The following is a 72,089-nucleotide window of genomic DNA, read 5'->3' on the forward strand; positions in this document are numbered from 1 at the left end:
TTGGAAGCTTAAATTGGAAACAGATTTTTCTCAGTGAAAGGTAGGGAAGACATGTGCAAATTTTCAGGGGCATATTTGTGTGGAGTTCTGCATTGGTACGTTCCACTGAGACAGGGAGATTATGGAGGGGTACAGGAACCGTGAATATAGAAAAGCGGTAATAAATCCAGTCAAGGAGAAAAGAAAAGCTTAAAAACGGCTTCAGAGAGCTAGCTGATGTTAGAGATCTAGAATATTATAAGGCGTAGGAAGGACCTTAAGAAGGAAATTAGGAATGCCAGAAGGGGGCATGAGAAGGCTTTGACGGACAGAATTAAAGAAAACCCAAAGACTTTCTATAAGTATATGAAGAGCAAGAGGATAAGAAGTGAAAGAATAGGACCAATCAAGTGTGACAGTGGGAAAGTGTGTATGGAACGGGAGGAAATAGCAGAGGTACTTAATGAATACTTTAATTCAGTATTCACTATGGAAAAGTATTGAGGTGATTGTATTGATGACTTGCAGCAGATTGAATAGCGTTGAGCATGTAGATACTATGAACAAGAATGTGCTGGAGCTTTTTGAAAGCATTAATTTGGATATGTCGCCGGGATCGAATGAGATGTACCCCCAGACGACAGTGGGAGGCGAGGGAGGAGATTGCTGAGCCTCTGGCGATGATCTTTGCATTATCAATGGGGACAAGAGAGGGAAATTAAGGGAAAGGGAGTAGAGATAGCCCAAGAAATTATAGACCAGTGAGTCTTACCTCAGTTGTTGGAGAACATGCTGAGAGGCAGGATTTCTGGACATTTGGAGAGGTACAATCTGATTAGTAATAGTTAGCATGGCTTTGTCAAGGGCAGGTCGTGCCTTACCAGCCTGGTTGATTTTTTGAGGATGTGACTAAGCACATTGATGAAGCAAGAACTGTAGTTGTCGTGCATATGCATTTCAGCAAGGCATTTGATAAGGTACCCCATGCAAGGCTTACTGAGAAAGAAAGGAAGCATAGAATTCAATGGGACATTGCTTTGTGGATCCAGAACTGGCTTGCCCACAGAAGGCAATGTGTGGTTGTAGACAGGTGATATTCTGCATGGAGGTCGTTCGCCAGTGGAGTGCCTCGCGGATCTGTTCTGGGACTCTTAGTCTTTGTAATTTTAATAGATGACCTGGATAAGGAAGTGTAGGGATGGGTTAGTACGTTTTCTGATAACACAAAGGTTGGAGGTGTTGTTAATACTGTGGAGGGCTGTCAGAGTTTACAGCGGGACGTTGATAGGATGCAAAACTGGGCTGAGAAGTGGCAGATGGAGTTTCAACCCAGATAAGTGTGAAGTGGTTCATTTTGGTAGGTCAAATATAATGCCAGAATATAGTATTAAATGTAAGACTCTTGGCAGTATGGAGGATAGGAGGGATCTTGGGGACCGAGTCCGTAGGAAGCTCAAGCCATCTACTCATGTTTACTCTGTGGTGAAGAAAGATTTATGGCGCATTGGCTTTCATCAATCGTGGAATTGAATTTTGGAGCCGGAAAGTAATGTTGCAGCTATACAGGACCTTGTCAGACCCCGCTTGGAGTACTGTGTTATGTTCTAGTCGCCTCACTACAGGAAGGATGTGGAAGCCATAGAAAGGGTGCAGAGGCGATTTACAAGGATGTTGCCCGGATTGGGGAGCATGCCTTATGAGAATAGGTTGAGTGAAGTCGGCCATTTCTCCTTGGAGCGACGGAGAGTGAGATAAGACGATGTATAAGACGATGAGAGGCATTGATCGTGTGGATAGTCAAATGCTTTTTCCAAGGGTTGAAATGGTTGCCACAAGAGGACAAGGGTTTAAGGTGCTGGGGAGTAGGTACAGAGGAGATGTCAGGGGTATTTTTTTTTTTACTCAGGGAGTGGTGAGTGTGTTGAATGGGCTGCCAGAAACGGTGGTGGAGGCGGATACGATAGGATCTTTTAAGATACTTTTGGATAGTTACATGGAGCTTAGAAAAATAGAGGGCTATACGTAAGCCTAGTAATTTCTAAGGCAGGGACATATTCGGCACAACTTTACGGGCCGAAGTGCCTGTATTGTGCTGGAGGTTTTCTATTAATCTATTAATTGTTCATCGGGCTGAGGGTTATTTGTTTCGAATTTCGAAGGTCTCCCAGTTCGTCAGCAGGAAGAATTGAAGACAGTTGCCAGGGACCGGCCCCTCCTGAGGTTGCTCCTTCTCCAGGAGATAGGATGAAGGGAGAAACAATGCCGTTCCACTGAGACCGGCTTGGCGAAGACACTTTTTTTTGTGGTCACGATTTCGCCCAACGGAAATTCCCAACAAATGAGCTGGCCGCGCTTTCCATGATATCAGTTGAACATGGCACATTCAAGCCACACGTCTGCCTACGTGGATGTTCTGCTTCTACACCGCATCTTCCTTCACCGGTCTCTCTGAAGTACCACTTAAGCTATTACAAGTGTATCCTTCACCCACCTTGTCAGGCTGAGAAACAGGATGCTATATCAGCATCTCTCTTGCTGGAACAAACCGAGAGAGATCTGCTGGGCCTCCTTTCATACGCTTCCATTGGACGAAACACTTCAAAATTGATAATCTTATACGATCTACGCTCCCTGATCACGCTCCATCATATGCAAACGTCACTCTGTACAGTTCGGCCCACAAGCCGTCCGATCCCCAGCAGTCCCTGGGGATCTACCCTCCCCGAGTTATACACCGTTCTATCCCCAGTGACTCACCCTCCATGAGGTACACAACGTCGGAACCCAGTGACTTATTCTCTGCGAGTTACACACCGTCCGTTCCCCAGTGGTACCATCTTCCCGAGTTATGCCACAACGCACCCTCCTCCATTCACACACTTTCCCGTCCCCAAGGACCCACCATCCGCGAGTTACACACCGTCTGATCCCCAGAGACCCACGCTCCCAGGGCGCCTGCAGAAGGACTTGGAAAGATTGAGGGAATATGCAAAGAAGTGTCAGATGGAATAAAGATGGAGAGAAGTGTCTGGTCATGCAAGCTGACAGAAGTTGTAACGACATGGGCTAATTTATTAAAGGAGAGAATATTCCAAAATCATAGGTGCAAAAGGTTTTGGGAGTTCTCCTGCAGGATTCTCTCATGGTCAAATTGCCGGCTGAGTCGGCGGTAAGGAAACCAAATGCATTGTTTGTACACATTTCAAGTTCCAAATGCTCGTTGTCATTTCGCAGTACACAAGTGTGATAGGAAGCAAAATGATGGTTTGTCCCGATCCACTGCAGCATAAAAAAAGAATGAAGACAGGAAAACAATAAAGAAAGAAAATAAATGCAAATAGATTATAAGAGCTTATGAACCTAGACTGATTTATGTACATAAACTTACGCAAATGTTAGGCTAATTTCGAGAGGATTGAAATGTAAAAGCAAGGGCATGGTGCGGAGTCTTTATAAGGTGCTGGTCAGACCGTACATGGGGTATTGTGAGCAGTTTTGCGCCCCTTGTCCGAGAAGCCGATGTGCTGGTAATGGATAGGGTCCAGAGGACGTAGACTAGAATGAACCCAGGAATAAAAGGATCAATGCACAAGGAGTGTTTGAGGGCTCTGAACTGTAACACGCTGGAGATTAGCAGCATGAAGCTTCCTGGGGAGTGTGTGGTGGAGGGGGGGGTGGGGGTTTGCTGGAACCTATTCCATATTGAAAGGCCTAGATATTGTGGAAAGGATGTTTTCTATGGTAGGGGGAAGTCTCGGACCAGAGGGTACAGACTCGGGATGGAGGGACGTCCATTTTGAAAGGAGATGAGGGGAATAAGAATCTTCAGCCAGATGGTGGCGAATCTGTAGAATTCATTGCCACAGAATTCTGTTGGATGCTAATACGCTGGGAATACTTCAAGCGCACTTTGATATTGACTTGATTCATCCAGGTGTCCAACGTTCCGGGGAGAAGGCAGGAAAATGGGGAGAAAGAGAAATAATAAGTCAACCATTATGTAATGACGATGCAGACCGGATGGATCGAATGACGCCAGACGGCTGCTGTGTCTTAAGAGCAAACACTATCCGATCAGAAGGATGGGAACAAAACAGTGTTCTTGTTTGATGCCAAGAAACCGTTGTGCAGTCTGATTAGGTTACCATATTTCTTCTTCTTCTTCTTCTTCTTCTTCTTCTTCTTCTTCTTCTTCTTCTTCTTCTTCTTCTTCTTCTTCTTCTTCTTCTTCTTCTTCTTCTTCTTCTTCTTCTTCTTCTTCTTCCTCTTCTTCTTCTTCTTCTTCTTCTTCTTCTTCTTCTTCTTCTTCTTCTTCTTCTTCTTCTTCTTCTTCTTCTTCTTCTTCTTCTTCTTCTTCTTCTTCTTCTTCCTCCTCTTCTTCTTCTTCTTCTTCTTCTTCTTCTTCTTCTTCTTCTTCTTCTTCTTCTTCTTCTTCTTCTTCTTCTTCTTCTTCTTCTTCTTCTTCTTCTTCCCATCTCTCCTACTGAGGCGAAGGCCGCCGTCAGCAGCTTCAAAAATGTGCCTGTCCTGGGATGGTCTTTCGCATTCCCCCACAGAGTACATCGAACATAGAAATCTGCAGCAGCACATTACAAGGCCGACTGCTCACAATCTTGTGCAGGACCATGTAACCCACTCTAGATGTTGGCTAGAATTTCCTTACCGTATTGCTCTCTATATTTCTAAGCTCCATATACCTAGCTAAGAGGCTCTTAAAAGACCCTATTGTATCCGCCTCCACCACCGTCGCCGGCAGTGCATTCCACTTAAACACCACTGTCTTTGCGATTAACTTACCGCTGACATCCCCACTTGCATCTATTTCTAAGCACCTTAAAACTGTGCCCTCTCGCGTTAGGTATTTCAGCCCTGGGAAAAAAGCCTCTGACGATCGGAGGATCAATGCCTCTAATCATCCAATTCGCCTCTGTTCGGTCACCTTTCATCCTCCTTCGCTCCATGGAGAAAAGGCCGAGTTTACTCAACCTATTCCCATAAGGTATGTTATCCAATCCAAGCAACATCCTTGTAAATCTCCTTTGCAATCTCTCTAATATATCCACATCCTTCCCGTAGTGAGGTGACCAGAACTGAACACAGTACTCCAAGTGGGGCCGAACTAAGTTCTAATATAGATGTAACATTCATTCATGGGTCTTGAACTCAATCCCACATTTGAAGAATACAAACACAATATACGACATAACAACACTGCCATCCTGCATAGCAGCTTTGAGTGCTCTGTGGACGTGGATCCCAAGATCTCTCTGATCCTCCACAATGCAAGAGTAATACGTTCAATACTATATTCTGCCTTCAATGTTGACCCCCGGCCAACACTCCTCCTTTTGTAACTGGTCTTGGGAGTGGGGAGTTTATCCCATCTTGTGGAGGGAGAGTCCACCTAAGAAATTATATATATATTTAAAAATATATATGAACAAGAAATTCCGCTGGTTTACAATTTGCATGTGCTTCTGAAGGGCTGAGATTGAATTTGCAATGATTTCTCGATGACAGTGTTAAGAAATGAATGTTAATGAGCTCCCCAGAAACCAGAAGTACTGATAAAACATTTGAGCAAACTTGTTACAAATAAAACCTCTTTCTAAATGAAATGTTGTAAGGATATTGACATGTTAATTTTCACATGGAAAGCGAAGTCAATCGAAGGAAGCATGACAGTTTCTGATTTCCATGGAAATTTTGAAAAGAAACTTACTGTTCATAGCTCTCGACGAGGGAGTATGGTGGCTCCACGATCCATAACAAGGTAAAATTATAAAACATAAAGTTAAGTAACGTAATTCCAGCCCGGGACCTATCATGCCTTTCGGTATTTGCGTAAAAAAATGTTGGGGGCTGGATGGGAATATCCAAATGTCAGCATAGCTTGAGAGGCAGTGTCGGTCGTACAAAAACGCGTTATCCACTCAAGGTTACACTTGGGAGGAAGGAGCAATGATTTCAAATATCCCTGTTTCTTCTGAGAATTGCCTACAGTCAAAGATCTGGTACTTGTCTCAGATATTCCGCAGAAGTCACCGTCCGAATATCTTCACAATTGTTCATTCCTGTGTCGATTTCACTTTGTCACCCTTGGTATGTCAGATGTTCTTTTGTAAAATTTAAAAATAAATAAATACATAAATAAATAAATTTTACCCTTTAATTATCATTGACATGTGTCACAGATTATGATATACTAGCGGAGAGGTTGAATCTTTAGTTTTATTCTGAGGTAGCCACAGAGCTTGGATATATTTGTAAAACTGCTTCAGAGAATGTACTTCAGCTGAAATATTGCATCCATTTGTCTGTTTGTTGTCCTGACCAGCGTTGGCTGTTTCAGTTTCAGTTTTCTAAAACCTGCAGTTTAATGCTCACCATTCCCATGCCTTTCCTGCTTTTAACACCAACACGACTGTCACCGGATTTCCCCAACGTCATCATGAGATTAAATGTGTTGTATTTGAGCGCGGATCCTAAATTGTGCAGGAGATCTCCTTTCTCACTTTGGAAAGTCGTTGTTTTCAGATATAAACCAAAGTAATAATCCAGTATTCGTCCTCCAAGCGGTCATTTCAAGTGTATGTTCTACAATATCGATAACTCGTATCAGTACACTCACACTTCTTAAGCTACACCGCTCCCACTTAAACCTACAGTATGTTCTGCTCCACAGTATTACTGCTGGTTTCACGCCTTATTGAAACGTCGTACAACGCTTTCACAGTACAGGTAGATGACATTAACAACAGGATACGCAATGTACAAACTAGTAGATTTGATGGGACTGGTAGGCTATTTGTTATGAAGATTAAGGATAATTAACTTGGGCAATGGATCAATGAACACAACCTGAAGATTTATTCATTATGGAGACAGGTTAGAGAGAGGGAAAGAGCAAATTGCTTAATATTCCAAATTCGTGATGTTTCATTATATGTAAAGTGGGAGGTAATATAAAGGTGAACTTGCAATATTAATAATCGATTAATGTTAGTCTGCTGGGATATGCCTCAGGTTAGAGAGGTGCAGATGTTGGTTCTTAACCATTGTATCCATGCCCTGACTAGACACGGATATGGGGGCAGGGGGGGGGGGTGTGGCGGGGGGGTGGCAGGCTCAGAGCAGTAAGTTTCTCGTTAGAACTATGGAAGTTATGGCAATTTGCAAACATTGCAACAAAGCCATCACTTACATCATCGAAATCATTGACATAGAACGGAAAAATAATCGGTCCCAACACAGACCTATGTGGAACACTACTAGTCACCGCGGCCAGACAGAAAAGGCTGTCTTTAGTCCCACTCTTTGCCCTCTGCCAGTCAATCAATGCTTTATCCATGCTATAACCTTTTCCGTAAAACTATGTGCGCATAGCTGCCAAGCAACCACATGTGTGGCACTTGTCAAATACCTTCTGATAATGAAAGTATACAACAGTAAATGATTCTCCTTTGTCTATCCGGCTTGCAACCTCCTCAGAGAATTCCAATAGATTTTTCAGGCAGCATTTTCCCTCGACGAAATCATGCCGACTACCGACTTTTTTAAAAAAAATCGTGTTTCTCCAACCATCCGAGACTTTATCCTGAATAATTGACCCCAACATTTTCCCCACCACTGCGGTCAGACGAATGGAGCGAAATCTTCCTTTCTTCTGACTCTGTCCCTTCCTGAAGTGTGAAATGTTGTTGGCAATTTTCCAGACGTCCAAAATCATTCCAGAACAGAGTCATTATTGAAAGATCATCACTAAGTCCTCCAACACTTTCAGAACTCTGAGGTGTACAACATCTGGTCCTGATAACATCTGTCTTCAAGGTTTTGGCTTCACAAAGACCTTCTCTCTCGTCATGGTAACTTCACGCAGTTCATGCTCTTAATGCCTCCTGACATCGGCAACTTCCAACACACTTCTAGTGTTTTCCAGAGCGAAGTCTGTTGCACAATACTGGTTTAGTTTCTCCGGTATTTCATGGTCCCACTTTGCTACATTTCCAAAACCGTTTTCCAGCGGTTCGATATCCACACTCTCCTCTTTTCTTGCAGTTTACGTATCTGAAGAAGCTTTTGCTATCCTTGTTAATATTATTCGTCAGTTTACTTCTGTTTTCAATCTTTACCTTAGTAATGACTTTTTAATTGTCTCTAACTGTTTTTGTTTTAAAAGCTTCCCCATCCTTCAACCCCCCATTAATCTTGCTCAATAATATGCCCTTTCTATTTTTTTTTTCTTTCATGTTGGTCTTGACAGCTTTGGTTACCCATGGTTGCGTCATATTTTCTTTAGAATACCTCTTCTTCTTTGGCACGTATACATCCTGTGCCTTCCGAATTATCTCCAGATATTCCAGCCACTGCAGATCAGCTTTCATTCCTGACAGTTTTCTTTTCCAAACAATTCTGGCCAGCACCTCACTCATGCCTCTGTAATTACTTTAACACTGACATATCACTGTAACACTGATACATCTGGCTTTAGCTTCTCCTCAACGTTCAGGGGGAATTGGAACATCTTATCAGGCCTGGTTCATTGCGCAATGCGCAGTCCATAATAACCAATATTCTAGTGGGCTCAGCCAGGACATACTCTCAAAAGCCATCTTGTAAACACTCTAGAAATCCCGGCTCCTGTAATTAAGCGCCAGCCATGTTTCGCCAATATACCGGTTATTGAAGTCCTTCATGACAATTTTAACATTGCCCTTCTGGCATGCATTTTCTATCACCATGTAGTCCACATCCATTCCACTGTTTTCCGTCAGTTTGATTTTACCCTTGCAGTTCCTTAGCCTTATCCAGAATAGGTCAACACCTTCTAACCCTATGACACTCTGTTCTGGCACTCTGGCTCCCATTCCTCTGCAACTCTAGTAATCCATCGTGCAGCACTAACAAACCTTCCCTAGTTCGGGTGAAAACACTCCTCTCAACACTGACCCCACCTTCCCTGGAAGAGAGACTAGTTATCCAGAAATCTTATGCACCTGGACCTACACCAACTCCATAGCCACGTATTAAAATGTATAGTCTTCACTAGATACTCTAGCATGTGAGGCGGGTAGTAATCTTGGTATTACACTTCTGGATTTTCTGTCCTTTAATTTAGCAGCTACTCTCTGAACTCACTATGCTATACCTCGTCACTCACCATACCCATGTCATTGGCACCCACACAGACCACAACTTCAGGCTATTCACTCGCCCATTTCAGAATGCTGAGGACTCGATTGAAAACATCCCTGACCCTGGCAGCCTGTAGGCAACATACCATCCAGGAATGGCGTTCCTGTCCACAAACTCTCCGCTCTATTTCCCTAACTAACGAATCCCCTATCACTCTAGTATGACTCTTCTTCCCCCTTCTCCTCCGAGTCATAAAGGCAGACTCAGTTCCATGGACCAGACCACTGTGTCTTTCCTCTGTTAGGTCATACCATCCGACAGTATCCAAAGTGAAATTTCATGTTGTTGAGGGAAATGGCTGCCGGGGTGCTCTGCGCTGGCTCCTTAATCTCGCCTGTCATCTTTACCGAGCTGAGAAGATATAAAGAAGAGTAGGAAAATGAAAACGCGCTTTTCTTTCCATGGCTTTCTCTGAGTCTGGCATCTCTTCGCTTAATTTTCGAAGAGCTAAAGCCTTCAGGCCGCCACTCTGACCATCTCCACTCAGATGCCCGCTCAGCCTTCTTTTAATTTGTTCTTATTAATTAACCTTAATCGCCGATTGGTCGAAGAGGGACGGGGCAGTCAGCTGAGGTGCCTGTGTGCCTGCAACCACGGTACTTGACACGCAGCTCTGCAAACTCACAAACTGTGGTCATCTGGACAAGTATTCTGTATTGCAGGAAACTAGTGGCATATCCACCTGTATCTCCGTGAGATTACACCCCAAGAAAGCAGGCCGCATGGTGTTATAAACTTTGCAGAAATCAAAGAACACGATTCTCACAGTGCTGCCTGGATGGTCGTCCATATGGGCTTAAGTCTGTTGAAGCAGGAAGAAACTGGCGTACTCCACACTAAGATGCAGTAAAGCAAACTTCAGGGAGTCCAGTTACGATGGTCCGGATGGGTGACCGGAGCAGTCTTTCTAATGATTTCATAAAATGAGAGGTTACTGCCTCTGGTCTGCATTTACTGGACGTGGTGGGACATGTCTTCTTGGGTACTGGAACTTGACAGGGTATTTTCGACAGCATGGAACCCTCTCCAGACTGAGGCTCAGATCAAAGATGTATTGAAAGACTGCACCCAACTGAGCAGCACACACATTGCGTGCCCGTGGACATAATCCATGGCAGCAGCCTTGATTGGCTCAAGCCTGCTGTTCTCTCGCCTTACCTGCTTAGCTGTAACAGTCCATCTGTCTATGGTCGTTGGCTCTACGGTGTCCTTGGAGAGAGACGGAGGGCGAGGGATGAGCTGGGGATTTGGATAGATTTGAGAGGGGAACAGAAGTCTCCTCATTAAAGCTGTTGAAAAACCAATTCAATTCTTTGGGCTGTCCCGGTCCCCCTTCATTCGTTTTCGTGCCAATCCACACATCCGTTGTGTTTTTCTGTTGTGGTAATTGTCTGGGAAGCATCTAGCAATTGTCAGCTTTCTGAATGATTATTACTGTGTACCTTTCAAGAAAACATCCCTTGAAAATAGGAAAACAAGTTCGTGATTTAGGAGAAGGCGATGATCTCATTTAAGAAGGCACCAGTCAGGTATTGCTGGGATACCAGAGGAGTGACTGCTACAAAATCAATGCAGACACACATTGAAAATTACAAATGCAGGTGAATATATCAAAGAACAACAACAGGAGAAAGACATAGGTAAATCAAATTATATATTTGCATTACGAAACACCAGGGCGACTCTAAATGAGGCTATCTGATGATTTTGCTCAACGTGTTTTGGATAAAGAGGGTAACGTTGATGTTACTGCATTATGTTACGCCCTTAGCACAGTTAGAGAGTGAGAACACCGTCAGACGCCTGTAACGATTGCAAATGCTGAGCTGCAGACTGTGCCTTTGTCAGTCAGTGCCAGTGGAGAAGGGATAACGGAGACAGTGTCACAGATCGATAAATGCTCATTACGATCAGATGGAGATTGAGGCAACGTTGCAGCGTCGTAAAACCCTTAGTGTTATATTCTGCCTCATTTCATTTCTGAAAATATCTGTCTGTGCGCCATGCCTCGGTTGAAAGAGGTTCAACAGGAGCCCCTGCGCACCGGGAACAACCACGGCGTGTCCTCCGCACAGGGAACACTACAGCCTTCGGGAAAGAATAAAAAATCCCCAATTCCAGTTATCTTGGACTCCCGCCTCTTCAGCACCATCACGTTCTACTGCAGTCCGGTCACCTGTAATATTTGACCAGCTTTTATTTTCTTTCCCTGTCAGCAGAGACACAAAATCAGATGAGTTGGCAGCTCTGTGACCGGAAACACTCTGTTTTTTTAAATGGTGTTTTCACAGCATTTTAACGCTTTGAGAACAAAGGAACCTCTTCTAAGGACCAATTGCCAGTTCTATTGAATCAACCAGACAAAATTGTTTATTGCTCCTGCATGGTAGGCTTCACGTAGACTACAAAAATTCTAATTTTGCTGAAGTTTATATCGACTTGAAACATTAACCATTTGTTTCCACATCTTTCGGATGACCAATTGAACTTTTTGAGTCATTTTTTCTTTACTTCCGTTCGGACGTATGTAATAATTCGGGAGTCTGACCGGCCACTGCATATTATTCCCCGTGCATTACATCTCCACATTAAGTAGCATTAGTCAAGTCTGTTGTTTACATCCCGAGGACTTAAATGCAAGTACGCCGGTAAAGCAGGTGCTGATACTGGTACGAGCGGGTGCTCAGTTCAGTCAACATTTTCTCCATTTGTCAATCGGCGGGGAATGATTTGACTGAACTTCTCTACAGCTAACCTCTGGTTTCGCTGTATATTTCAGGGAATTTAACGGCGATTGTGATCTTGTCTCGTGGAAAATGTGGGCTCTCCAAATGTATCACTCGCTACCTTATGGGAATAGCTGCGGTAGATCTCATTGTGGTTGTCCTTACAGTTACTGTGCAGGACATCAATAATCTCTACTTGTATGCCAGTTTCTTGCACTTTACACCGGTTTGCGCTCTGACTTTTCTGTTTAAATGTGGACTCTCCATATGTATCACTCTCTACCTTATGGGAATGGCTGCGGCCAATCTCATTGTGGTTGTCCTTACAGTTACTGTGCAGGACATCAGTAATCTCTACTTGTACGCCAGCTTCTTGCACTTTACGCCGGTTTGCGCTCTGAACGTTCTGTTTAAATGTGGACTCTCCAAATGTATCACTCGCTACCTTATGGGAATGGCTGCGGCCAATCTCATTGTGGTTGTCCTTACAGTTACTGTGCAGGACATCAATAATCTCTACTTGTACGCCAGCTTCTTGCACTTTACGCCGGTTTGCGCTCTGAACTTCCTGTTTAAATTTCCAAGCCTGGACTGCTCGGTTCGGCTCACAGTTGTTTTCACATTTGATCGTTACATTGCGATTTTCTGGCGGAAACTTCGGAAGCGACACTGTACAGAAAGAGTAGCTACTGTAGTAATAGTAATAGTTGCGATTGTGGGAGTTGTGAGGTGTATCCTGTTTTAAATTATAGTGGAGCATGATGTAATAATTAACAATGTACCTTGGCGTTGCGTCCACATATCTGAAAACTTCACTTGATCAGTGTGGAAGATCTACGAGTTTGTTGACAGCATCACCACACCGCAATTAAAGAAAATGTTCAATCTTTCTTTGTAACGGTTTTACAGCGAGACACATTATAGCGGCAAATCGGGTCCGCAAGGGACCCTGCAGTAATACTGAAAATCAAAAAGACCGTGAAGTGGAGAACCAGAGAAAGTCTATTAATATGTTGTTCGCTCTGTCGGGTAATTTCAGTTTACTCTGGATGTCCTATTTAATACACTCTATGAAATGGCAAGCCGTGATTTTTTTTTTCCTTTGCAGACAAGCATTTGAGAACTTCGATATACATCTTGCATCAATGTGGTGTTATGTTAAGGTATCTCAGTACCTGCACCAACACTTGCATCAATGTGGTGTTATGTTAAGATATCTCAGTACCTCCACCAACACTTGCATCAATGTGGTGTTATGTTAAGGTATCTCAGTACCTGCACCAACACTTGCATCAATGTGGTGTTATGTTAAGGTATCTCAGTACCTGCACCAACACTTGCATCAATGTGGTGTTATGTTAAGGTATCTCAGTACCTCCACCAACACTTGCATCAATGTGGTGTTATGTTAAGGTATCTCAGTACCTGCACCAACACTTGCATCTACGGCCTGACGCAGAGGAAGTTCAGAGATGAGCTGAAAAATGGGATGAGATACGCGTTGACAATAAATTGGTTGTTATGCAAGTAACAGTAATAATATCCGAGTCGAACTTGGTTGAAGTTGCAAATGAAATTTCAAAGGCTTCTTTATTTTAGTATTTCAAATACCCAGGAATGCAGATTGAGAGAATTCGCAGTTTTGAGGAAAAGCACTCTAACAAAATTGAAAAGGTAAGTGCATATCTGTAGTGGGAGATTGATAGCTTAAACACTTAATGACATTACTAATGAAGAATGTGTTATGTATAAGGTGATTTTCCATCCTGGTAACATTAACGCCAGCAGTAGAAAACAAATTGCCTCTTGAATAATTAATTTTATAATAACGATAACAGAGAACTTGGTAGTCCAGACTCTGCCCTAATGCCACATTTATTTCAAAATAAACTCCGCCTTTTAAGCCGAATAGTTTAAATAGAAATACCTTGTAAAGAAAATCTCCCATTACTTACTTAGTAGTGAAGCAGTTTGTGGCGTTTCCATAATGACTTGATAACTTGTTTAGTTTTCGGGTTATTTCGTTTGACATCTGGTCAAGAGGAAGAAATAAGCTTTAGGAAGCTGACCTCAGGATTGGAAGGCAACGATCAGACATGACTGTAAATTTACAAAGTAGCCGGGGACAAACTGAAGAATGGAATTTGGATAAATAGAAACATCTACAGAAGGTCTGCAGTAGTTTTAAAGGAAACCCCAAGCCATTCTAGATGTATGTGAAGAACAAGATGACCAGAGTGAGTGTAGGACCGGTCGGGGATAGAAGATGAAACAAGCCTCTGAAGTCCGGGGAAGAAGGGCAGGTCCTGAATGAAGACTTCAGTTCAGTATTCACCAGTGAGAGGGACATTTGTGAGGACAGCCTTAAACGGCCCGATGTGCGACAACATACCGAGGTTAAAAGAGAGGATGTGCTGGAACATCTGAAAAAAAAACATTAAAACAGATAAGTCCTCTTGAGTGTTCGGGAGAAACCCTGGGTGACTGCGGGAAACTGTGATTCCTACTTCAGTGACGGGCAAATTATCGGAGAATATTCTTAGAAACAAGATTTTCGAGAATCCGGAGAACCATTACCTAGTTTTGGAGGATCAGTATGGCTTTGTGAGGGGCAGACCATGTCTCGCGAACCTGGTTCAAATCTGTGAGGGTGTGACGGTTATACTTTCGGTTAACCATGGTAGGGCCTTTCGGAAGGCTTGGTATCCTGGGAAAGTCGTCTTGTGGATTCAGGACTGACGCCCAAGAAGCCAGAGGGTAGTTGTGGATGGAGAGTTTTCTCCCGGATGTTGGTGCCGGTAATGTCCCGCAGAGATCTGTTCTGAGACCCCCGGATATCTGAGCTTTAAAAATAATGTGAGTAAGGAAAAGGAAGGGTGGGTGATTAAATTTGCAATGATGTGGAAGTTGGTGGAAACATGGACAGTGCGGAAGGTTATCATAGATTACAACAGTACAATGACTGGACGGAGAGCAGCTCTGAAAAGATACAGATGGAAATCGACCCGGAATGTTACGGAGTGATTCACTTTGAAAGGATGAATTTGAAGGCAGAGGTGATACTTTCTCGAGTCAAACGAGGGCCGCACATTAGTAAGAGTTTTACAATGGAAACAGAGTGGTGAGACTTTCTCCATTCAGCCGAGGCAAGGTCGTCGGTGCGAATATCACAATAGTCACGGAGTGGTTCACTGCAGGAGCAGGAAGAAGTGTGATTGAACACTTCCGCTGTTCTGCACAGACTCATAGTGACGCTCGAAAGGCAATATAACTAACAGTAAGTCAGGAGAAAAAAATGCAACTTTGTGGCAAATAATAGAACAGCCTGGGAACCTGCGGATAGTTCACAGATTTCACTTGCTACATCTGTTCAAACAGGGAATGGCTAGAGAAAGAGTCGTAGGATTGTGACAGGTTTGAGAATATCTTGAAAGTTAAACAGACAGCATCGCATGTCAAGGGTATGGGGTGGTCAAGTCTTTCTCTGGCAGGGGTCAGGTTCGTGTCAAACAGCCAATATTGTTCTTTAAATTGTCAACAGCCCTCGCTAATTTTCCGAATACACGATCCGTTTTTTTTTCTCGCAAGTCTCTGGAATATCGCTGTGGATCTTTTAATATATTTGGAGGAACATAAGTGCAGTGTATTTTATTGTAATGTATGTCAGCTGTCACTGTGACTTCTATCATTCAAAACGCCCGGAATGGCTGGAAGGAACGAAAGAAGAGATGAACGAATGTTCCCCTTTAATAAAGAAGTGTTGTCTATTCCCTAGCCAGGACAAACTCCTTCCTTCAATTTCAGAAGCGAATGTGCTCTGTCAAATCTTACAAAATAAATCGACTTCACGATAAATGCCTACTTTAAATGCAACACAGATATAAAAATGTCCCATTTAAATAGCTGAAGCCAGGTATCATTGAAAATAACATGAAAAAACGCACATTACAAATTGTCCTAAAGTAAATAGATTGCAATATGACTTGAGGAGCCAAATTCATGATACGGCGAGAGAGTGAGTATAAATAGTTTAACGCAAGTGTTTGTGTAGTAGGTTGTCACTAATGTCCCTGGCGTGATAGCCACGCTAATTGCCTCAGTGGAATTGCTGTCACCTCCATAAAAGTCTGCGAAACCGATCCCCGGTCCATCTGAACAGCTGAAACGTTCCGTACAACTGAACGCTGCTTCTGACGGAATATGGGTTATCCGGCGATTTACTACATCGCGGGCATTTTCTATCCCACACTTGTAGCGGTCGGTGTCCCCGGTAAGTTGCCGGAGCTGGTTACTTTATGTATGGCGTTGTCGTTACTGCGCTGCGGTATCCGCACTGTTACAAAACACAGATACAACCGTCGGCTGAAACGTGTTTCCGGAATCGAGGAATCAAGCATCTGATTGTTTTATTTTCATTTTCTTAGTTTGATCGAAGTGAATTTTTATTTGTCAATTACGTTCGTGCCGATATTGAAATTGTTTCATAATTTCACCTGGCTAGGCTTTCTGAACTGATGCTGGTCTCTGTTTTTCTAGGTCCGAGTTTCTATCAGTGTGGACTCTTCGACCTTATAACAGCAAGGGCAGTTTATTGAATGACGGTCCGGTCTATTTTCGACACGTAGGTCTGTTCTTACATAAGTCAGGATAAAATGTGTTTTTGATTCCACTTTTCACCGCTGCAAACAATCCCATCAGTATTTCACCTTTAATAATTGAAATGGTGTTTACTGGGACGATCTCCCGTTCACCGGTACGTGAGTCTGGAACAGATTCTTTGTTCTGAACGGTGGGAAGGTCGCCAATGCACTGACATTCACAAGCGTCATTGTCCTGCAGCCGGAGTGCAGTGACGGAGACCGCACACTCTGGACTGCCGCTATCCACTTCCAAACAGACCATATCCATGGGGGCATTCAGAGAGTTGCCGCTGACAATATTTCTATTTTGCTTTCCAATTTCTTGAGGTTAATTTACCGGCGATAGTGATCCTATCTCGGCGAAAATGCGGAGTCTGCAAATGCATCACCCGTTACCTGGTTGGAATGCCATCAGCGGATCTGATGGTGGTTGTCGTTGTTGCTTTAGTGAACAGACCAACAATATCTACATTTATTTTAATTATATTTCTTTATTTCCAATTCATTGCAGTAAATTTAACGGCGATTGTGATCCTATTTCGTGGAACATGCGGACTCTCCAAATGCATCACCCGTTACCTGGTTGGAATGGCAACAGCGGATCTGATGGTGGTTATGGTTGTTGTTTTAGTGGAACAGACCAACAATTTCTACATTTATTCCAGATCCCTACTCATCACTCCTGTATGCGCTCTGACACTTGTTTTTGGGAGGGCAGCGACGCACTGTTCTGTTTGGTTTACGGTCAGTTTTACCTTCGATCGTTTCATTGCAATATGTTGTCAAAAGCTGCGGAAACGATACTGCACTGAGAGAACAGCAACAGCAGTTATCATGACCGTGGCTATAGTGAGCTGCGGGAGATGTGTCCCGTTATACTTTGCCATTGAACCTTACGTCATCATTGACAACACGCCGTGGCGGTGCACCGGCTCATATGAATACGTTACTTCATCCACGTGGAAAGGATACGAATTACTGGACAGTATTTTAACACCATTGCTTCCAATCGGCTTAATCCTGGTGTTTAACGGTTTAACCGTAAGACATATCGTTGTGGCAAATAGAGTCCGCGGAAGGCTTCGGCACAGCAGCGACAATCAGAAAGATACCGAGGTGGAAAAACGCAGAAGATCGATGATTTTGCTGTTTTCTATATCAGCTAACTTCGTATTATTTTGGATGCCCTCTGTAGTCCATACCCTGAAATGGCAAGTGCAAAACTATTTTTACCAGGACAGATATTTGAGTTCCCCGGTATACATCCTACAACAGTTTGGGTTCATGTTACAATTTCTCAGCTTGTGCACCAATACTTGTATCTATACACTGACACAGAGGAAATTCAGAGAAGAGCTGAAGAATGGAATGACGTATGTGTTTACATTAAATGGCCATCTGTGTAGATAACGCCCGCGTCTAATGATAATACCGTGGAGTTTTCAAATAAAGCAGTTTTACAATGAACAGGATTGGCAAATACGTCTTGAATTCAAACAGTCATATGCCCGGTCGTCGGGAAAATGCAGAATTGGCGGAAGATTGCTGACTTCATGCAGTTCAGGTCGGTAACAATGGGAACGTTCAGTGCTGCTGGCGTGATTGTTACTTTGGTTGAAGTATGTTCCAAACTATCACAGACACTCGACTGTCACAAGGGCTGGGATGGCTTCAGAACTTTCTGTGTTTTAGGGTCTGGTGAAAGAGTGTAAAGGGAGTGCTCTGCAGTATGTGTAGACGGGCAAGGTGAGATTCTCCGCAGGTGAACAACAAGAAATTTGGAGCTTTTAACGATCTTTACCGAGGAGCCGTCGATCTTCAGCGGGGAGTGGTCGCTCCGTGTCCTCCTGAAGTCAACAGCCATCTCTTTTGTTTTGTTCACATTAAGAGACAGGTTGTTGGCTCTGCTCCAGTGCATTAGCCTTTGCACCTCCTGACTCGTCGGCTGGCTCGTCGTTCCTGTTGATGAGACCCACCGTGGTCTTGTCATCGGCGAACTTGATGATGTGGTTCGAGCTGTGTGTTGCAGCACAGTCGTGGGTCAACAGAGTGAACAGCAGTGGACTGAGCACGCAGCCCTGGGGGGCCCCTGGGCTCAGTGTGATGGTGTTGGAGATGCTGCTCCCGATCCGGACTGACTGAGGAATCCCAGTCAGGAAGTCTAGGATCCAGTTGCAGAGGGAGGTGTTCAGGCCCAGTAGGCTCAGCTTTCCAATCAGTTTCTGAGGGATGATTGTGTTGAATGCTGAACTGAAGTCTATGAGCAGCTTCCGAGCGTATGTGTCTTTTTTGTCCAGGTGGGTTAGGGCCAGGTGAAGGGTGGTGACAATGGCGTCATCTGCTGAGCGGTTGGGACGGTACGCAAACTGCAGGGGGTCCAGTGAGGGGGGCAGAAGGGTCTTGATATGCCTCATGACGAGCCTCTCGAAACACTTCATGATGATGGATGTGAGTGCAACGGGACGGTAGTCATTTAGGCAGGACGCTGAAGAATTCTTCACCACAGGGACGATGGGGGCGGTTTTGAAGCACATTGGAACGGTGGCGCTGCTCAGGCAGATGTTGAAGATGTCAGTGAAAACATCTGCTAGCTGGTCTGCACATCCTTTGAGAACTCTACCAGGGATGTTGTCTGGTCCAGCAGCCTTCCGTGGGTTGACCCTGCACAGGGTTCTTCTCACATCGGCCACAGTGAGACGCAGCACCTGGTCATTTGTAGGAGGGGTGGACCTCCTCGCCACCACGTCATTTTCCGCCTCAGAACGGGCGTAGAAGTTATCAGCGCATTTGGGAGGGAGGTATCACCTGCACAGTCAGTTGATGGTGTCCTGTAATTGCTGATGTTCTGGATGCCCTTCCACATGCGGCGCGTGTTGCCACTGTCCTGGAAGTGGCTGTAGATTAGCTGGGCGTGTGCACGCTTTGACCCTCTGATAGCTCGGAATAGTTTGGCCCTTGCTGTTGATAGAGCTGCCTTGTCGCCTGCTCTGAAGGTGGAGTCGCGGGTCCTGAGCAGCGCACGCACCTCCTCGGCCATCCATGGCTTCTGGTTTGCACATATAGTGATGGTCTTGGACAGAGTTACATCATCAATGCACTTGCTGATGTAGCTGGTCACTGATGCTGTGTACTCCTCTAAGCTGGTAGAGTCGCCATCAGTTGCAGCCTCCCTAAAGATGTTCCAGTCAGAGTGCTCAAATCAGTCTTGAAGAGCAGAGATGGCTCCTGCTGGCCAGGTTTACACCTGCTTCTGAACTGGTCTGGAGCGTCTGACGAGCGGTCTGTACGCTGGGATTAGCATAATATAAATGAGGTTTGAGTAACCGAGGTGGGGGCGGGGCTCTACCCGGTACGCGTCGGTGATGTTTGTATAAGCAAGGTCCAACGAGCCCCACTCCCCCCATTACATAGTCCACATACTGATGGGATTTGGGGAGCGCTGACTTTAGGTTCATGTGGTAAAAGCCACCGGCGACAATAAACAGTCCATCGGGGTGTGTGCTCTGCAGTTCACTAATAGCCCCGTACAGTTCAAAGAGCGCCTCCTTAGCATTAGGAATGTAGACCAAAGGTGAATTCTCATGGTAAATAAAATGGTCTGCATCTAACAGCCACAAACCCCACTTTCGATGAACGGTGTCTGGAATCCAGCACAGAGTTCTTACACCATTCCGTGTTGATGTAAATACACACACCTCCACCGCGAGTCTTACCGGAGAGAGCTGCATCCGTGTCCGCTCGAAATAAGGCGAGCCCGTGTAGCTGAATGGCAGGGTCCGAAATTCCATGAGTGAGCCATGTCTCTGTGAAAACATAAGCAGAGCAGACTCTGTACTCCCGCCGAGTATTTCGCTAAAGTCGGATGTAGTCCACTTTATTGTCCAGGGAGCGAACATTAGAAAACAGAATGGACGGGAGAGCCGGCCGGCTCGGGTTCGCTTTTTGCCTGGCTCGGACCCCTGCCTGCTTGCCTCGCTTCCGCTATCTCGCACATCGCTTACGATGTCTCCATCTCCAGTTATCAGCATCTGGGGAATCCGCGGAATTTAGGCCCATTCCCCTCAGCAAGCCGACGTCGCGTAATTCAGCCAACAGATCTTTGTGGAGGTTTGTTTTTGGGCGATCTCTGTATTGTAGTGGTAGCTGGCGATGGTAGATAGCCTCTCTGTTATCCTTTTGCCCTAATCGAAAATTGAGTATTAAACTTAAATTTGAAAATTAAATTAAAGTAACACCAGGTCTGAAAGGCCGCTGCTGACCTGTTACAAGCTTCAGTGGCGAGATGGGAGAGACTGCACACACAACAACTGTTCTCTGGGTGCTTCAGCTTTTCTTTTCTTTTCAATAACCTTTTCACCGAGTTGCTTGGAGTGTTCTTTTGTCTTCTTGGTGCAGCTTTTGCCAGGACATTGACGCAACAGGGAATGGTCCCGGTGTAATTGAAACATCCTGACTGCACACAGTGATCTCCATTTAACTAATTATAGGAATTCTAAAACCAATTGGCTGCACCAGTGATGATTTGATGTGTCATATTAAAGGGGGTGAATACACATAGAATGGATTTTTTTATCACTTTGTAGATTTCATTCTCATTTTGACACGAAATATTCTTTCTGTTATTCAGTGCAAAAAAAAATTAAACCAGTGTGGATTAATGTTGTAAAAAAAAGCATGAAAACTTTGAAGTTGGGTGTGAATACTTTCTGTGGGTGCCGTTACAATAGGACCGATGTTCTTCCTTGATCCTGCTGAATGTGTGTTCTCACTCTTTTATGTCTGCTGCCCAATGGAAGGTGTGAGAAGAAGGAATGATAGGAGCGGGAAATGTCTTTTGATTATGTTAACTGCTTTCCGAGGGCAGCAGGAAATGCAGCCGGAGTCAATGGAGGGAGGAAAGGTTCTGTGGCAGACTGTACTATGATCACTAAGTCCTTCTCTACTATGACTTCAGAAATTGCCACACCTCTCTCATCTGGACTCAACATCATTTACAATTACTGAGCCTACTCACCACGCTGATCAAGAATCCCTTTCACAAGAATCAGAATCGGTTTTAATATCACCGGCATGTGTTGTGAAATTCTACAACTGTTCCCATCAGGTAGTAGGTACAGAAGCCTGAAAGCAAACACTCGGCGATTCAGGAACAGCTTCTTACCCTCTACCATACGATTCCTAAATGGGCACTCAAACCTTACGTCACTTTTTCAATGTTGCGGAAAAGGTATTACTCGGACACGAAGGGAGATCGCTTTTGAAAGTCTTTATTATAACATGATACGTATTATGGAGAGCTCAACCTCTTACAGCAGAGTTCTTGAGACTCTCCCCAAGTACACAGACTTTTCTCATTGTGCAGACATAGTGTATGCTATCAAAAGCTTCCAAGCTTGTTTGTGAAATACAGAATGCAAGCAGATAATTCCTTTACTCAATAATCATGTCTCAGCACAGTACAAAATTATATAATCAGGTTACTATTTTCCTTATCTATTGGAAGCTACTTCTACCTGCAGCCTTGAAGCGAGAACAGTTACACAGTTCAAGTATAGAAGAAACAGAACATCACTCAGTCCAGGAGGAGTTGAAGGCTGCTGTGTAAAAAAAAACCTCTTTAACCCCTTAGTATCTGGCTAATAACAACATTTCTTCCACAGTTCTCAATGTTGATCTTTTCCAGATCAACAATCCTCACATGGTAATTCCTCCACTTCCTCATAAGCGGGTTCATATACATAGGGGAAGGGTCTTTACTCTGCAGGGTAGAACTTTTCGCCCCATCAGTGTACTTGGACTGGGACGCTGGGACACCACCGGTACCTTAGGGCTGGTCGAAGTCCCTTTTATCAACTGACTACAGCCCATCCTCAAGAACCCACATACACAACACCCCAAAATACATACCACAGTCACTATTATAATTCCATACATGATCTATTTTCCCGATCCGGGAAAGCATTCCCATAGCCCATCCCACCGGTATCCTCCGCCATTAAATGTTTTCAAATTGTTCTCCCATCTTCCTCATCTCCACAACCTTTTCCATTACGTGCTGGTTCAAGTCAGTTATATTTTCTGAAATATCAGGGATGTAGGTACAACATTCTTTCCCTATCATATTACCTTAATTGCTTCTTTCTCATACTCCCAAACAGTCCACGCTTTGGTCGCTCAGTAAAATTACAGTGATTGCATTATAAAAACAACACGTGAAAAAGAGTACTTGTCAGGAGTGGGGTTCGAACCCACGCCTCCAGGTGGAGACCAGAACACTCGCGTTTACTAGGAAGCGACTTGCTCGCATTAAGTCAGGCGCATTAGACCACTCGGCCACCCTGACAGCCCCTGCAGTACTCTCTCCACATGCCAGATAAACAGCTGTATTTCGGAATAGTCTGACTGACTGTTTTGTTGAGCGGGTATACATATAAACACACTCTATATCCTGGGATTTTAAATGAATATGGACGGGATGCATTTTCTCAGATTGCCGAGCATGTGCGGAATCAGAGCGTACAGCATCACAGCACTGGAATTGTGCTGCACTCCATTCAGGCCATCCTCCAGAGAAAGGATGACGCGGATTCGGGGAGTGTGCAGAAGAGCATCACCAAGATGCTACCTGAATTAAACGGTTTGTGCAATAGCAAAAGTTTAGTCAAACTTGTTCTTTTTCTCTGGAGCATCGGAGATGAAGGGGGATCTGACAGACGTTTCTTAGATTTTCAGACATAGATATTGGTAGAGCAGCAGAAATTATCTCAGTTCCAGGGTTTACATGTCTTAAAACGATCCCCTCTTAGGGCATACATTTCAACTAAGAGGGGATCGTTTTAAACAAGATGTGTCAACACCCTATCACTCTATGTCGGCAAGACCAAGGACTGATTGTTGTCTTCAGCAGAGGGAAAACCAAAGGTTTTTGAGCTAGTTCTCCTTGGAGGATCAGAGCCGGGGCGCGTATTTAACTTTAAATTGTTGGTATGACTATTTCCTCTGCTTTCTTAGGAGACTGCGGAGATTCAGCATGACATCAAAAACCTTGATGAGCTTCTATAGATGTGTCGTAGAGAGTATATTGTCTGTCTGCATCAAGACGTGGTACGGAAATACCGTACCTTTGAAGGAAAATCTTTAAAAAGTTAGTGAATTCGGCCCAGTCCATCACGGGAAAAGCACTGCCAAACATTAGGCACATCCACATAAAACGATGTCATCGGAAAACAGCATCCACCGTCAGAGGTCGTCACCATCCTGCCATGCTCTTTTTGCGCTGCTGCCATCGGGTAGATGGTACAAGAGCCTCAGGACTCGCACCACCACGTTCAAGAACAGTTATTACCCATCAGCAATCAGACCTTTGATCAACAGGTGATAATGTACGCTCACGTGCCCATCCATTAAATAATCTGACAACCAATGATTTGACTTCGGAAACTTTTATATATTGAATAGCTGAGTATGCCAGGAAGAGCTCAGCAGACCAGGCAGCATCTGTGGAAAAGCGTAAGCAGTCGACGTTTCCGGTCGAGATCCTTCACCGTGTATTTTTTTTTCCTGAATAAATCACTCGCCCAGAATTCGGTGTACGGTGACCTGTTGCAATACGATGAACAGTGTCAAAAACATAATCTTATCCTCCAACAGTTTTTCTAATCCACCTCGACAACCCAGGGTTTGTTTACAGAAACAACTTCGCCCCGATTGAACGCTTAAAGACAAATTTTGTCAGGAGTGGGATTCGAACCGACGACCCCAGACGTCGGAAGACTTTCATTCCTTGAGTCTGGCGCCTTAGATCACTCGGCCATCCTGAAAACTTTTGATGTGTGTTTGAGAACGGAATAAATGCCTGATTTGTAAGTAACGTCATATCCACTCAAACACATATATCATCTTGTCAATCGGAAATGAAAGCGAGAGTGTTACAGTTTGTTCAGGTTAGGCAACTTCTGTGTAAAGTAACGCTGTAAAATATTACAATTCGAAGACTCGTGAGACGCGTCTCGGCAAGAATTTGGGAAGGACGTTTGTTGAGATGGATGAGAACGCTTGGAAGACTCATCGCTTTCACATTCAGGGAAGCGGAGAAATAAACGTTTATAGACAGGACTGAATCTAAAAACTGTGTGGGAATTGATCGCAACAATGTCAACAGAAACTGAACGCAGGAGGTTCAATTATACCCGGCAACGCTGCTTTACAGATGGATGTTGGAAAGTAGACTATAGGGCCCAATGATCTGATGAATTTGGAATAAAGCGAAGGTTCAATGACAGTCAGAATGATTTTCAGGTTTGTAGGTCAATGGTTAATCTGAGAGAGGAGACAGAAACAGGGTCTTTTGGACGTTAGAGCAGCGGCCTTTCTGAGAGATGAGACGCTTAACAGAACGTAATTCGCTCAGGTTCTCAGATCCAGTGTTAAAGGCACAGAACACATTTAAGTAAGACAGGGACAAGCGGGCGGCCACCGTCTAAGTAAAAGGCTCCTCGCGGGATGTGGAAGGCGGGGAGACCTCCAGAGTTCCTGATGACGACACCTGAGAGAAGGCACACAGCTGCCGCTTGTAACAATCCGCTCTATGGCGTGATGGACTAGGACACATAGAGTGGTAGATACACCCACGGTGCAGGACATAGGGAACTGCGGGACAGTCAGGAAGAGGAAAGGATTTAAAGAGGCAGTGCAAACTATCCCTATGGCCATCACCATCAAAAACATCTGGATGCGGTTTGTGGTTGGATGACCTGGTAGGGAAAAGCCACAGTGGTCGGACCTCTGGCACTGAGTCTGGTTTTCTGACTCAAAAGGGAAGGGGAAGACAGATTCCTGGATGGTATGTTACCTCCCGGGTGCCAGGGTCAGGGACAACTTGGATCAAATCTTGAATATTTTTCAGCAGGAGCGTGAGCAGGCAGCGGTTGTGGTCCGTTTAGGTACCAATGACATCGGAGTGACGACTTTATGCAACGGAAATTCGGAGAGTTAGGTGCTGAGGAGGAGGGCAGGATCTTCGGGGTTGTGACAGCGAAGGCGCGTGGCGCGTCCTAATGAGGCGAGTAATGGAAATATGATAGAGATTAACAGGTGGCTAAGGGTTTGGTATAGGAGACAGGCCATACGATTTTTCGAGTACTGATCTCTTTTCCAGGGAAGCTGAGACCTGTGGATAAAGACGGTTTGTGTGTGAACTGGAAGTGTAATAATATCGTGTCGGAAAGTTAGCTAGAGCTGCATGATGAAGCTTAAACTACATTTACAGGGGAATTGGAACCAGGGTGCCAGAACAGCTAATGCAGAAATTGCGCAGACATGTTGATAAGATCTCACACAATGTCTGGAATGCAATCATTGAGCAAGGTCCGAGTGGTGGCCTGAGGTGCGTATAATTCAGTCGTAGAAGTATCTGAGAATAAGCCGGTGAACTCACTGCTTGGATCAAAACCTGGAATCATGGTATCTCAGCCGATAATGATACTGGGTTGCAGGAGAGTCTGGTCTGGCAGTTCAGTATTTCGGAGTTCCTTTGCTGCAGAAGTGATAGAGCGGGATGGACTAAAGGAGGAGAGTAGAGTTAATAGTCAGGGAAAATTCTCGGCTGTCTTCCGTCAGTGCAGATGTAGAATTCGACTAATCCAGGTCCCTCTCCTCCGCGGGGTCGTTTAACGCGCTCAAAGGCACGGACAGACGCTCAGTGGGTGAAACCGTGAACAAGGAAAGGTATGATCACGTTAATGGGGATAGATTCTAACCACCCAATGGTCAAGGGTATTTAGACGACGAACTTTGTGGAGATATCGCTGTGTATTGCAGGAGCAATACGGTTGTGAGAGTAGGTGTTTTTAACATTCCGCACGTTGAATGTTAATTCCACACTTGTAAAGGACAAGATGGGTAGGTGATCGTTCAGGATATTTTTTTTTTCTCTTTTGTGCGTTGACGAACCAACGAGTACGTGCGCGATACTTGATCTGCTATGATGAAATAAATGAAACAGGACAAGCGATAGAAGCTTGATTTAACGAACACTTTGTAACTCGTGATCACAATGCCTTTGGTCTCAATATAAATATAGAAAAAAGATCGTTCTAGTCCGTGCGTTGAGATTTTTCATTGGGGAAGGTCAATGTGGACGGTAATGAAACACATTTAGCGATTGTCGATTGGGGCAGGATGTTTTCTGGTAAGTTGGACGCGTTCAGAAATGAAAATCGGAGCGTAGAAAGCTCGAATGGACCTGTCAAAGATAAAGATAAAGACAACTAGAGTGAATAACCTTGGTTTTCAAGAGTAATGATTTTTGGCACCTCGCTCCCGATGCCGGTGGAGATGGACGAGGTCCCTCACTGTGATTTGGCTGCTGTTTTCACTAAAGACACGTAGACCTCTGGGGGGGGGGGGGGGGGGGGTTGTGGTGTAGAGGACACTAAATGAGCCTAATTCGGCCGGATTGTTATGTCTTCAAATAATTCCAACAGGTTTTTGAGGCCAATTTTTCCCTTGACGGAACCATGCTGTCTCTGGCCTACTTTATCATGTGTCTCCAAATCCCCTGAGACTTCATCCTTAATGATTGACTCCAACATCTTCACAACCGCTGTGGTCAGACTCACCGGCTTAGATTTTTCCCGTCTTCTGATTCTCCATGCTTGAAGTGTGAAGTGATATTTGCAATTTTCCAGTCTTCCGAAAAAATTCTAGAACCGAGTGGTTGTTGCAAGATCATCATTAATAACCCACCATGTCTTCAGCCAGCGCTTTCTAAACTCTGGGGTGTACAGCATCTGGTCCCTCCAGTCTATCTTCAGACACTTGAGTTAATCACCTACCTTCTCTCCAGTCATGGTAACTTTACACACATCATACCCCTGACACCTGGAACTTTCATCACGCGACTGGTGTTTTCCAGACTGAAGACTGATGCAAAATACTATTTAATTCGTCCGGTATTTCAAGGTCCCACAGCGCTACATCTCCAGCATCGCTGTCAGCGATCCGATGTTCAATCTGGATACTTTTCTTACTTTATGTATCAGAAGAAAATTTTGGTAACTTTGCTAATATTATTAGTCAGCTTACTTTCGTACTCTATCTTTACCTTCATAATGCCTTTCCAGTACTCCAAATTCCAACTAATATTGCTCAAGTGTACTTTTTATTACTCAATTGCTCTTTTGCTTTTTATATTTTAGTTTGAAAATCTCGTATTAAGACCTTAAGATATTAGAAAGAGGTAGGCCATACTGCCTATTCAGTCTGCTTCGCCAGTCAAACATGGACTGGTCCCAAACTTCCATCATTCTCACGATCCTGTCTCTTCACCCCATAACCTTTCAGGCCCTGGCTAATCAAGAACTCATCTATCCCTGACATAAATACATCGAGTGGCCTGACCTCCACAGCCGCTCGTGGCAACAAATTCCACAGATTTATCACCCTCTGACTAAACAAACTTCTCCTCGTCTCAGATCTAAATGGACGTCCTTCAATCCTGATGTCGTGCCCTCTTGTCCCAAAATGCCCTACAATGGGAAATAACTTCGCCATTTCTGATCTGTTTAGACATTTTAACATTCGGAATGTTTATATGATATCCGGCTCATTCTCCTGAACTCAATGGAATACAACCCAAGAGCTGCCAAAAGTTCCTCATACGGTAACCCTTTCATTTTTCGAATCATTAAGGTGAATGATTCACTGAACCATCTCCAATAGCAATATACCTTTTCTAAAATAAGAGCCTCAAATTGCACACAATACTCTAATGTGGTCTCACGAGTGCCTTATAGAGCCTCAACATCACATCCCTGTTCTTATATACTATACATCGAGAAATTAATGCCAACAGTGCATTCGACTTCCTCAGAAACGTTTCAACTTGGAGGCTAACCTTCAGGGTATCTTGCCCAATAAATCCCAAGTCCCTTTGATCTCTGTGTTTTGAATTCTCTCTCCATCCAAATAATTGTATGCACGTTTATTTTCTCCTTCAAAATGCATGCCCATACAATTTCCAACATTGTATTTCATTTTTCTTTGCCTTCTTTTTTCTTTGTCTTCTTTGCCTATTCCCCTAAACGATCTAAGTCGCTCTGCAAGCTCTCTGTTTCCTCGACACTACCCGCTCCTCACTTGTGCTGCACCGGTGAAACACCACTGGTAATTGGCACCCAGACCAGTCGCGCAGGAGTTTACTTTCAGAAATCTATACAGGCTTTGTCCTATCTTGTCATGTGCCTGCAGGTACTCCGTAATCTCAGCCCTAACAGCGATTCCGACAACTTCCCAACCACTGATAACTGGCTAACAGGCCTTCTTAACAAGTGAAATAACGTTTGCAAGTTTTCTGTCATCCGGTACGCCAGAATCTATGGATTCTTGAAAGGTTATTGTTAATGCCTCCACAATCTGTAGCATTAAAAATGTGGGAGTGTAGCTCAGTGGTGGAGCATTTGACAGCAGATCAAGAGGTCCCTGGTTGAAATCCAGGTGCCCCCTTCAAAAATAAAAAAAAAGTGACCACAGCGATGATATAGAATGTAATTTCATTTATTGAAGTTTAATGGCGCTAAGTGTGAGGTGCTACGTTTTGCTAGGACTGATCAAAATAGGCCACACATGGTAAATGGTAGGGCACTGAGGAATGCAGTAGAACAAAGTGATCTAGGAATAATGATGCATAGTTCTCTGAAGGTGGAATCTCATGTGGATAGGTTGGTGAAGAAAGCTTTTGGTATGCTGGCCTTTATGAATGAGAGAATTGAGCATATTGAGAATTGGGATGTAATGTTAAAATTGTACAAGACATTGGTGAGGCCAAATTTGGAGTATTGTGTACAGTTCTGGTCACCGAATTATAGGAAAGATGTCAACAAAATAGAGAGAGTACAGAGGAGATTTACTAGAATGTTACCTGGGCTTCAGCGCCTAAGTTACCGAGAAAGGTTGAACAAATTAGGTCTTTATTTGTTGGAGCGTTGAAGGTTGAGGGAGGCCTTGATAGAGGTATTTAAAATTATGAGGGGGATAGATAGAGTTGACATGGATGGGCTTTTTCCATTGAGAGTAGTGGAGATTCAACCAAGAGGACATGAGTTGAGAGGTAAGGGGCAAAAGTTTAGGGCTAACACGAAGGGGACCTTCTTTACTCAAAGAGTAGCAACTGCGTAGATCGTGCTTCTAGTAGTAGTGGTAGAGGCAGGTTCGATATTGTCCTTTTAAAAAAATGGGTAGGTATATGGACAGGAAAGTAGTGGAGGGTTATTGGCTGAGTGCAGGCCGGTGGGACGAGGTGAGAGTAACCGTTCGGCACGGATTAGAAGGGCCCAGATGGCCTTTTTTCGTGCTGTAATTGTTATATGGTTATTCTCTCCCGCTACTTTCGTCAGAACCCGAGGGTGCATTCCATCAGGTCCAGGAGCAGGTAGCTTACTGAGCACATTCTCAGTCGTAATTTTTCCTGCACAAACTTCACTTCCCTAGCGCCCCTGAATGTCCGGTATACTGCAGACGTCTTCCACTGTGAACACTGATGCAAGATACGCATTCAGTTCCTCTGTCATCTCTGCATCTCTCATTGCAATATCTCCCGCGTCATTTTCTAATAATCCTATATCTACCCTCGACTCTCCTTTACTCTTAATGTACTTAAAACAGCTATTTGTATCTTCATTGATATTAGTCACCAGCTTCCTCTTGTAATTCATCTTTTTCTTCCAAATGACCTTCTTTGTTTACTTCCGCAGGTTCTTAAAAGCTCCCCAATGTTTTATCTTTCCACTAGCTGTGGTTTCCTTTTACGCCCACTCTTTTGCTTTTACTTCGGCTCTGACTTCACTTGTCAGCCACGGTAGTGTCCTTCCTCCCTTTAAAAATTTATCCTTATTTTTGTTTCCTGCAAATGTCCCTTTCCAGTCAACGTCGGCCAGTTTCCCTCCCATGCCATTGTAATTTCCTTTATTCCACAGACATACCGACACATTGGATTTAATTTTCCCTCTCAAATATCAATGTGAACTTGATAATAATGTGATCTCTGTTCCCTCAGGGTCCTTTAACCTTCAGCTCTATGACCAGCTCCGATCATTGCACAACACCCAAACCAGCACAGCCGATCCTATAGTGGGCTGAACAACAAGCTCTTGTAAAAAGCCATTCCTTAAACATTCTGCAAATTCTCTCTCTTGAAGTCCAGCACTGACGTACTTTTCCCAATCCGCTTCCATGTTAATATTCCCAATGATTATCATGACATTGCCGTTCTGACGCGCATCTTCTACCTCCTGCTGTAATTGGTAAACCAACAAGCTGTTTGGACGCCTGTAAATAACTGCCATTAGGGTCCCTTTACCCTTGCCATTTCTTAACTCAACCCGTGGAGACGCTACACCTTCCAATCCTATGTCACCTCTTTCCAATGATTTAATGTTATTTCTTATACCAGAGCCACAGCACCCCTTCATGCCTACTAACCTGTCTTTCCGATATACCCTATATCCTTGGACGTTCAGCTCCCGATGGCAGCCATCCCTTAGCCAAGTTTCAGAGATAGCCACAACGTCATGTTTGCCAATCTGCAGCTGAATTTTCAGATCGTCCATTTTATTCCTTATGCTGCGTGCACTCATCCTACTTAACGGCGACCTGTTCAAGCATATCAGCCTGTCCTAGTTTGCTCACTTTTGTCAAGGTCTTTCTGAATCGTGAATACTGAGAGAAAGTATTCATTAATGAACTTTCCTACCTCTCCGAATTCAGGCCCATGTTTCCTGTGTTATTCCTGATCGGTACTGTTGTGACACACGTAATCCTTCAGTTCCCACATACGTGGAAAGCGCCTTGCGTATTTAATCTCCCTCCTAGCGATATTTTAACCCTTTCTGATCGTAGATTCCTTGCCCTCAAACTGTAGGAACGCGTTGCCCAGCGCATCTGTGCCGCCGGCTCTCAACACTCACCCGGGCACTGCCGCTTTCTGAGACCGGTTCTCTGCTGACGAAAACAATCCCGTCAATAAAGGGACAGCGGTTGCACTGAGGAATTTTCCCCTCACCTCTCTCCGTTTCACCTTTCAGTAACGAGGTCTGGTTCGTTGCCACTGGCGAAATGGATTGCCCACTCATGTGAGGACGAGCCCTGGATCGCCCGCCTTGCTTCGTATCAATCACCGCTTTCGGCACGCTCTCCACTAACAACGTGTTCCCATACCGCTATTCAGTATTCACGGCACTGGCCTGTTCACCCAGCCTGGCCTCGGCACCGGGTAACCAACACGTGACGGATCATCACCCACACTCACAGTAACCACAATGTGGCTCGATTAGGAGCCCAGTTCTCGGACTCCGTCCACCATGGTCCTACACTGACACAGGAACATCTGACCGCGCTGATAAGGGAAGCAGCCCTGAGAAAACTGTGCCCATGTCGGGAACAGACAGATGTGTCCTGCCCCGGGGTCCTTTGCATTCGTGGTGCAAGAGTGAGATCCTGAACACATTATAACCCCCGGGCATCGCCTGTTGACGCGTAGGGTCTTGAGGGATGTTTGTGTCTCCTCGGGGAACTCAACTGCGGAAGGCCACTGGTCACTTCTGTCTTACCGCCCGGGTTGTCGGCGCTGGAGCGGTGCACACACTGGGCAGATCGGGCAGCGGGTGTTTGATGTGATCTGCCGCTGTCTCGATGTAACTACAATAATTCTCCTGTGCTCTGTTTATGGGAAAGGGTTATAGTTTTCCGGTGTTCACATTCTCTGGTATCGGTACTGACTAAACACTATCCCTCTGATCGCCGCCCCGCCGTAGTACAACCGTTACTCCATCCAGCTGCATGACTCAATAAAACTGACGCTGTTTGCATTAAACTGGTCTCCGTCTCTTGACAGAACCTCGCTGCCTTCGGTACCGGCGAGACTTTGGGAAGGTCTGTGGAGCCCCACGGAGCGCATAGCGCAGCCTGCTCCCAGAGCAGACAATGCAGTGGCCTGAAACAGCCCATCCCACTTCCCTCCCAACGCCTCGTCACTCTGAGGCAGCTGCCAGCTGCTGGTGAAGCCGCTTGGGGAGTGGGAGTGTGGGAATGCATAGACACACTGACGCACAGAATGTCACCAGTGGGATTTCTCTCAAGGGCCCGATGGGCTAAAAAAAAACTCCTGTCTTGATGATATCACCTGCCGTGGTCTGAAGCGATGGCTGAGGTGGGCAGAGTGCAAGTGTATATTAGCCGGGTAACGGACAGGCCCCCCCCCCCCCCCATTCCGGGGCATACGGCTTTCCCACGCTCCTCCCCCACCAGTCCCAGGGATGCAAATCACCACGGGGTCAGTCACCGAACCCGTCTCACTGAGAGACAGTAACACTAGGGATGGAGGACGGGGCCGGTGGTTATGTGGGACTCAGGGTCATTAATGTTAACTGTGGAGAGAGGAGCATTCACTGCGGGACAAGGAGAAGAAGGCTGAGAGTGAGGGCGGGAGGCGGAGATAAATGACTGCTCGGGGAAAGAAATGGGTTGGGACTAAAGTAAGGGTGAATGCTCGGAAATGTGATTAGTAAAGGTTGCGTGGTGAGGGGGTGGTAGAGGTGACTATGGAGTGATTGGGGGGTATGGGGGGGGTCGTTTTGAGAACCGGTTAGCGAGCGTATAGGGAGGAAGTGCCGTGTTGTTGTCGGTGGGAAGTGGGGGGATGGAGGTGGCTATGGAGGTGATAGCGTTCGGAGAGACGGATCAGCGAAGGGTCAGGGGGAGAGCAGCGTGGGGTTGACGATGGGAAGGAGTGGGAAGCTGGAGGTGAATAGGCGGAGAGTGTCATGTGGTTGAAGGTGGGGAGATCAGAATCAGAACTAGGCTTAACATCACAGTCCTATGTCTGGAATTTATTGTTTTCCGGCAGCAGTTCAGTGAAATAAATCCTGAAATGTTTTCCTAAATTAAGTGTTTTAAGGTAAATATGTAGTTCTTAAACAGGGAGTAAATAGTGAGGTAGTTTAGAGGGGTTCGTTGTCCACTTAGAAATCTGGTGCTGAAGGGAAATAAACTATCCGTGAAACTGGGAATGTGGTTCTTGAGACTCCGTCAATTCCTCATTGAGAGTGGCAATGAAAAGAGGGTATGAACGGGACAGAATACCCTTAATGACGGATGTCCCATTTCTAATCATCTCTCTTCGATACCGGAGAGGCTGTTTCCCGTGATGCACTCGGCTGAGATGTCTGCAGCTTTTTTTATTATTTTCTGTGGAAGAGATAGAAGTTCGGCCGGGTGATCATTAAATGTTCAGGGCGGAGTTGCGGATTTGGGAGATTCACCGCCCGTTAGCACAGTGAGGAGCGCGGAAGTCAGACGCAGACTGTGGCTCTCAGTACACCGATATCCCGGCCCGGCCTGTTCTCCCAGAGCTCACAGTAGATCTCAGCAGAGGATGCCACTCGAACCCTCTAAGCAGCCCCACCATTCTCTGCGACGATGAGTATTCAAACCTGTTCAAATCTCCTCGTCTGCCGGGCCCCGTTGGCATCAGTTCCCCGTTTTTTTTTCAAATATTCACCCGTTTGTACCTTAACCATACCCACTGGACCGTCCCCCATCCACAACGGCCACTAGTTCAGGGGTCAGAAAATTCTGCGGATAAGACAATGAGATATAAGAACAGAATGAAAACAATTAACACAGACGATCTGCTCCAGTTTTTAATCATGGCTGAATTGTGTTCCCTCTCAGCCCCTCTTTCCTGCCTTTTCCCGAACCGTATCCCTTCAAGCCTTGACTAATGAACGATCTATTAACCTCTGCCTTAAATATATCCAATTAGCTGTCGGCAATAAAATCCACAGTTTCATCATGCTCTGGCAAAATAAATTCCTTTTCGTCTCCTTCCCTCTATTTTGAGACTGTCCTCTCCCAAGAAGTGGTCCCACTGACCGGTAATCTGAATCCGTGCGCCCTGCGGAAGTTCCTCAGCCACGTATGTACATGGCAAATTATCTTCTTCTCATCCTCTGTACGGTACAGGGAGCTTTCCAGAGGTAACTACCGTTGATGCCTTGTTCTATCTTTATTTTTCATTTAGCACCCTACAATCTCTCTTCAGGGCCTCCTTACTTTGATGATAGTTGTTGACATGAAGCAAGATATCTGACTGCCTGCACCTCCACGTCAATGCCATAGACCCTACGGGAGTAAACTTGACCTTTGCACCTGGGAGGGAACACACCATCCGGGTGTTTCTATGCACCCACGGAATCTCGACTCTGCTGCTCCGGTGTTTTAATCTCCTTTCAACACCGCAGTCCTCTTCACCACTCTTCCTAAAAGTAAATGAGGTAAATGAGTGTTCACGGAGAGAACGGGTCAAGTAAGGGTGAAAGCTCGGAAACTTGTTCAGTCCATGAGAGGTGGGAGTTTGGAGGTGACTATGGTGGTGATTGGGGTCACAGGCGTTTGAAAAGACCGATCTGCGGGGGTCCAGGGAAGAGACGGCGTGTGGTTTCCGGTGGAAGAAGGCCTTGGTGCTGACGGTGGTGGTGATCGCTGGTGGTGGGAGACGTGCGTGTGGCTGACGTTGGGTAGGGGGTGTGGTGGGGATTATGAAGGTGATTATGCGGGTTGGTGTGGTTCATAGAGATCGGTCAGAGAGGTTCAAGGGAGGGAGTGAAGTGTGGATGACGGTGGGAAGATCAGAATCAGAACCAGGTTTAATATCACCGGCTCATGTTGGACAATCTGTTGTTTTACGACAGCAAGTTAGTAAAATACATAGTTAGGTCTGAATATAAAATAAGTATTTCAATTAAATATTCAGTTCTTACAAAGAAGCAGTAACTCAGCCACACATTCATCTGCCAAATTATCCTATTCTTATGCTGTCTGCCGTGTGGCACGGGAAGGGCTCCAAAGATGACTACCATGGATGTCCTGTTTTACCGCTTTCATACAAACACATATATAAAACATAGAAACATAGACCTACAGCACAATCCAGACCATTCGACCCACAAAGTGCTGCCGAACATGTTCCTACCTTAGAAATTACTAGGCTTAAACATAGCCATCTATTATCCCTAAGCTCTATGTACCTATCCAAAAGTCTCTTAAAAGACCCTATTATATCCGCCTCCACCACCGTTGTCGGCAGCCCATTCCACGCACTCACACACTCTGCATAGAAAAAAACAACTTAACTCTGACATCTCCTCTGTACCTACTCCACAGGACTTTAAAACTTTGTCCTCTTCTGGCAACCTCCAGCCCTGGGGAGAAAAAAAACAAAAGCAAGCCTCTGACTATCCAGACGATCAATGTCTCGAGCAACCCAAATTCATCCAGCAACCTAAAATCTCTCCTCAGTACCTCTTTATCTTTTAAATCGATGTCATTCGTTCTGATAGGTACGAAGACATCTGGCTGCCGACGCTTCCACTTCAGAACGCCATGGACCCGATCTGAGACATCTCTGCTCCGGGCACCTGAGAGGCAACAGACCATCCGGGAGTCTCTATCGCGCCTGCAGAACCTCCAATCTGCTCCCTGGACGTTTTAATCTCCTCTCAACCCTGTAGTCCCCTTCAACACTCTTCGTGCCTGAGCGGCAGCACCAGACTCAGTACCAGAAACCCGGTCTCTGCGACCCATGTTCCTCCCTTTTAGGCAGTCATCAACGGTGTCCACAGTGTATTATCACAGAGGGGAACGGGCACAGATTACTCTGCTGTAGCTCCCATTTCCTTTCATTCTACTGACTATAACCCAGCTACCTCCTTCCTACAATCTAGAGACGCCTACATCCCTGTAGCTCCTACCTATCACCATTCTCTTGTGAGCCAAAATTCATCGAGCTGCAGCGCAAGTTGTTTAACGCGTTTACAGGGAAGCTACAGCTGGTTGCTTTTGATGGTAATGTGGTTATCTGGGAGACCACATCTGACGCACGGAACAAAACACTGCCACCGGAGACATTCTCTCCGCACTATGTGCTTACATGGACGAGGAATGAAGAATTATGAAGAAAAATAGAAACACACCTGATAATTAGCTCACCTAATTGCAGAATGGGGAGCAAGAAGACAGCCGAAATTATAAATCTTTATGTCATTCATTTCTGACGTTTCATGAGCTTCAACACAGGATTCCACGGGTATCTCACCGCATTCCTTCGTTCCTCCCGGAATTTGCTCTGGGTTAGGACGTAAATGCATGTATTAGAACAGGAACTGAGAATCTGCAGCATTCTGGATGTCGTTTCTGTGATGTAACGGGGATCAGTAACAGAATAAGCAAAACTCTTTGAAATCGTTTAATAGATATAAAATGTCACTTGTGTTATCCACAACAATATGAAACTACCGGTTATGCTGAAGAGCAAAACGATGGATTTGCGTCGGTTCTCCATCTCCCGGTCCTTCTCATTCTCTCCACCCATTTGTCCCCGGAGCCCCCTGCGGGCTCGACTGGCCGCTAGAATTCGTCTGACAGTCAAAATGTTGAACAACAAAATAAGAAAGAATGGGACGTACGGTGTAGAAATGCGATGAAATATCGCAAATGCAGCCCATGAGAGACGGTTTTTGTAGCTCGGTGTAAAAACGCAATACCAGGGAACACTAATAATTGTTACCTTATGCTCGTGAAGCAAAGCCCAGGGACATTCTACAAACAGGCCAGCACACTCACTGTCCCGATAACCACAGCCGCCGTTCTCTCGGTGCAATATTTTGTTTTCAGCTTCTTACAGCAAATAGCCAGAAATCGATCGACGGTGAAAGCGACAGTCAGCCAGACAGAGGTCGCAGTTCTCGCAAAAATCAGCCCGAAATGGAGTTTACACAGAGAAGTTAAGATCAGGAATGACTGGGGAAAATAATACCAAGCAGTCCACTTCAGCAGCGGATCCGAGATAACGACCAGGAGATCGGCCACTGCCATTTCCACCAGGTAGCGAGTGACACATTTGGAGAGACCGCACTTTCCCCGATACAGGCTTGCAATCGTCATCAAGTTTGCTGGAACAGAGGCAGAGAAAAGCAGGAACAGAAAATACAGAGCCGAAACTAATTCAGCAGTCTGAGGGGATCCTGCAATATTTCCAGTTCATTGTCGCATTTAGTGAAAGAGTTAAGAGAGAGCGCATGTCTTCCAGAGACAGAAGAGGATTTTACACTGTAACATGAAGTCAAAATGCTGCCTATACTAATTCCGAAATCTGAAGTGACAGAGGAAAACTAAAGCCCGGTTATCACCCTCCTCAGAGTCATTTTGTTTTACCGCTGCCTTCGCGTCACGTTGGATGAAATTAGTAAATCCGGACGCAGATGGCGGGATTCATACACTCCCATGGTGCCCCTTGTCAGCGGCAGAACAGCCGGCGTGCGGAACAATGGCGAGAAATGTTCCAGCCAGAACAGAATATGTGGAAAAACATTTAAATTGTCTTTTCTCAGAAACACACACGCACACACACACACACACCAGCAGAGATACGAAAGAGAGAACAAGGTCGGGTGACACCGGTCAAGTAACGGATGTTACTGAAGAAAATCTGCAGAAATGGGAGGTCCAAGGCACCACAGAATCAGAACAGGAACATCTCTGCTGAGAATTGCGTGCGTGATTTTGCTGATGTAATAGAATTTTGTGAGCATGTCAACGCTGCCTGAGGTCAGACAGTTGTGAAGAAATATTTCATGCTGCCATGTAATGGGTAGTCTGGTTAAATAATTCATCCTGTACCTGCCTGTCTCTGCTACAGGGTGAGAACGTAAGGTTCATACACTTTTACAAATTTCGTCCATAAATCTGGCACTGAATCATCTTTTGTGATTATCTTCATGTTTTCTTCAATTTACATTTTACACAACTATATTAATCAATGCACCCATGCACACACCCCAAACATGTTATCCCCAGGTACGTGAACACCCCATATCCACGTTTTTGTGGGTGTCTCTGGGGGTTCAGGCAGATGTGGCGTGATCTTGGTATTTCTACGGATTTGGCGGTCTCCTCATGGATTTTGAGATGCCTGGGGTTTTTGCTGCCAAGGCAGCCATCTCGTGTTTGAAACCATCCTGTGCCTGGATCATCCAATGTGTGGGTTGAGGTGTACATGCATTTTGGGGTGAGCTCTTATTTAGAGATCTGGGCGAAGATTTGGGGGTTCACACGGATTTTCGTGATCTGTGCATATTTAGGTGTGTACTGTTGAGTATGAGGGTAAACAGGGCTTTGTGATGAGAAGCAAATTTCAGTGTGTCTGCCGATCTGTAAACAATTTTGGGGCATTTGTCAGGATTTTTTAATGTCGAGTCAGACATTTTCTGAACTGGTTGAAATGATTCCTGGTCTGAAATAATCCATTATGCATTTGGAAGTGTCAGAGTGTTTTAGATGCGCACTGATTTTGGGATTGCGCCGATTTATGGGGATGTTTTCAGAATTCTGAGATCTCACAGAGTTTTGGTGTCTGCGGATTTGGAGTTGTGACTTGTCTAAATTTTGCATCATTTACAGATACTTTCATAATAAATATACGTTTAATGTTCAACAGTATTCTTGTAACTTTATGGTGGCGGCAGCAATTTAGTGATCTGTTTGAAGTGATCCTTGCTCAGTGAAAATCGAATGTGCATGTACGCATATCAACGGGCTTGTGGTCAGACAGAAATTGGGATTGCGCCGGTACAGGGGTGCGAGGTTGAATATGTGGCTCCACGCAGATTTGCTGCACAACCATACTTTTGTGTAGTGGTTGATCTCCAAATGAATTTTGGGGTATATGTGAATTTTTAATGTCGAGACAGTCATTTTCTGAATTCTTTAAAATGATTCTCATTCTGATATTATGCATCGGGGCGTATCAGAGTGATTAGGGTCCGCGCCGATTTGGGGATAGAGCAGATTTAGGACGTCACCTACAAATTTGCGAAGCACAATAATTTACGAAGCCATCATGTGTACTACTCGAAATGACTATTTTCTGGGATTATGTAAAACGCATTTGAGGTTCCCAGTGGGTTTGATGCACAGGTGGATTTTGGGTGTTCTCTTTCTTGAGGATGTGTGCGTATTTGGGGTGCACATGGGTTTGAGATGCAAACAGAATTGGAAATTAAGGGTTTCTTCTCCGTTAAAGGGATGCAAACCGATTGGGGGTTTGTGCATCTACACTCCAACCGCCGAACAGGCGGTATCTCCAAGTGGTCACCCATTTTAATTCCACTTCCCATTCCCATTCCGATATGTCCATTCATCAGATCCTCCACTGTCACGATAAGGTCACACTTAGGTGCGAGGAACAACAGCTTATAATCCGTTTGGTTAGCTTCCAACCTGATGGCATGAACATTGCTTTCTCAAACCTCTCCTTCACCATTTCCACCCTTTGTCCCTCTCACTTAATATCTCCTTGTCCGCTATAGCCTCACTATGGTCCAGCTCCCCTTACACTATTTTTTTTCATTCTTCCATAGCTTTCTGTCTCTTTCAGCAATCAACTTCCTAGCACTTTGCTTCATCCTTCCACCTCCAAGTTTCACCTGTCGTCTGGGGTTTCTCTTTCCCCTCACACCATCTTTCAAATCTACTCCTCTGTTTTTTTTCCCTCCAGTCCTGCTGAGGGGCTTCGGCCCGAAACGTCGACTGCGTTCTTTTCCATAAATGCTGCCTGGCCTGAGAAGTTTCTCCAGCATTTGGACTAAACACCACCCCCCACCCGTTTTGTTAGGTATTCAGTTATATCGGGCAGTAATGTACAGCATACAAGACTGCATATACCTTTGATCGAGCTAATCGCATTCAGCCGACTCAAGGAGTTGGGTAAATCTCCAGTTGAATTGTATGCACAGGAGAGGAAGTTACAATATGGGTGTCTTAGGAATGCATTGCTGTGAATGACCGGGACACGCTGTTATATTATCACACTGGCCAGTGTTAAGGCTCCAGGGACAACAACATTATCATCATGGTCAACGATGGTCAAATTCATGTGCACCCTCATACTCAGCAGCAGTATGCACGTATCTCGAAAATGCGTGTGAGTCCCAAAATCTGCGCACTTCCCCAAGTAAGGACGCACATTTGATGACCCAGACGAAGAATCATTTCAAACACAAAATGGCTGCATTGACGCTAAAAGCCCCACGCATCCCAAAGGTCGTGAGCACATCACCAAATCCACCGACACACACAGATCAACCCAAATCCTTATGAACTCGCAGATACACCCAAAGAAATGTGGCGACTCCATATTCGCCGACACACCCCCAGATATGCTATCCCCAAATACGAGCGCATCCACATATTCAAGAACAAACCCCAAAATCCGTGTGCATCCATGTGCACCCCGAGACTCTGTGCAACCCATTTTCGCTTTCACGCCTAATTTCTGCAGCGCGCACCCTAAACCCACTGAGACCCCCACATGTCCATGGGATTTTCCCAAGCAAGATACATTCGAAACAGTTGGGAAATTGGCAGACTCGACGTTAACACATTCGGGTGCAAATCCTGATCGGCCAACACACCCAAATCTATGTGTATCTCCAAATACGTGTGCACGGCCATGTTGGAGACTAAATTTCGAGTGATGTCTGAGTTTCTTCCTGAAATCTCACCGGTAGTTCTTTTCTCGCATTCCCTTCAAACTTGCAGCAATTTCTAAAAGCACAGCGCAGTACCTTTAAATGTAAATTTAAAGTATGTTACAGCATTGATTATGAATTAGACCAATAGTCTGTAAAGTTGCCCAGCGCTCCGGACTTTCGGAATTTACTTTAGCAGAGTCTTTGCACTGATAATTCAAAACTGCCCGCCATGAATCCACAAAAGATGTGCACATCACCAAATCAGTGCGCACTCCAAACACACTGACACCCCACATACATAATAGATAATTTCAAAGCAGAAATCATGTCCAACAGTTCAGAAAATGGTTGTTTTGACATTTAAAATTCGCACAACCCGAAATTACGATTGCAACTGTTGATTATTAAGCAAGGAGCCCCCGGAATATACGAACATCACATCTAATTACGTCCCCTAATTAACTACAGATCCCTAAATTGGCGCGTATCCCCAAATCCTTGTGCATATTTGCCGCCAAACACTAAATCTACGCACACCTGAAATCAGTGCTCAACTGAGGACTTAACTTTATTTGAGGACTCAACTTTAAATCCGTGCGCATTCCCAAATCCAAACTCACACCATAGCAGTGAACACCCCTTATTCTCCAACACTGTCCAATATCCGCGCGACCCAATTCAGTGCGCACCCAGGGACTCTTGGGAATAATGCACAAGGTGCAAAATCAGTTCATCCCCCTGAGAAGGAAGGAGTCAAAGGGGGGAAAGGGGCCACAGTGGTTGATAAAGGAAGTCAGAGTTTGCATAGCATTAAAAAAGGAAGTATGACAGAGCTAAGGTGAGTGGGAGGACAGATGATTGGGAAGTTTTTAAGGAACAACAGAACTTAACTAAAAAGGCAATACGGGGAGAAGAAATGAGGTACGAACGCAAGCTAGCCAGGAATATAAAGGAAGATAGCAAAAGCTTTTTTAGGTATGTGAAGAGAAACAAGATAGTTAAGAACAATGTTTGGCCCTTGAAGAATGAATTGGGTGAAATTGTTATGGGAAACACAGAAACGGCAGAATAACTTAATGAGTACTTTAGATCTGTTTTCACTAAGGATGACACCAGCAGTCTCCCAGATGTATGGATGGGCCAAGGACATAGAGTAACAGAGGAAATGAAACAGATTGACATTAGGAAGGAAACGGTGATGAGAAGACGGATGGGACTGAAGGTTTACAAATCCTCAGGTCCAGATGGTCTGCACCCTAGTGTACTAAAGGAGCTGGCCCTGGAAATTGCAGATGCATTGGTAATCATTTTTCGATGTTCTTAGATTCAGGATCAGTTCCTGAGGATTGGAGAATGGCTAATGTTATCTCACTTTTTAAGAAAGGAGGGAGGGAGAAAACAGTAAACTATCGACCTGTCAGCCTGACATCGGTGGTGGGGAACATGCTAGAGTCCATTATTAAGGATGAAATAGTGTCATATCTAGATAGCAGTGATTGGATTGGGCCGAGCCAGCATGGATTTACCAAGGGTAAATCATGCTTGACTAATCTGTTGGAGTTTTCCGAGGATGTAACCAGGAAGTTAGACGGGGGAGATCCAGTGGATGTAGTGTACCTCGATTTTCAGAAGGCATTTGATAAGTTCCCACATAGGAGATTGCAGGGTAAAATCAAAGCTCATGGCATCGGGGGGAAGACATTGACATGGATAGAAAACTGGTAGTCAGATAGAAAGCAAAGGGTAGCGGTAAATGGGTATTTCTCGGAATGGCAGGTGGTGACTAGTGGGGTGTCACAGGGCTCGGGATTGGGACCACAGCTGTTTACAATTTACGTCAACGATTTAGATGAAGGCATTGAGAATAACATCAGCAAATTTGCTGATGATACTAAGCTGGGTGGCAGTGTGACATGTGATGAGGATGTTAGGAGAATTCAGGGTGACTTCGATAGGCTGGGTGAGTGGGCAGATACTTGGCAGATGACGTTTAATGTGAATAAGTGTGAGGTTATCCACTTTGGGAGTAAGAACAGGAAGGCAGATTATTATCTGAATGGTGTAGAGTTAGGTAAGGGAGAAGAGATACAAAGAGATCTAGGAGTCCTGGTTCATCAGTCACTGAAGGTGAATGAGCAAGTGTAGCAGGCAGTGAAGAAGGCTAATGGAATGTTGGCCTTTATTATCAAGGGAATTGAGTACAAGAGCAAGGAGCAAATGGTCTTGCATTTGTACAGATCCCTGGTGAGACCACACCTGGAGTATTGTGTACAGTTTTGGTCTCCAGGGTTAAGGAAGGACATCCTGGCTGTAGAGGAAGTGCAGCATAGATTCACGAGGTTAATTCCTGGGATGTTTGGACTGTATTACGCAGAGAGATTAGAGAGACTGGGCTTGTACACGCTGAAATTAAGGAGATTGAGAGGGGATCTGATTGCAACATATAAGATTATTAAGAGATTGGACAAGATAGAGGCAGGAAATATATTCCAGATGCTGGGAGAGTCCAGCTCCAGAGAGCATGGTTTGAGAATAAGGGGTAGGTCATTTAGGACAGAGTTAAGGAAAATTTTCTTCTCCCAGAGAGTTGTGGGGGTCTGGAATGCACTGCCTCGGAAGGTAGTGGAGCCCAATTCTCTGGATGCTTTCAAGAAGGAGCTAGATAGGTATCTTATGGATACCTTATGGATATCTTATGGATATCTTATGTATAGGGGAATCAAGGGATATGGAGACGAGGCAGGAACCTGGTATTGATAGTAGATGATCAGCCATGATCTCAAAATGGCGGTGCAGGCTCGAAGGGCCGAATGCTCTACTTCTGCACCTATTGTTTATTGTCTATTGTCCATAAATCCGCTAACATCCAAACTTGCAGTTTAGAGTCCTTTCAAAAATTCAGAAAGTGGATGCCACGACTTTAGAATCCGCACACAGCTCAAAATTCATGTGCAACTTCAGATCCGCCACAACGCCCAAATCTTTATCTCACCCCAAATCCATGTTTCCATGTACACAATCTCAAATCTATGTACACTTCAAATATGTGCACAACCTCACTAGGAGCGCACCCCAAAATCCATGCGAATATCATACCCTGGGAGAAACCCACCCGCACATTAGATTATCCCAGAGGAAGTATCATTTAAAATACTTCATGTCAAGTATCAAATTAACTTCATTATTCACGTGATCTAAATGAAACAACTTTGAGAATCGGCACACCTCCAAACCGCAGACACCCAAAATGAGTGAGAAATCTGTGTGCATCTCCAAATGCAAATGCATCCCCACAACTTCAAAATACGTTAATTAGATTATCGCAAAATAATAATTTTAGACGTTCACAAGATGACAAAATCTGTGTACAACGAGCCCCGGGTGTCAGCGTGTTAGGGCTGCGCATAGATTTGTGTGAGTTGACGGATCAAAATTTGCGTCTGGCTGCCTTTTTCTCAATTCTTTTTATTGACTGTTGCTCCGGGAAAATCTGATTTACCTGAGTCCACAGGTTTAGGGTGCGCACTGAATTAGCAATTGCACAATTTTACTTTCTGTCGTTGAATATGGGTTGCACACCTGCGGTTGTGCATGGATTTAGGAGCGTTCTCTAATAAAGGGTTGCAAACTGATTTAGGGGAGCGCTCCGTTATAGGGGTGCGCACCTTTTTGGCGATAGCAGATTTTGGGTAGTTGGCGAGTCTCCAAGTTTTGTGAATGCATATCGATTTGGTGACGTACTTAGAGTCTTGGGATACGTGGTGCTTAACAAAATGTTAAGACAGCCATTTTGTGTTTGCATTGATTATCCGTCTGGATCATCTCATATGCCTGTAGGATTGTCAGCGGATTTGAGACGCTCTCGTATATGGGATGTGCGCAGATTTGTGGGTGCGGACGGAATTTAGTGATCTGCGTACAGATCGGGGTGTAGTCCTGAATATGGGGCTGCACACGGATTTGCGTTGATACGCAGATTTGTGTGTGTCACCGATCTGCAAAAGGATTTTGGCGCACATGTGGCTTCCTAACCTCGAGACGGGAATCTTCTGAATTGATTGAAATGCTTGCTGGCGTGGATCCATCATGCATCTGGGGTGTCAGCCGTTTTGGGGTGCGCACCGATTTTGGGATTGCGCAGATTTAGGGCTGCTTCGGCGAACAGATTTAGTGAAAACAGCGGATTTGGGGGTACATACAGATCTCTTTAGGAGAGTTTCGGCGAGTACGTGTGCACTATGATTTGGAACCACATACGTATTTGATGGTGCTTTCTGACTGGGAGGTTGCACAAGCAATATGGATGCACTGGTACTTAGACGTCAGTGTGGATTTGGAGTGGATTCAGAGAGTAGAATGGTGGGTGTGACTTGCATGGTGTGGCGGGAGCTCTGAACAGTAGTTCATTCAATTTCTTGCTGCCAGCATTTATACTCTTTCAACTTGATTTATTATGTTAAACAGCTGTTTTGTCATTGTGATCTTCGAATGTATCTCCCCACCTCATTCAGACTATACAGTCCCCTGAGGACTGGGGATGAGGACAGGTTTAGGTGCATGTCGGCGCATATGGGTGCACATAAATTTGTTGGTGTCGGTCGATTTGGGGTTGTGCTGAAGCTCAAAGTCATTTCATTTATATTGCCTTTAAATACCTGCACTATGTTCTCGCGATTTCTTTGAGGTGAATGCTGCCACTCTAAAGTGACTGTTCCTTTGGGAAAATCAAATTCCCATGTGTGTGTCAACAGGTTTGGTGGTGTACACGATCTTAGAGTGCTCCCGGATTTGGGGGTGTCTTTGGATTTCGGATCCTGATAAACATCAAGGTTGTTTCATTGACAGGTACATTATTAATAAATACACTTTCATTTTTCTACTCTGCTCTTGCTCTGATTTTTAATTTGGAGGTTGTTACTTTGCGAGCTATTTGAAATTATTTCTCCTCTCTGATAACCTAATCTGTAAGTGAGAGGTGTTGTCGGATTCGGAGTGCGCACCCATTTGGGTGAGCATACGGAATTGGGAGTGCTCGTGGATTTTTTGATGTTGGAGGAATTGGGTTAATGCCAAAATTCAAATTGTTTCGTTTATAGATACTCGGATAAATAATGCACTTTAACGTTGAGTTTTGTTCTTGCTATTTTTAATGTGGATTAATGTGTTTATATTGTCCAGATTTTATTTTTATAACTTCCGAAATCATGTTTATATCATATGAAATTTCATCAAAAGGTGATAATGTACACTCACGTGCTCATCTATTGAACATTCTGACAACCAATCATTTCACTTTAAAAGCTGTTCTGTATTGATTAGCTGCGTATGCCAGGAGGAGCTCAGCAGATCAGGCAGCATCTGTGGAAAAACGTAAACAGTCGGCGTTTTGGGCCGAGATTCTTCACTGTGAAATTGTTCCTGAAGAAATCACTTACCTAAAATTCGGTATACATTGATCTGTTGTAATGCGATGTACAGTGTCAAAAAACAAAACCTTATCTTCCAACCAGTTTTCTAATCCACCTCAACACCCCAGGTGTCTTTTTTATTTGCAGAAATAACATCACCTCTATTGAATGCTTATAGACAAATTATGTCAGGAGTGGGATTCGAACCCACGACCCCAGATGGAGACCAGAACACTCCATTTTGTTGGAAATATTTTCATTCCTTGAGTGTGGCGCCTTAGAGCACTCGGCCATCCGGACAACTTTTGAGTTGTGTTTCAGAACGGAATGAATGTCCGATTTGTAAGCAAAGTCATATACAGACAAACACGCATTTCGCCCTGCATATCGGAAATGAAGGCGAGAGGTTAGGCAGCTTCTGTGGACAGTGAAGCTGTAAAACAATTACAAATCGAAGACTCGTGGGACGCGTCTCTGCAAGAACTGGGAAGGACTTTTGCTGAGATGGATGAGAACGCTTGGAAGACTTATCGCTTTCACATTTAGGGAAGCGGAGAAATAAACGTTTCTAGACAGGAGTGAATCTGAAAACATTGGGTGGGTTTGATCGTGACAACAGAAACTGAACACAGGAGGTTCAATTGTACCGTGCAACGCTGCTTTACAGATGGATGTTGGTAAGTAGACTATAAGGCCCAGTTATCTGATGATTATGGAAGGAAGCCAAATCGAGATAAGGTTCACAAGAACATAAGACATCGTGCAGAAAGACGGTTCGGTCTCCTGGGTTTGCTTCATCATTCCGTCATGGATGAGTTATTACAGTCAGAATGTTGTTCAGGCTTGTCGGCCAATGTTTAATCTGACGGAGAGTAAACAGAAGAAAGGTGTTTTGAATGTTAGAGCAGATGCCTTTCTGAGAGATAAGACGCTTTAGAGAACGTAATTCGCTCAGGTTCTCTGATCCAGTGGTAACGGCACTGAACACATTAAAGTAAGGCAGGGACAAGCGGGGCAGCCATCGTCTAAGTAAAAGGCTCCTCGCAGGATGTGGAAGGCGGGGAGACGTCCAGAGTTCCTGATGACGACACCTGCGGAAAGTGCACACAGCTGAATTGTGTAACAATCCGCCCAAAGGTGTTCGAGTTGAATCTGGATATACTCCGGTTCATTCAGAGTCATGGGCGTGATGGACCAGGACATATAGAGTGGTGGGGCAGCCAGCGTAAATCAGAGGAATGCTTGATATAGACTGTAATTTCCCAGAGCTCGGATGGCAGCACTGTATTACAGGACTGTTTGCTGCCGGCTCTGATTTTCCAGAACTAGGATGTTGCCGCTTTTCCGCAGGACTGTTGATGCCGGCTGTAATTGCCCGGACTTCGGATGCTGTCGCTGTCTCGAAGGATTGATAGTATAAACTGTAATTCCATCGTCGTTGTTTGTTTGTTTGTTTGAACGTTTAGCGCTACTTTCTGTTATCAAAATCTTTGCACATCCTGCTAACGTTTTCACTCGCTCACACGTTCCACCAAAACAACTACGCGTTACTGTCACAAAATCAGCAGCAACCGTTTTAGTACCTAACGCATGTCTTCATATTCCTACCAAAACAGCATATTTTTCTTGTACTCTTTCCCTGTTTCATTAACTTAATCAACTCAGATAATGGAATAGGAGTCAAATTTGAAGCTTATGTTAATGTCAATAGTTTCTAGGTTAATTCAGTTTCAATTAGTTGTAATAGATTCTAAGCCTTGGTCTGGAAAAATGAATAGGGGGATAAGGCTGATGAAGAAAGAAGTTTTTACGGCTGTTTTAACATAGGTTGAGGATCAGGTATGATCGAGGTGTGTTTTGGTAGGGAGTATAGATGAAATTAAGGGATATAGGAGGATTAGGAAGATTAGTAAAAATGATGTGTTGAAGATTAATGAGATCATAGCTTTAGCTTGGAGTTGCACCAAGAGTTTTTGGTTCCTAAGACCAATAGATGACTATTATCTTTCTAAAGCTTTAAGAAAACCATGGATTTGAACCATCGGTGGGGGAAGTTAGCAGTTTCCCTTGTCCCAGACCTTTCTTGGGTAATTAAAAAGAGTTTAACTTTTATTTTTAGAACCACAATCTAATGTTTTTATTAAGCTATAATTACAGGATGTTCAGCCTAGAATTAGTTCTGGTTTGGAGATAAGGAGGAGTGTTGGGATTAGATGGAGATATATTAATAGATGTTCTCGTGTATGGGAGGGATTTATAAAGGTTATATGAGGGGGGAGAGGCCCTCGTTGTGTTATAATAAATATATATAGGGAGTAGGAAGCGGTTAGTAGGACGCCAAACCCAGTAATGATAATAGTTCATTGGGATCATTTAAAAAGGGAGGAGATAATAAGAAGTTCTCCTATTAGGTTTGGAGAGGGGGGTAGAGCTAGGTTTGCCAGGTTAGTGAGGAATCATGAGGTTGCTATTAGTGGAAGGATAATTTGTAAACCTCGGGTGAGAAGAAGGGAGCGTCCAGGCTAAAGTGCTACACAGCTCTGTGAAAGAATGCGTGGGGCAGAGCAAGGTTAGAAACGGGTTTCTCACCAGGATCACCACGCTCACATCCTCCTTAATGGTGAGTGAATCTGGAGAGGATGCTTCCGATGGTGGTAGTGTCTAACGTTGGAGGGTACAATCTCAGAAATGAGTGCGTCCATTTAGAACTGAGTTGAGGAGAATTGTTTTCAGCGAGAAAGCAGTGACTCGGTGGAATTATTTGCCGCAGGCAGCTGTAGAAGCCAAATCTTTAATTATATTTAAGACAGATGTTGATATATTCCTGATTGGTCAGGGTATGAAGGGATATGGTCGGGGGCTGTGAGCTCTGCCGAAGACTGGGACTGAAAGGAGAAATGGATCAGCCATGCTGAAATTGTGGAGCAGGCTTGATGGGCTGATACTGCTCTTATGTCTTATGGCATTTTAGTAACGTACTCTATATTCTGAAATATGCCACTACCTCTAGCACTCCTGATCTGCCTCCAATTCAACACCTCTCACGCGACGTTCCAATGTCGCCCTTCCCAACATCCTTTGCTCCCATCAGGTTTATAAACTCACTTTCCACTCCATTTTGGCGTATACAGCACTGACAAATGTTTTAGCCTCCCTGGCTCTATGCGCAGCCCTGTAATTCCATGCAGAGTTTACCGTGGATCTTCTGCAAAACCTGATGCCTCTGAAATTTCCAATAAACAGTGTGCTTTGCTCAACCGCTGCTTATATGAATTTGTGTTTACCACAAGACCTTATCAGAATACGAACAATGGAGAGGTAACATCTGTTGAAATGCACAGATGCATATTAAAAAAAAAACGAATGGCAGCAAGGCTGAGGTGACAGAAGATGATGGGACTGGGTAATGGAATCAATTTTCTATAGTCTGACACCTCATCGAGAAATTTCTATTACCAATCCCTTCCCGTTAACCCAGCCTTTAAAACGTCTGCTTTGCAAATACCTCTTGAGACACAACCACCTGTTTACTACAATAAGCAACCAAAGTGAACTGCTAAATTATCTGACCTTCCCTGTTGTTGAAAGGCTCTGTCTTTAAACTTATTCACCCGTCAATATCCGTTTTGAAACATCGGAAACCCGGCCTGTCCTGAAGCCATTCCTCTCCTTAATTGTCAGGTTTCAGTGATAATTTGAAGTTTAATCAACCAATGTAACAATTACGTCAGCTCATTGACCATTTGCCCTGTTTCCTACTTGAACTGTATGAAGTGTGCAATCTTGCGCCGATTTTGGATTTAAGAATGGCCTGTCACTTGATTGTTTGAATATATGAATACTTTGCCAAACATTATCCTGAAAACTGTTTTGCTTGAAAACTCCGCTGATTTGCAATTGAACATGAACGTTATCTAAATAGACGGCCATTTAATGTAAACACATCTATTCTTCAGCTCTTCTCTGAATTTCCTTTGTGTCAGTGTATTGATACAAGTGTTAGTGCACATACTCAGAATTTGCAACAATTGCTGTAGTATATATACCGAGGAACTCAAATATCTGTCTTGATAAGAATAGTTTTGTGCTTGTCATTTCAGGGAATGAGCTACATAGGGCATCCAAAATAATATGAAATTAGCGAATATTGCAAACAAAAAAATCATCACTTTTCTACCTCGGCATACTTCTGATTATCACATTTCTTCCGAAGCCCTCTGCGGACTCTATTTGCCTTAATAATATGCCCTACTGTTAACACATTGAACACTAGGATTAAGCCGATTGGTAGCAACGGTGTTAAAATGCTATCCAGTAATTCGATTCCTTTCCGTACTAGTGAAATAACGTATTCATATGTGAATGCGCAACAGCATGGTTGTACACCACCAAACCTGCTGACACCCACGTATACACATTTGTTTTTCCCAAAAGAAGAGTCACTTTAGTGTGACAGCATTCACCTTAATGAAATCGCGAGAAAATAGTGCAGCTATTATTGAAGCCTCTATAAATGAAATGACTTTGAGATTGACCACAACCCCAAATCGACCGACACCAACAAATTAATGTGCACCCATATGCGCCGACACCTACCTAAACCTGATCTCATCCCCAATCGTCAGGCACCCGTGTGCACCCCAAATTCATACTGACGTCCTGTGCACCCATATTGGTTGATACATTCCTAAGCTTGTGCAACCTCCCAATCAGAAAGCACCATCAAATACGTATGTGTTTCCAAATCCACCGATCACTGTGCACACGTCCTCGCGGAAACTCTCCTAAAGAGTCCAGATCTGTATGTACCCCCAAATCCGCTATTTTCACAAAATCTGTTCGCATCGCAAATCAGTTGCCACCCATATATGCCGAAGCAGCCCTAAATCTGCGCAAACCCAAAATCGGTGCACTCCCCAAACCCGCTGACACCCGAGATGCATAATGGATTATCCCAGACAAGCAAACATTTCAATCAATTCAGAAAATGACCATCTCCAGGTTAGAAAGCCAAAATCCTTTTGCAGATCGGCGAAACACCCAAATCTGCGTGTCAACCCAAATCCGTGTGCAGCCCATATTGAAGACTACACTCTTAATATCTGATCACTAAAATCCGTCCGCACCCCCAAATCTGCGCACATCCTCAAATACGAGAGCACCCCACAGGCATATTAGATGACCCAAACACAAAATGGTTGTCTTAACAGAAAAAACCACTACGTAACCCAAAATCCCAACGTCCGTCACCAAAACGATATGCAGTCACAAAAACGTGGAGACTCACATATTCGCTAACTACCCTAAATTTGCTATCCCCAAAAAGGAGCGCACCCCGATATCGGAGCACTCCCCTAAAAGAGTTTGCAACCCTTTATTAGAGAACGCTCCTAAATCCATTCACAACCCCAGATCCTTATAAACCACAAGACCGTGTACAACCCATATTTGACGACAAAAAATAAAATTGCGCAATCGCCAATTCAGTGCGAACCCAAAACCCACGGACTCCGCCACTTGTACATCAGATTTTCCCGGAGCAACAATCAATAAAAGCAATTGAGAAAATGGCAGCCTCGACATTAATAATCCGCACGCAAATTTTGATCCGTCAACTCACCAAATCTATGTGTATCCCATGACCGAAAAGGCAATCCAAATCAGCGAATATCACCAAATCCATGTGCATCGTCAAATTGGTGCGCATCACCAAATCCATGCGCAGCCCAAACACGCTGAAACCCCCACATTCATTTGTGGGGCTCGTTGTATACAGATTTTGTCATCTTGTGAATGTCTGAAATTATTATGTTGAGATAATCGAATTAGCGGGTGTGTGTCCACGGTTTTCAAGTTGTGGGGATCTATTTGCATTTGGAGTTGCACATGGATTTCTCACGTATTTGGGGTGTCTGCGGTTTGGAGCTGTGCCGAAGCTCAAAGTTGTTTCATGTAGATCACGTGAATAATAAATTTAATTAGAAATTTGACATGAAGTATTTTAAATGTTTCTCCTCTGGGATAATCTAATGTGCAAGTGTGTTTCTCCGCGGATATGATATTCACATGAATTTTAGGGTGGGCTCCTAGTTGAGGTGGTGTACATATTTGAGGTGTACATGGATTTGGGATTGTGTACATGTAAACACGGATATGGGCTGAGATAAAGATTTGGCCGTGTTGGCGGATCAGAAGTTGCACATGAATTTTGGGCTGTGTGCGGGTTTTAATATCGAGGCATCTATTTTCTGAATTCTTGAAAGGATTTTAAACTGCATGTCAGGATGTTAGCGTTTTTGGGGTGCGCACTGAATTGAGTCGTGCAGATATTGGGCAGTGTCTGAGAATAAGGGGTGCACACTGCTATGGTGTGAGTTTGGATTTTGGGAATACGCACGGATTTAAAGTTGAATCCTCAAATAAAGGGGTGAGCATTGACTTCGGGTGTTCGTAGATTTTAGGGTTGGCGGCAAATATGCACAAGTATTTGGGGATACACGCAAATTTTGGGGTTTTAGTCAATTACGGGGGCGTAATTAGATGTTGTGATGTTCGTATATTCCGGGGGTTATTTGTTGACCGATCAACAGTTGCGATCGTATTTTGGGGTGCGTGCGGGTTTTAAATATCGAAACAGCCATTTTCTGAACTGTTGGACATGAATTCTGCTTTGGAATAATCTATTTTGTATGTGGTGTGTCACCGTATTTGGAGTGCGCACTGATTTGCTGATGTGCAAGGTTTTGTGAATTCATGGCTGCAGTTTTGATTTATCAATGCAAAGACTCTGCTAAATTACATTCGAATAATCTGGAGCGCTGGGCAACTTTACAGAGTATTGGTCTAATTCTTTATCAAAATTGTAAAATGCTTTAAATTCACATTTAACGGTACTGCGCTGTGCTTTTAGAAATTGCTGCAAGTTTGAAGGGAATGCGAGAAAAGAACCGCCGGTGAGATGTAAGGAAGAAACTCGGACATCACTCGAAATTTAATCTGAAACATGGCCGTGCACACGTATTTGGGGATACACGTAAGATCTGGCTTCCCATAATGGAAATTATTCAGTTAAACTATCACAGACACACATACTATCCGTGTGCAATGTCGTCCCTGAAGGATTTTCGTCTGGGTTGTTAACAATAAAAGCCATTAAAGCAAGTTCTAGCACTTGTGTACACATTAATTTTGGCAAATTGTTCATAATACTTTCTATCTGTACTCATACTCCATCCATATCTATATAACAGATTCAACAAACCACTCTTCTTCCTGAACTAATCGCAATCCGTCAGCAAATATCCATAAATATGAACATTGCATTCGCATGACCCTATTGTCCTCTCTTGATTTTAATTTAAGTTGAGAATGAATGGTCCTTTCCTTTGTTGTGCTACTGTCACCGGGCACTCATGAGTTTCACCCCGATAAGTTCAATTCTCAACGAGCGTGACAGCACTGTTAACTCTTTCAACCACGACGTTACAGCCCTGTAATAACAATTTCAAACTGACTAGTGGAATTTGACTGACAGTTGCATCTTTCTTACTGTCATCCAGATGAATTGCAGTATGCCTAGGTAAAGGATCATTGGATTAAAAGCCAGAACATAAGTAAAATATTTAACTGTCCAAATCATCGATAATGACCTTGGGATGTTAGATATCTCGTTTCGTCGGGGTAAATAGGTAAAAAGCCATTAGGCTTTACAATTCTACCGCCAGGACTTAAGAACTTTTTAAAAGCTATTATTAATGCTTTTTGAGATAGTGATTTAGATGCATATCATATTTTTTACTGAGTTAAGTATTGTATGTAATTAGCTTTGCTACAACAAGTGTATGGGACATTGGAAAAAAGTTGAATTTCCCCATGGGGATGAATAAAGTATCTATCTATCTATCTATCTATCTATCTATCTATCTATCTATCTATCTATCTATCTATCTATCTATCTATCTATCTATCTATCTATCTATCTATCTATCTATCTATCTATCTATCTATCTATCTATCTATCTATCTAAATATTCGATTTGCAAATGTCACTGGCGTCAGTCTGTCATCTTTGGAGTTACAAAGCTGATACGGTTTTACTGGTAGCAGCGACCTCGAACGAGAATGACTCGGAGAGGCCAGGGTCTTAATCGAAGGTGCTGTTGCAAGATCTGTTTTAAGATCTGATTCTGCCTTGTTCTGGCTTCTCTTCCCATGGGACGCCTACCCTCACGAGTTCCATGAGTGGGTACGCATTGGTGTCACTGCCAGCGATGTGATGTGTCACTGCCAGCTGATAGGTGAAGCCTGGTGGCTGGGAATGGTAAAGGTCTGCAAAAAGCGAAGGAGGAAGGGGCCAAGTAGCAAGTGATAAACGTGAGAACAGAAAATAGGTGAGAGTATGGAACAGACAAAAAGGTGTTTTTTTATTATTTAAGAAGATTTAAACTTTTTTCAGTGTGTTCATCCCTCGAAGTATGTTTGCAGTGAAGTAGCAAATGAAGAACACAAGGAATGCTGGAGATGCTGGAAATGAAAGCGGCACAGACAAAATGGTAGATGGACACAGCAGATTTGGCAGCATCTATGGAAATAAATAGTTAAAGTTTAGGATGAAGTCCCTTATTTAAGGACGTACCTGCCAGCCTATGACTGAAGTTGGGTAATATTCACAAGGAGTCCAGTATGCCGAATCTACTGATATGTTACAAACATAAATATCTTCCTTTGTAGAGGTACTGGGACTGTCACAAACACCCAGTGACGTCCATCATGTTCATTTTCACGAGTAGACTTAGACCCAAGCTAGAAAATCTGATGAAGAACAGACTCACATTTCTTAGGCCGCCATCACTCAACTGTTCTGTCCATATTTAGGCCAGGAATAGGGGTCTAGTTATATGAATACTTGAATACCATGCATACTCGACTCTAGCATTGATAAACAGTTCATCCACAGGTTCTGGTGTCTAAAGTGAGTTTGTAAATGATCGGAAGATTTTTTTAAAAATCCAGCAATATGAGAAACTGGGATGAGCTGTTGGCATTTGAAAAGGTATCGCATTTACTGCAAACGAGATGCTGCAGTTTAAGCAATTGGTCTGATCGGATTAAATGTTTTGGGTCTGCTTATTCCATCTCAGAGATTTTCAAAATCTGCCACGTCGGGAATGTAACTGAGATGGCGTCATCTGTTTGCTCCCATTTCTAGAATCCAATGCTAGTAGTTGTGAACCATTGTCCCAGGAGAGATCATAAAGGATATAAACTGCATGGACGAAAACATTCAATCAAAAAGAATGCCTGTAACGCAAAAGGACCGGCTAATTGCGTGAAAAGAAAATGCTTGAAGCGTATTACCGTGTCGAGAAAATATTTTATGTCTTCATTGCCCTGATTGGCGTTCCAGGTAAGCGAATCCAAGAACACAACAACTCTGTAAGTGAGACAGTTTTTTTTTTTTTTTTGCTTACTATATCGGCGACCTGCATCCAAAGCCTCGTGTGGTGATAATCCTTTGCTTATTTACACAGTTTTCATCCCGTAGTTTGCCTATAACTTGCACTTCACGGACACTATATAGGTTGGTGTGCCAGCGCTGAGCAAAGGGGTCACATCGGAAGGATAGACTAAGATGGTTTCAGATGGTTTTGTTCGCTTACAGGGCACATAATAGCAGGACATGTCACAGCGGAAAAAAAAATGAATTGTACTCATTGCAACAGTAGTCCTGTAATGAATCCGCTTTCTCCTGAACAACGGACTAGCTTTGTCTGCCCTCTGAACGTCTTCTTGCTTCCCTTCGGTGTCCAGTTGTTTTGATTAAACGCTCTGTACGGGATAAAAATGGAAAACCGTTTGGTTTGTCCAATCTTTCTGCGACCATTTCACCCTTAACTTTACTTGTTGGTATCCAAAGTCACGGGTACTCTCAGTATCCACTCTTCCGGTGCAAAGGCTTTGGTTTGATTTCGTTGATTAAATATATCAGCCACTTTTCTTGTAAAGGTATTTATTGTAATCTATAATGCCTCTTAACTCTGTTTCTCCAGTGAATTTATTGGCGATTACAATCCTGTCACAGAGGAAGTGTGGTTTGTCCACCTGCACCACTCGCTACTTGGTGGCCATGGCAACGGCAGATCTGATGGTCATTATCACGGAGGTAATTTTGTATCGGATCAGCAATCATTATTTCCCAGTGAGTGTCCTGAACATTACTCCCGTGGGGAGTGTTAGAGTTGTCCTGACTCGTGCAGTCGTGGACTATTCTGTATGGTTCACTGTCGCTTTCACATTTGATCGCTTTATCGCCATTTGTTGCCACAAGCTGAAAGCAAAATATTGCACCGGGAAAACAGCAGCCGTGGTTCTGGCAGCAGTTGGCGTGTTGTTCTGTTTGAAAAATATTCCCTTCTACTTCACGCTTGAACCGGGAGAAATTATTGACAACGTACCGTGGTACATTGTTATAAAAGTAAGTTACTACACTGATCCGGGATGGATTGGATTTGACTGGTTTGATACGGTATTAACTCCTTTACTGCCTTTCGCTGCAATTCTGCTGCTCAACGCTCTGACTGTCAGACACATCTTAGTGGCCAGTCGGGTCCGTAAGTGGCTGAGGGGTCAGAGCAAAGGGGAGAGTCGCAGTGACCCGGAGATGGAGAGCAGGAGGAGATCAGTGGTTTTACTCTTCACTCTCTCCGGCAGCTTCATCTTCCTGTGGCTGACAGCTGTTTTACAATTCCTCTATTATCAAATAACAGGAACAGGAGGCGAGTGGAATGATTCTGAATATATATTTTATGAAGTCGCTTTTTTGCTGAGAACTTTAAGCTGCTGCACCAACACATTTATTTACGTGGCGACTCAGTCCAAGTTCAGGGAGCGAGTGAAAAATCCCGTTACCTCAGTTTTTGAGTTCATTAAGAAAACCAGCTATTGAGCGAAGTCCGGAGACCTCTGCAATGTTTTGCGTTCATTCTCCCGTTACTGAAATCCCTGCTAAAATCGAAAAGACTACATTTTTGCATATTTAATCAGGGAGCAGTTCCCAAATGCCGATCCGATGAGAACATGTACATGCAAAAAACAGTTGCTACAACCAAATTCCCAGATTGATCGCTGTCAATTGTTCCTCCCTCTCAATACGTAGGCATTTCCCTGATACGCAATGTCTGGCTGTCACATGTTTACTTACCAACCACTGATATCGATCTCCGAAGCTACACCAATAGTGATGCAAAACTCCCGTAATTCCATGGTAGCAGTCGTTAGATTTATCAAATCTATGGCATTGATAGTGACGACAGAGACTATAGAGGTGCGTCAACATCTAACAACGATGCGTTTGAATGCAGACGGAGATACTGAATGCTGACTCATACCGATTGGAAACACTATCTGGTGGCAGGCCGGCGTTCCTTTCAAAGAAAGATTTATTTGCTTCAGTGTTTAACCAAATGTGGTTTCTTGTAATGTAAGAAAACTCTCTGCAACAGTTGCGTTGAGGCCTGTACACATCTTGCATAACTTTGTGGAGACCATATTCTATTGTTTCTGCTGTCCGGCAATTGAAGCCATGCCTACTCAGTCCTTCTTGAAATGACTAGCTAAATGTGCTAGCAAGGAATCTGCTGAAACTAAGCTGACCTTGTCCATTTGCAGCGTATTATGAGACTGCGGATGTGAGCTCAACATATCCAGATTTCCTTTCATAGAGATGTTCTTCTCGTTTAATGAAATATCCAACAATCACCAGCTCGCATTTCATCTTTGTGATTGCATGCTGCATCTACACGTTAACAGAATAATACATGCCAATTGCCTACTGTCTCTAACATAATAACTGATTTTGCGTCTTTCCGGAATATCCGACCACATTCAGACACTCTCATGTTGATTCCAGCTGAAAATTACCGATTGAATGATCCTCGATTTAAATTCCCGCTGTGCTGCAATTTTGACTCTCAACCAAATCACTAATACAAATTTGAAAGTTGGAACGGAGGCGCTGGAACAGATGACGCTAACCGGTGTTGAACTATCGACAACTGATCGAGATTTGGCAATTCTCTGCGGGAGTTTTGAATAATTCAACAGTTGTACTTTATTGTTTCTATATAAAGATAACCGGAATTGTGGTTACCCCAGGGCAACAAATAAAATCCAGAATTGTATTGTTCCTATTGTACGAATACTGACTCCGAATACCTCTCCAAACCCCAGACGCTGAAATAGGGGACCGTCCGTTGGCTGAACGATTCTTTCTTTTGACTACAATGAGCGGAATGTGCCCCCTTGTTAGATTATTGCCATTTGAAAGCATAAATGGGTGTGTGACGAGTGAAATCCAAGCTCCTTCTTGACGCTTCCCCACAATACAGTGGGCATATTCGGTTTTTACTATGGTTAAAAAATATAAAGTCCTGATCCAACATTAAGTGGTCCCGACCTATTTCTATAATATACACGGAGGAGTTTGTTCAGGTGAATTCCCGAATGTGACAACATGTGTGGTTGTATCTATCTATTTCCTGCATGGTCCACCTGATATCTAATATGGAAAATGGTGGTTCTCTAAATTTAACTTTGTTAATCCTTGGTACATAATTGAAACACAAACCGCATACTTCGTATGTTGAGTAGTTTATCGCGGGGTGACTGATAATTCGTGGCATGGGTTAGAAGGAGCCAATTTCAGAAAACCTGGCACTTTTATTTTTTCAACATTGTCCACTCCTGCATCTACACACTTAGTCCAGCGGTCGTTGATTATACGAATCTTGGACCTCCAGAAAGTGCCCACACATGGGTGATTGATAAGTCCTTGGCCTATGGTTCATAGGGATCAGCTATACAGCTCTTTTTACATGCACATGCAGCTCAACCTTTGAGTGATTATGCAGAAAGGTTGAAGTTAATAACATCTCCTGCTAACTTGGGCCCCGAACTTATCAAACACCCCGATGAGTTAATGACTGATGAGTTCTTAACTTCAAACTTTCTGCATAATCACTCAATGAGCTGGACTACATGTGCATATAACGAGAGTTGTATAAAAAATCTCCTTCTATCTTCGGCCACGAATTTAGCAATCACCCCTCGTGTTAAGAACTTAGTCATTAATTCAGTTTGGCGTATCCCCCCAAGGTTTCTGAATTATGGAGCATTTCCGAAAGTGCAGTCGCTTGTTGCGGACCTAACTTTAAGCTCCTCCCATATCGTCATAACCTCAATTTACAAATTATTTCAACCACGCATCGGTTGCTGAGGCCAAATATTTGGCGTTTTTAAGCGGAGGTTTATAGAAGTGTAATTCACAGGGACATCGAAGTTTATAAAGAGAAGGCAAGAAAAACCCTGCTGGGTGGAAAATACATCAACTATCATCAGCATGTGCTCTGGTCACGTTGCCGCACTAATATTCCAGATGCAATTGAAAAAGTTCTCATGAGTAAACCCCTAAAATTGCTGCACACAACGGTCAGTCACTGAAACGTTGAAAGATTACATGTTTAATCCGCTCTGATTCCCCTTTCCATGTATCCTGGACTCGGAAATATCTGTTGTGAATCGAGTTGCTTCCACACTTGAGATTTCCTTGCAATTAAACTGATTTCCAAGCCCCCTGTGTTCCCGAAGTTAATCGCTGACTGTCATCTACACCCCAGGGCGTTGCGGAACATTAACCAGGTCCCTCTGCTTTTAAGACCTTCGGACGTGTCCACCTTATAATCAAAGGGAATATTCACATTTCGGTTCCTAACGGAACTATCTCCCTCTGATTTTTTCAGAGCCCGGCGTTCACTTTTCATGTTTCCACTTCACAGTCTCTCCATCATAACATGTCCACATTCTCTTATTGTGAAGATTTATCTTAAGCCTTCCTCTTCTGCCTATGTTTGCGTTCCCCTGTTCAGTTTCCACGTACGTGAACAGTCTATCCATATAAAAAGTAACATGATTGTAAGCACACATACTCGATTTCTCCCTGATAATTTTAACTAAACATCGGTCGGAAAACAAAAATTAGTACATTTGTAAACGCGTTTCCCACTTTCGTATGGTGCCAGAGTTCCCGCTGAAGCAAAATAAGAATTGTCTCTGCGAATGTAATCACGAGTTCCCTCTTCGGGATATGACTATCCTCCTCCCCTCTGTGTTCGTAAAATGCATTTTCCGATTGGGATCCAAACATTATGAAATACAAAGTTCCTGAAAGTACATTTTCACGCCGGCTGCATTTGACGGTGCTCGGAACGTAAGCCACACATTTCTGAAAACATGACAGACCACTGGAACACCTTGAAATACTAATCATGACGTATTGTGCTGGTGGCAAATCCACGTCAATGTCATGGAAAGGTGTGGATGCAGATTCATTCTATGTCCGACCCCGGGAATGTGTGATGGGACGGTGTGGAAGGAGATTCACTCTGTGTCTGACCCCGGCAATGTGTGATGGGACGGTGTGGATGCAGATTCACTCTGTGTCCGACCCCGGGAATTTGTGATGGGACGGTGTGGAGGGAGATTCACTCTGTGTCTGACCCCGGCAATGTGTGAAGGGACGGTTTGGATGGAGGTTCACTCTGTGTCTGACACCGGGCTTTTGCGATGGGACGGTGTGGAGGGAGATTCAATCTGTGTCTGACCACGGCAATGAAAGATGGGACGGTTTGGATGGAGATTCACTCTGTGTCTGACCCCGGGCTTTTGTGATGGGACGGTGAGGAGGGAGATTCACTCTGTGTCAGACCCCGGGAACGTGTGATGGGACGGTTTGGATGGAGATCCATTCTCTGTCTGAACCCGGGCTTTTGTGATGGGACTGTGTGGAGGGAGATTCACTCTGTGTCTGACCACGGCAATGTGAGAAGGGACGGTTTGGATGGAGATTCACTCTGTGTCTGACACCGGGCTTTTGTGATGAGACGGTGAGGAGGGAGATTCACTCTCTGTCTAACCCCGGGAACGTGTGATGGGACGGTTGGATGGAGATTCACTCTGTGTCTGACCCCTGGCTTTTGTGATGGGACGGTGAGGAGGGAGATTCACTCTGTGTCTGACCCCGGGAGTGTGTGTTCGGACTTTGAGGATGGAGATTCACTCTGCGTCTGACCCCAAGACCGTGTGATGAGACGGTTTGGATGGGGTTTCACTCTGTTACACACCCTGGGAGTTTGTGATGGATAGGTGTGGATGCAGATTCACTCTAAGTCTGACCCCGGGAATTTGTGATGGGACGGTGTGGAGGGAGATTCAATCTGTGTCTGACCACGGCAGTGTGAGATGGGACGGTTTGGATGGAGATTCACTCTGTGTCTGACCCCGGGCTTTTGTGATGGGACGGTGAAGAGGGAGATTCACTCTGTGTCTGACCCCGGGCTTTTGTGATGGGACGGTGAGGAGGGTGATTCACTCTCTGTCTGACCCCGGGAACCTGTGATGGGACGGTTGGATGGAGATTTTCTCTGTGTCTGACACCTGGCTTTTGTGATGGGACGGTGAGGAGGGAGATTCACTCTGTATCTGACCCCGAGAGTGTATGTTGGGAATGTGAGGATGGAAATTCACTCTACGTCTGACCCCGGGACCCTGTGATGGGACGGTTTGGATGGAGATTCACTCTGCGTCAGACCCCGGGAATGTGATGGGACGTTGAGGAGGGAGTTTCACTCTGTTTCACACAACGGGAGATTGTGATGGATAGGTGTGGATGCAGATTTACTCTAAGTGTGAACCCGGAAATTTGTGATGGGTCGGTGTGGAGGGAGATTCACTCTGTGTCTGACCCCGGGAACGTGTGATGGAATGGTTTGGATGGAGGTTCACTCTGAGTCTGATCCCGGGAGTGTGTGATGGGACGGTGAAGAGGGAGATTCGCTCTGTGTCTGACCCCGGAAGTGTGTGATAGGACGGTGAGGAGGGAGATTCACTCTGTGTCTGTCCCCGGGAACGTGTGATGGGACGGTTTGGATGAAGAATCAATCTGTGTCTGACCCCGGGAGTGTGTGATGGGACGGTGTGGATGAAGAATCACTCTGTGTCTGACCCCTGGAATTTTTGATGGGATGGTGTGGAAGGAGATTCTCTCTGTGTCTGACCCCGGGCAATGTATGATGGGACGGTTTGGATGCAGGTTCACTCAGTGTCTGACCCAGGGCTTTTGTGATGGGATGGTGTGGAGCGAGATTCACTCAGTGTCTGACCCCGGGCTTTTGTGATGGGACGGTGAGGAGGGAGATTCACTCTCTGTCTGACCCCGGGAACGTGTGATGGGACGGTTGGATGGAGATTCTCTCTGTGTCTGACACCTGGCTTTTGTGATGGGACGGTGAGGAGGGCGATTCACTCTGTGACTGACCCCTGGAATTTGTGATGGGATGGTGTGGAAGGAGATTGACTCTTTTTCTGACCCCGGCAATGTGTGATGGGACGGTTTGGATGGAGGTTCACTCAGTGTCTAACCCAGGTCTTTTGTGATGGGACGGTGTGGAGGGAGATTCACTCTGTGTCTGACACCGGGAGTTTGTGATGGGACGGTGTGGATGGAGATTCACTCTGTGTCTGACCTCGGGAAAGTGTGATGGGACGGTTTGGATGGATATTCACTCTGTGTCTGACCCCGGGCTTTTGTGATGGGACGGTGTGGAGGGAGATTCACTCTGTGTCTGACCCAGGAAGTCTGTGTTTGGACGGTGCGTAGGGGGATACACTCTGTGTCTGACCCCGGGAGTGTGTGTTGGGACGGTGTGGAGGGAGTTTCAATCTGTGTCTGACACCGGGACCGTGTGATGGGACGGTTTTGATGGAGATTCACTCTGTGTCAGACACCGGGAGTGTGTGATGGGGCGGTGTGGAGGGAGATTCACTCTGTGTCTGACCCCGGAAGTCTGTGATGGGACGGTGTGGATGGAGATTCACTCTGTGTCTGACCCCGTGCTTTTCTGATGGGACCGTGAGGAGGGAGATTCACTCTCTGTCTGACCCCGGCAATGTGTGATGGGACGGTTTGGATGGAGGTTCACTCAGTGTCTAACCCAGGTCTTTTGTGATGGGACGGTGTGGAGGGAGATTCACTCTGTGTCTGACACCGGGAGTTTGTGATGGGACGGTGTGGATGGAGATTCACTCTGTGTCTGACCCCGGGAAAGTGTGATGGGACGGTGTGGAGGGAGATTCACTCTGTGTCTGACCAAGGAAGTCTGTATTTGGACGGTGCGTAGGGGGATGCACTCTGTGTCTGACCCCGGGAGTGTGTGTTGGTACGGTGTGGAGGGAGTTTCAATCTGTGTCTGACAACGGGACCGTGTGATGGGACGGTTTTGATGGAGATTCACTCTGTGTCAGACACCGGGAGTGTGTGATGGGACGGTGTGGAGGGAGATTCACTCTGTGTCTGACCCAGGAAGTCTGTGTTTGGACGGTGCGTAGGGGGATACACTTTGTGTCTGACCCCGGGAGTGTGTGTTGGGACGGTGTGGAGGGAGTTTCAATCTGTGTCTGACCACGGCAATGAAAGATGGGACGGTTTGGATGGAGATTCACTCTGTGTCTGACCCCGGGCTTTTGTGATGGGACGGTGAGGAGGGAGATTCACTCTGTGTCAGACCCCGGGAACGTGTGATGGGACGGTTTGGATGGAGATCCATTCTCTGTCTGAACCCGGGCTTTTGTGATGGGACTGTGTGGAGGGAGACTCACTCTGTGTCTGACCACGGCAATGTGAGAAGGGACGGTTTGGATGGAGATTCACTCTGTGTCTGACACCGGGCTTTTGTGATGGGACGGTGAGGAGGGAGATTCACTCTGTGTCTGACCCCGGGTAAGTGTGATGGGACGGTTGGATGGAGATTCACTCTGTGTCTGACCGCTGGCTTTTGTGATGGGACGGTGAGGAGGGAGATTCACTCTGTGTCTGACCCGGGGAGTGTGTGTTCGGACTGTGAGGATGGAGATTCATTCTGCGTCTGACCCCGGGACCGTGTGATGAGACGGTTTGGATGGAGTTTCACTCTGTTACACACCCTGGGAGTTTGTGATGGATAGGTGTGCATGCAGATTCACTCTAACTCTGACCCCGGCAATTTGTGATGGGACGGTGTGGAGGGAGATTCAATCTGTGTCTGACCACGGCAGTGTGAGATGGGACGGTTTGGATGGAGATTCACTCTGTGTATTACCCCGGGAATGTGAGATGGGACGGTTTGGATGGAGATTCACTCTGTGTCTGACCCCGGGCTTTTGTGATGGGACGGTGAGGAGGGAGATTTAATCTGTTTCTGACCCCGGGAACGTGTGATGGGACGGTTTGGATGGAGGTTCACTCTGAGTCTGATCCCGGGAGTGTGTGATGGGACGGTGAAGAGGGAGATTCACTCTGTGTCTGACCCCGGAAGTGTGTGATAGGACGGTGAGGAGGGAGATTCACTCTGTGTCTGTCCCCGGGAACGTTTGATGGGACGGTTTGGATGAAGAATCAATCTGTGTCTGACCCCGGGAGTGTGTGATGGGACGGTGTGGATGAAGAATCACTCTGTGTCTGACCCCTGGAATTTTTGATGGGATGGTGTGGAAGGAGATTCACTCTGTGTCTGACCCCGAGCAATGCATGATGGGACGGTTTGGATGCAGGTTCCCTCAGTGTCTGACCCAGGGCTTTTGTGATCGGATGGTGTGGAGGGAGATTCACTCTGTGTCTGACCCCGGGCTTTTGTGATGGGACGGTGAGGAGGGTGATTCACTCTCTGTCTGACCCCGGGCTTTTGTGATGGGACGGTGAGGAGGGAGATTCACTCTGTGTCAGACCCCTGGAATTTTTGATGGGATGGTGTGGAAGGAGATTCACTCTGTGTCTGACCCCGGGCAATGTATGATGGGACGGTTTGGATGCAGTTTCACTCAGTGTCTGACCCAGGGCTTTTGTGATGGGATGGTGTGGAGGGAGATTCACTCAGTGTCTGACCCCGGGCTTTTGTGATGGGACGGTGAGGAGGGAGATTCACTCTCTGTCTGACCCCGGGAACGTGTGATGGGACGGTTGGATGGAGATTCTCTCTGTGTCTGACACCTGGCTTTTGTTATGGGACGGTGAGGAGGGCGATTCACTCTGTGACGGACCCCTGGAATTTGTGATGGGATGGTGTGGAAGGAGATTGACTCTTTTTCTGACCCCGGCAATGTGTGATGGGACGGTTTGGATGGAGGTTCACTCAGTGTCTAACCCAGGTCTTTTGTGATGGGACGGTGTGGAGGGAGATTCACTCTGTGTCTGACGCCGGGAGTTTGTGATGGGACGGTGTGGATGGAGATTCACTCTGTGTCTGACCCCGGGAAAGTGTGATGGGACGGTTTGGATGGATATTCACTCGGTGTCTGACCCCGGGCTTTTGTGATGGGACGGTGTGGAGGGAGATTCACTCTGTGTCTGACCCAGGAAGTCTGTGTTTGGACGGTGCGTAGGGGGATACACTCTGTGTCTGACCCCGGGAGTGTGTGTTGGGACGGTGTGGAGGGAGTTTCAATCTGTGTCTGACACCGGGACCGTGTGATGGGACGGTTTTGATGGAGATTCACTCAGTGTCTAACCCAGGTCTTTTGTGATGGGACGGTGTGGAGGGAGATTCACTCTGTGTCTGACACCGGGAGTTTGTGACGGGACGGTGTGGATGGAGATTCACTCTGTGTCTGACCCCGGGAAAGTGTGATGGGACGGTGTGGAGGGAGATTCAGTCTGTGTCTGACCCAGGAATTCTGTATTTGGACGGTGCGTAGGGGGATGCACTCTGTGTCTGACCCCGGGAGTGTGTGTTGGTACGGTGTGGAGGGAGTTTCAATCTGTGTCTGACAACGGGAGCGTGTGATGGGAAGGTTTTGATGGAGATTCACTCTGTGTCAGACACCGGGAGTGTGTGATGGGACGGTGAGGAGGGAGATTCACTCTGTGTCAGACCCCGGGAACGTGTGATGGGACGGTTTGGATGGAGATCCATTCTCTGTCTGAACCCGGGCTTTTGTGATGGGACTGTGTGGAGGGAGACTCACTCTGTGTCTGACCACGGCAATGTGAGAAGGGACGGTTTGGATGGAGATTCACTCTGTGTCTGACACCGGGCTTTTGTGATGGGACGGTGAGGAGGGAGATTCACTCTGTGTCTGACCCCGGGAACGTGTGATGGGACAGTTTGGATGAAGAATCAATCTGTGTCTGACCCCGGGAGTGTGTGATGGGACGGTGTGGATGAAGAATCACTCTGTGTCTGACCCCTGGAATTTTTGATGGGATGGTGTGGAAGGGGATTCACTCTGTGTCTGACCCCGGGCAATGCATGATGGGACGGTTTGGATGCAGGTTCACTCAGTGTCTGACCCAGGGCTTTTGTGATGGGATGGTGTGGAGGGAGATTCACTCTGTGTCTGACCCCGAGCTTTGGTGATGGGACGGTGAGGAGGGAGATTCACTCTCTGTCTGACCCCGGGCTTTTGTGATGGGACGGTGAGGAGGGAGATTCACTCTGTGTCAGACCCCTGGAATTTTTGATGGGATGGTGTGGAAGGAGATTCACTCTGTGTCTGACCCCGGGCAATGTATGATGGGACGGTTTGGATGCAGGTTCACTCAGTGTCTGACCCAGGGCTTTTGTGATGGGATGGTGTGGAGGGAGATTCACTCACTGTCTGACCCCGGGCTTTTGTGATGGGACGGTGAGGAGGGAGATTCACTCTCTGTCTGACCCCGGGAACGTGTGATGGGACGGTTGGATGGAGATTCTCTCTGTGTCTGACACCTGGCTTTTGTGATGGGACGGTGAGGAGGGCGATTCACTCTGTGACTGACCCCTGGAATTTGTGATGGGATGGTGTGGAAGGAGTTTGACTCTTTTTCTGACGCCGGCAATGTGTGATGGGACGGTTTGGATGGAGGTTCACTCAGTGTCTAACCCAGGTCTTTTGTGATGGGACGGTGTGGAGGGAGATTCACTCTGTGTCTGACACCGGCAGTTTGTGATGGGACGGTGTGGATGGAGATTCACTCTGTGTCTGACCCCGGGAAAGTGTGATGGGACGGATTGGATGGATATTCACTCTGTGTCTGACCCCGGGCTTTTGTGATGGGACGGTGTGGAGGGAGATTCACTCTGTGTCTGACCCAGGAAGTCTGTGTTTGGACGGTGCGTAGGGGGATACACACTGTGTCTGACCCCGGGAGTGTATGTTGGGACGGTGTGGAGGGAGTTTCAATCTGTGTCTGACACCGGGACCGTGTGATGGGACGGTTTTGATGGAGATTCACTCAGTGTCTAACCCAGGTCTTTTGTGATGGGACGGTGAGGAGGGAGATTCACTCTGTGTCTGACCCCGGGAGTGTGTATTCGGACTGTGAGGATGGAGATTCACTCTGCGTCTGACCCCGGGACCGTGTGATGAGACGGTTTGGATGGAGTTTCACTCTGTTACACACCCTGGGAGTTTGTGATGGATAGGTGTGGATGCAGATTCACTCTAACTCTGACCCCGGCAATTTGTGATGGGACGGTGTGGAGGGAGATTCAATCTGTGTCTGACCACGGCAGTGTGAGATGGGATTGTTTGGATGGAGATTCACTCTGTGCATTACCACGGGAATGTGTGATGGGACGGTTTGGATGGAGATTCACTCTGTGTCTGACCCCGGGCTTTTGTGATGGGACGGTGAGGTGGGAGATTTAATCTGTTTCTGACCCCGGGAACGTGTGATGGGACGGTTTGGATGGAGGTTCACTCTGAGTCTGATCCCGGGAACGTGTGATGGGACGGTTGGATGGAGATTCTCTCTGTGTCTGACACCTGGCTTTTGTGATGGGACGGTGAGGAGGGCGATTCACTCTGTGACTGACCCCTGGAATTTGTGATGGGATGGTGTGGAAGGAGATTGACTCTTTTTCTGACCCCGGCAATGTGTGATGGGACGGTTTGGATGGAGGTTCACTCAGTGTCTAACCCAGGTCTTTTGTGATGGGACGGTGTGGAGGGAGATTCACTCTGTGTCTGACACCGGGAGTTTGTGATGGGACGGTGTGGATGGAGATTCACTCTGTGTCTGACCCCGGGAAAGTGTGATGGGACGGTTTGGATGGATATTCACTCTGTGTCTGACCCCGGGCTTTTGTGATGGGACGGTGTGGAGGGAGATTCACTCTGTGTCTGACCCAGGAAGTCTGTGTTTGGACGGTGCGTAGGGGGATACACTCTGTGTCTGACCCCGGGAGTGTGTGTTGGGACGGTGTGGAGGGAGTTTCAATCTGTGTCTGACACCGGGACCGTGTGATGGGACGGTTTTGATGGAGATTCACTCTGTGTCAGACACCGGGAGTGTGTGATGGGGCGGTGTGGAGGGAGATTCACTCTGTGTCTGACCCCGGAAGTCTGTGATGGGACGGTGTGGATGGAGATTCACTCTGTGTCTGACCCCGTGCTTTTCTGATGGGACCGTGAGGAGGGAGATTCACTCTCTGTCTGACCCCGGCAATGTGTGATGGGACGGTTTGGATGGAGGTTCACTCAGTGTCTAACCCAGGTATTTTGTGATTGGACGGTGCGGAGGGAGATTCACTCTGTGTCTGACACCGGGAGTTTGTGATGGGACGGTGTGGATGGAGATTCACTCTGTGTCTGACCCCGGGAAAGTGTGATGGGACGCTGTGGAGGGAGATTCACTCTGTGTCTGACCAAGGAATTCTGTATTTGGACGGTGCGTAGGGGGATGCACTCTGTGTCTGACCCCGGGAGTGTGTGTTGGTACGGTGTGGAGGGAGTTTCAATCTGTGTCTGACAACGGGACCGTGTGATGGGACGGTTTTGATGGAGATTCACTCTGTGTCAGACACCGGGAGTGTGTGATGGGACGGTGTGGAGGGAGATTCACTCTGTGTCTGACACCGGGAGTTTGTGATGGGACGGTGTGGAGGGAGATTCACTCTGTGTCTGACACCGGGAGTTTGTGATGGGACGGTGTGGAGGGAGATTCACTCTGTGTCTGACCCAGGAAGTCTGTGTTTGGAAGGTGCGTAGGGGGATACACTCTGTGTCTGACCCCGGGAGTATGTGTTGGGACGGTGTGGAGGGAGTTTCAATCTGTGTCTGACCACGGCAATGAAAGATGGGACGGTTTGGATGGAGATTCACTCTGTGTCTGACCCCGGGCTTTTGTGATGGGACGGTGAGGAGGGAGATTCACTCTGTGTCAGACCCCGGGAACGTGTGATGGGACGGTTTGGATGGAGATCCATTCTCTGTCTGAACCCGGGCTTTTGTGATGGGACTGTGTGGAGGGAGACTCACTCTGTGTCTGACCACGGCAATGTGAGAAGGGACGGTTTGGATGGAGATTCACTCTGTGTCTGACACCGGGCTTTTGTGATGGGACGGTGAGGAGGGAGATTCACTCTGTGTCTGACCCCGGGTACGTGTGATGGGACGGTTGGATGGAGATTCACTCTGTGTCTGACCGCTGGCTTTTGTGATGGGACGGTGAGGAGGGAGATTCACTCTGTGTCTGACCCGGGGAGTGTGTGTTCGGACTGTGAGGATGGAGATTCACTCTGCGTCTGACCCCGGGACCGTGTGATGAGACGGTTTGGATGGAGTTTCACTCTGTTACACACCCTGGGAGTTTGTGATGGATAGGTGTGCATGCAGATTCACTCTAACTCTGACCCCGGCAATTTGTGATGGGACGGTGTGGAGGGAGATTCAATCTGTGTCTGACCACGGCAGTGTGAGATGGGACGGTTTGGATGGAGATTCACTCTGTGTATTACCCCGGGAATGTGTGATGGGACGGTTTGGATGGAGATTCACTCTGTGTCTGACCCCGGGCTTTTGTGATGGGACGGTGAGGAGGGAGATTTAATCTGTTTCTGACCCCGGGAACGTGTGATGGGACGGTTTGGATGGAGGTTCACTCTGAGTCTGATCCCGGGAGTGTGTGATGGGACGGTGAAGAGGGAGATTCACTCTGTGTCTGACCCCGGAAGTGTGTGATAGGACGGTGAGGAGGGAGATTCACTCTGTGTCTGTCCCCGGGAACGTTTGATGGGACGGTTTGGATGAAGAATCAATCTGTGTCTGACCCCGGGAGTGTGTGATGGGACGGTGTGGATGAAGAATCACTCTGTGTCTGACCCCTGGAATTTTTGATGGGATGGTGTGGAAGGAGATTCACTCTGTGTCTGACCCCGGGCAATGCATGATGGGACGGTTTGGATGCAGGTTCCCTCAGTGTCTGACCCAGGGCTTTTGTGATCGGATGGTGTGGAGGGAGATTCACTCTGTGTCTGACCCCGGGCTTTTGTGATGGGACGGTGAGGAGGGTGATTCACTCTCTGTCTGACCCCGGGCTTTTGTGATGGGACGGTGAGGAGGGAGATTCACTCTGTGTCAGACCCCTGGAATTTTTGATGGGATGGTGTGGAAGGAGATTCACTCTGTGTCTGACCCCGGGCAATGTATGATGGGACGGTTTGGATGCAGGTTCACTCAGTGTCTGACCCAGGGCTTTTGTGATGGGATGGTGTGGAGGGAGATTCACTCAGTGTCTGACCCCGGGCTTTTGTGATGGCACGGTGAGGAGGGAGATTCACTCTCTGTCTGACCCCGGGAACGTGTGATGGGACGGTTGGATGGAGATTCTCTCTGTGTCTGACACCTGGCTTTTGTGATGGGACGGTGAGGAGGGCGATTCACTCTGTGACTGACCCCTGGAATTTGAGATGGGATGGTGTGGAAGGAGATTGACTCTTTTTCTGACCCCGGCAATGTGTGATGGGACGGTTTGGATGGAGGTTCACTCAGTGTCTAACCCAGGTCTTTTGTGATGGGACGGTGTGGAGGGAGATTCACTCTGTGTCTGACGCCGGGAGTTTGTGATGGGACGGTGTGGATGGAGATTCACTCTGTGTCTGACCCCGGGAAAGTGTGATGGGACGGTTTGGATGGATATTCACTCGGTGTCTGACCCCGGCAATGTGTGATGGGACGGTTTGGATGGAGGTTCACTCAGTGTCTAACGCAGGTCTTTTGTGATGGGACGGTGTGGAGGGAGATTCACTCTCTGTCTGACACCGGGAGTTTGTGATGGGACGGTGTGGATGGAGATTCACTCTGTGTCTGACCCCGGGAAAGTGCGATGGGACGGTTTGGAGGGAGATTCACTCTCTGTCTGACACCGGGAGTTTGTGATGGGACGGTGTGGAGGGAGATTCACTCTGTGTCTGACCAAGGAATTCTGTATTTGGACGGTGCGTAGGGGGATGCACTCTGTGTCTGACCCCGGGAGTGTGTGTTGGTACGGTGTGGAGGGAGTTTCAATCTGTGTCTGACAACGGGACCGTGTGATGGGACGGTTTTGATGGAGATTCACTCTGTGTCAGACACCGGGAGTGTGTGATGGGACGGTGTGGAGGGAGATTCACTCTGTGTCTGACACCGGGAGTTTGTGATGGGACGGTGTGGAGGGAGATTCACTCTGTGTCTGACACCGGGAGTTTGTGATGGGACGGTGTGGAGGGAGAT

The 72,089-nt window shown here is 45.6% G+C and overlaps 1 non-coding gene across 1 annotated transcript; it reads right to left on the reverse strand.

Annotated features, from left to right (window-relative positions):
• Positions 1 to 22,767: 22,767 nt before the first annotated feature.
• trnal-uaa (transfer RNA leucine (anticodon UAA)) lies at positions 22,768 to 22,883 on the reverse strand. The gene is made up of 2 exons: positions 22,846 to 22,883; positions 22,768 to 22,813 (listed from the first exon to the last, which is right to left on the reverse strand). It is a non-coding gene; the product is annotated as a tRNA-Leu (tRNA).
• Positions 22,884 to 72,089: the final 49,206 nt, after the last annotated feature.

The sequence above is a fragment of the Hemitrygon akajei genome, unplaced genomic scaffold, assembly GCF_048418815.1.
Source record: "Hemitrygon akajei unplaced genomic scaffold, sHemAka1.3 Scf000087, whole genome shotgun sequence".
In the NCBI taxonomy this organism is placed as follows: domain Eukaryota; kingdom Metazoa; phylum Chordata; class Chondrichthyes; order Myliobatiformes; family Dasyatidae; genus Hemitrygon; species Hemitrygon akajei.